General features: G+C 40.4%; 2 protein-coding genes across 3 annotated transcripts; one reads left to right on the forward strand and one right to left on the reverse strand.

Moving 5' to 3' along the window:
- Window positions 1-16977: 16977 nt before the first annotated feature.
- Window positions 16978-39706, reverse strand: CDKL3 (cyclin dependent kinase like 3). 2 transcript variants are annotated; one of them, XM_081850553.1, is made up of 13 exons: window positions 39553-39706; window positions 37677-37858; window positions 36682-36876; window positions 35281-35459; window positions 33960-34072; window positions 31966-32105; window positions 26776-26864; window positions 23891-24032; window positions 22270-22595; window positions 21907-22000; window positions 19334-19493; window positions 17627-17724; window positions 16978-17186 (listed from the first exon to the last, which is right to left on the reverse strand). In XM_081850553.1, exons 1-13 carry the CDS (start codon window positions 39617-39619, stop codon window positions 17148-17150), a joined length of 1824 nt encoding a protein of 607 aa, XP_081706679.1. In that variant the 5' UTR covers window positions 39620-39706; the 3' UTR covers window positions 16978-17147. The 2 variants fall into 2 exon arrangements, with proteins under 2 accessions (XP_081706679.1, XP_081706680.1); XM_081850554.1 differs by having other exon boundaries at window positions 37677-37849; window positions 39553-39681.
- Window positions 39707-46450: 6744 nt separating this feature from the next.
- UBE2B (ubiquitin conjugating enzyme E2 B) lies at window positions 46451-58985 on the forward strand. The gene is made up of 6 exons (XM_081850451.1): window positions 46451-46641; window positions 52122-52202; window positions 52933-52958; window positions 56506-56595; window positions 57958-58046; window positions 58419-58985. The coding sequence occupies exons 1-6, from the start codon at window positions 46598-46600 to the stop codon at window positions 58545-58547; spliced, it is 459 nt and encodes a 152-aa protein (XP_081706577.1). The 5' UTR covers window positions 46451-46597; the 3' UTR covers window positions 58548-58985.
- Window positions 58986-62589: the final 3604 nt, after the last annotated feature.

The following is a 62589-nucleotide window of genomic DNA, read 5'->3' on the forward strand; positions in this document are numbered from 1 at the left end:
TTGGGGCTTAACCTAAAGGACTATCCAAGAGGCCGGCAGAGAGGAACTGAGGATGACTTGAGAGCCTCGGACGTGAGATCTCCGGGCTAAACAGTATTGACTGATGAACACTTATTGGGGACCAAAACCGGGAAAGGGAGGGGGTGGAGTTGGGTAATCCAAAGGGTACATAATTATTAATTACTTTGTTTTAATTTGTTTTGTTATTTGTATGGAAGTTGGGGAAGCCGTGGAAGGGAAAAATTGATCGACTTTAAGAAATATGTTAAAGAATAAGAAATGATGCATAAGATGCTTAAGATTAGATAAGTTAAAATTGGTTTTTAGAATGGTCAAAATGAAATGAAAATAAGGTATGCAAAAGTAATTTAATGGAAGAAAAAGGAAAGGTAAGATAACAGTATGTAAAAAATATTAAGTGAAGGTTGAGAAATAAGTAATAAGGATTTGCGGGATTAATAACTTGAATTGGAATACAAGAAGGGGAGGAGGGAGGAGGTCTGAGAAAGAAGTTATATGAAAATAAGTAACTGAAATTTTATTTGTTTTTAATTGTCTTTTTCGAAGTTTTTTGTATTTTTGTTATTTTTGTTCTTTTTCTTTTTTGTGTCTATGTTTATTATTGAAAATGCTAATAAATATTCATTTAAAAAAAATAGAAAATTCTTGTGCATAGCTTTGTGCAGGTCACATTCAAACCCAAAATTCCAGTTGTCATAGAATTTTAGTGTTGGGAGGGACCTCGAGGGTCATCTAGTCCAACCCCCTGCAATGCAGGAATTCTCTATAAATAATAAAGTATGATTTGTTGTGTCAATAGAGCATCTAATGGAATCCTTCATTATGAAGCAATCTGGTAAAATCTTGCCTTTATGGAAGCCGGTGGGTGCTTGCCATTGACTTCAATTGATCAGTCTTTTTCCACATCTTTATCTTACAAGTGGCAGGTGGTAGTAAATTTAATTACAGTTAATTCAAATTAATTCAGATTCATACAGTGAAGAATGAACTTACACAACATGAATCACTGCTGAAGAGGAGGATCAAAGCAGAATGGATGAGCTATTGACACAGAGTCTAGTAAATTCTCGAACAGATTTTTCTGTAGGAGAAAGTCTTGTTTGATGTGATAGTTTAGCTGTGGAAGTTATTTTCTCTCTCTTTATACTAATCAGAAATGATAGATAGCTGTGAAATGGCACGAGATTGCCAAAGCAACAATTTAAAACAATGAAATGTTCAGAATCCATTATTTGTGAGGCTAATCTGGCAAACGAAAGCCATGAACAAACAGATTCTGTCATGAGTTACAGAATGTTCAGAGTGGCGTAGCTCAGGACCTTTGGCAAGGAGCTATATTGGTGCCCCCCCCCCCCAAGTGAAAAAGTCACTTTACCACAGTGCAAGAAGGATGGGAAGATTTTCCTGCGTTTGATCTTGCTGTGACAGTGATGGTGTGTTGCCACACACATATATGTCATACACTCCATAATCTGATAGGTGCTTTTTATGACTGCCCACCCCCATGGACTGCGCCCCTAGTAGGGGCTGATTTCACCAACCCCTTGGCATGCCTTCAAGTATGCTTTAAATGGGACATAGGTGAGCAAGTGGGTGTATATACTTGCCAATACAGATATACTGTAATTCAGGATTTACTGACCTGTTAAACTCTGCACCACACCCTTTCCAAATCAATATAATTAAATCTGTGTGGCAAAGACATGCAATTAACTTGCCCTTTTGGATCCTTATATCCAGGAATTTCAGGTGCCAATCTTAAACACCCAGCGTGAGGGGACCAGAGGCCATATACAGCCCTTGAGATGGTTCTACACAGACCATGCCCCTCTCCTCAAGCCTCTATTAACTAGCTCTGCTCCAGGTCCTCCTCAAGTGCTTTTGCTAGTTTGAATGTGCCCTTGAACTGTGATAATGTCTCTTGCTTGCTTGGATCGAGGTGTAGAAGCATCTGGTTTTTGCCTGGTTGGAATGTAAACAATGGTAAAAAGGTCAGAGTCATATGTGTGTTGCCCTGCCCACTTTTGCTTTTGATCCACCACCAAAGGCAAAATAATGCAGCCCTTGAGCTGAAAAGGGGTTCCCTTCTGCACACTGTGCATACATTCCTGGGATTAAGGTCTGTCAAACTCTATGGGGCTTACTGTTTTATGGGCAGAAGTGCTTTTAAGTTCCTTGGTTTTCACTTCCCCAATTTTTTTAGGCCAGGCTATACTGCTGGACTCTAGCTCCTCCTGCGTGTCCCTGTATCCCTCTGTCGTATGTGAAAAGGAGTTTCGTCTCTAAAGCACATATTTACATCCTCAATTGTGCATTGTTGCACAGAGCTGTTCACATTTGGGGGCAGCCTCCAGCTTAGGAAAGTGGATGGTGTGGCAGGGTAACATTGAAAGTGGGAAAAGCATAACCTGCGAATGGTGAAGATGCACATTGACTCTAATTGGAGAAGATTCCCAAGTAATCCCGAAAGCGCTTGAAAATGCATGTGTGATCTTTGCTTTAGAGCTAAGAAGCATGTGGCTTCCTTCCAGGGCAGATGGCAAAGCTCCCACGCAGGCCTGAGTCCTCCTGGCACCTCTCTCTTGTAAAAGGAAGCACTGTCGCCACCTCGACAATGTTCTAAGAACACGAATGAAACATTAGCAAGAAAACTTCAAAAATATAACCAATTATTGTGGAACTGCCGTACGTCACTTCATTATAGGAGGGCCTCTGTTGGTTGGGTTGGGCAAGAGCATCCAGACTGGCTGTGAAAGCTTTTTCCCATTTTTATTCTGCCTCTGAGCACCAGGGTCTCCTCCAGCTAGCCTGTTTACTGAGCATTTGTCCTGATTTTCTTGCAGAAAGCTTACATGGTCAGTCTTTATTAAGCATTCATTCTGATTTGTACACAGTCAGGTTGTATATCATTATCATTATCCTTATCATCATCATCAGATTCAAGGGTAGGCTATATGCCTGAGTCCCTCCTAATTCCTAGATCCAACAAGGATCCAATTGCTGGAGTGGCCAGACAAGTTTCTTGGTAATGGCCCCTAAATATGGGTCATTAAGGTAACAAAGGAAGTAGCTCTGTGCCAGACAACAAATGGGTGGGGGCCCTCTTTCTCAACTGTCAGTTAGTTAGGGGGAAAAAAGCCAAGGGTGAGTTGTGTGAGGTAGAAGCTGGATGCAGGCTGAAGGCTGGGCGGCTGAGAGCTAGAGCCATGCCTGATTTCCACTGGGATCTAAAGCTGTGGCTATGGGAGACGCAAGAGACCCTCTTGGAGTGTAATACTGGGAATGTCTCCATTGTAGGTTCAGGTTGTATATATGTGTAAATAAACCATATATCATAAAGGCACTGCAGTATTCACTGTCCCTCATTCCTAGGAAACCAAACCATGAAAATCGAGCCTGGAACCCCTGCAATCTTGTACCACTCGCAGATGGGGGGGGCATGCAACATTATATTGACATGGTAGTGATCATTCATCCGAATTTGCTTGTGCAGTGTTTATAAACCTTCTCATTAATAATTTATTTATCCCACACCTTTTGGTGCATTTCCCTGTGATTTTCTTAACTGGAAAAAGTCTGAATTTGTTATTAAGAAATGATTTGTTAAGCTAGGGAGACTAATCCACTGTGATTGTGCAAGCTTAAATTTACATTCTGTACTTGAATCTCTCCTGCAAAATATGGTTCGTCTGGAGGTGATCCAGATCAAAATGTATAGGGCCACTAACCCCCTAACAAATAACCATCAGCATTTGTAGCTTAATGGGGTGGGCTGGGTGGATTCCCACTAAACTTACACTGCTATTCAGACCCTGATTACACTTCCACTCTCAGAAATTGGTTGTCTCGACTGTGTGTCCTTGGACTTCTAAGATATAAGTACGTCAAGCAGGTGTTATGTGCTTGCCAATCACCAGTGCTTAATTTCCAGGGGAGTGGGGAAACAAGTCAAGTCTGGAAAATGACACTACCTGGTTTAGAAGCCCTTCCTTTCATCCCTGATGAGTAGTGTGAAGAAAATGCACTGCAAACTTGTGGTGGAGTGGTTTTTTCTTGTTTTCATTTAAAAACCTTTCTTAATTCATATATTCAGAGGTATGGTATTCCAGGAGAGGACTTTTTCAGCAGAGGCTCACCTAATGCCAACATTGCAATATTTTCGGTTCCAGGCAAAAGTATTTTTGTTTGCTCAAGTATTTGAGCCTGTTGGAAGTTAATTTTACAGATTATATTTATTGATCTGTTATTGTATTGTTCTTCTGTTTATTGGTTTTATGCTGCCCTGAAATGTAAAAAAGGATGAAGGTAATTATAAACATGTTTTTAAATATAGACATACATTCCCATGTTAATTGCTGCTATTGTGAAGAGATGCCAGGGTGGTGAGCCTTGGTAAAACAAAAGCTTGCAGTGTTTAAATTAATATGCTAGAAAGTATTGATAATCTGTATCAAAAGTCTCTTGGCTCCAACCATTCCTAGAGTGATATGCTACATAACCCAATGAGTATTTTCTTATTTCCTGCTCATTTACAGAAGCTCTGTAAATACGGCATAGATCATAGGGATAAAGAGGCAGTTGCCATGGAGATAATGTGATGCCACAGCTTTGCATTACAATTGCATGCATTTGGCAATTGGCTTGAAGAGATATAAAATCCATCCCCTTAAAACAAAAGCAAAAAATCTTCAGGAAATCTGTCTTTTCTCTTTATGCCCATACAGAAGGGATTGGCACATTCTGGCTTTGAGAGATATGAGTACCTGGGAAGGAAATTGAAACCGCAAGAAAAACAACTCTCATGAGTTCTTACCCATATGAATGAATGCAAGGCCATAAGATAAACCCATCTGATAAAGTGAGAGAAACTTTCTTGTGCCTTTTATAGACAGATTTTTTTTCCTGAGCTTGATTATGAGGTTCAAAATGGAACCTAAGTGACTTGGGCCACAGTAAGTGATAGACTAATACAGAGGCAGCCAACATAGTGATCTCTAGATGTTGTTGGACTACAGCTGCCATCATCCCTGACCACTGGCAATACTGAGCTGGGACAAGGATATTGGCAAGGCAGCTACAGCAATGCCTCACCTCTCCCAAAGGCAAAGTGTATGGGAGAATGTGATGCTAACAGCTAATACCAAGATTAAGGTCTACCAGGCTTTTATGCTGAGCACACTGCTTTATGGAATTCCTGGATGCCAAAATTCAGGTTTGGGGCAAGTACTCCTTGGGGAGAGAACCTCAACAGAGACTTAAAATGTTTAAAAATGCAGCAAAGTAAAGTGTGGAAATATAGGCTGTTAGACTTTTAGAATTTGCTCTTCTAACTTCCTTCCAAAGTTTCCCTCCTCCCAGCATAGAAAAAAGACCAAGGTCAAGTTCATGTGCTTTTACATACAGCATTCAGAAAAAGTTGCACTGGCAGTAAAAGTTGACATGGTTACAGTGGTGGAAGTTCCTAAATTATTGGTATGGAAACACAAGAATGGCTTGTAAGATCCATGTGGTCTGAGCCCAGCTCAAAACCTCTTCTCGTGTTGAGCTTCTCTGGCGGGGAAGGGGATATTGAGGGGAACAAAGGATTATGCAGTCCCACCCAAGGTGAGCTAAGCCTAACAGGACAGCTTACTCAATGGTCTTAACCCCTTATTGCATTAATTAGACTTAAGCAAATTGGTTATCCCACAGAGTACTCCATGTGAAGTGTTATGTTAGGGCTCTTTGGGACAGAAAGCTGTCCCATTGACACTGAGATCCACACTAAGGAATCTGTGTGTGCTTCTGACCTTTCGGGATTTTAATAAATTAACACTGTTTGAAGTCTGTGTGCTTATACAGTAAAGTAACACCACATTCTTCATCTGCATAATTATAATGAAGACACACTTTTCAAAGCCATTGTTGAATCATATTTCAATTTGGATAAACATTTTCCCTCTTTGTCCTTTGGACAAGTGCTGCCAAACCTCATTGCCGGGTGCCTTTGGTGTGTTATAAATAGGTGGCGATGCAATTAGGATAATTATTGTGGTACTGAAAATAGTTTGTATCCTTACACAACAAAATGTTCTAACTCAGAGCCTCTATTAAGAGGGAGGAATAGAATGGTGTGGCAACCTGAAATTATTTATGTATCACTGTTTGGTTACCATAGATTAGATCATGAATCTACCTTCTCTGTTTAGTAGGAGCAATTTGCAGACAAGTTTTTTAAAACTTGGTCCCTGAGTCCAGAGCTGAAAAGGTCCAGGGCCTAGACCTGGGGCATATTGTGTGTACTTATGCAATCAAATAAAAGCAGTTATATCTGTCCACTTAAAAGACATATTAGTATTCCTGAATGATAATATTTAGTATTTAGCTTTTAAGTGTTCGAGGTGCTCAGGAAATATTACAGGTACTTGTACAACAGTCCTGCAAGGTAGGTCAGTATTATTACTCCCCTATTGCAGGATGGGAGTTTCTTCTAAGAGACTGCAGTTTGCTGAGGACTCTCAGCCACTACAATGAAATGTAGTGGCTAACAGAACAAGCCGTGAACCAGGAACTTATTAATTCAAATGTGAAACAAGTCAAATAACAAATAACTGCAGGCTCAGAAACATGACAGGTTTCAGCTAAACTTGGTTGGTTGTTAGAATCTTGCACCACAATGGCACATATTTCTGGACCTGTTTTTCTATCTAGTTCAATTACGGCAATCTTGAATATCTCAGCTGCAAACTGAGCAAGGCAGTATTGAGAATACTGTACAGGCTGCACTCCACTAGATTGTATCGAAAAGCAACAACAGGTCTTTCCTGCTGTAGGCTGTACATAGGGAGTTGTGCCTGCTGCACTGGAATACATGTGTGTGCAGATCTCTGGATGTTGTACAGTCCTGGAGTTTTTGCCACGTGTTCAGTTATGACTGAGCATGTTCTAGTGGTGAGGGATTCTGCATAAGACCTAAAGAGATCCAGGAAAGCATGAACCAAGATTTAGCAGCCAAAGACATTCTGTCAGCTCTCAGGAGCAAAATCAATCAAGTTCTACATCAGTTACCTCTGAGAGTGGAGCCAATATGAAGAAGGAAATTCAGAAGAAGCCTAAAGAGCAATTGCTTACTTGGTTGATAGTTATACCTGCTACTATTGGACATCATTTGACCAAAAATAAAAGTGGGAATAACTGAAACTTGTCTTTTGCCAGGTGTGCACTACATGACTTTCCAAACCAAATGCCCAGTACAGTACTGTGAGCTGGCATTTGCTTGACAGCCCTTTGCCCCAGGCAGGTTGCAAAAACAGGTGGTTTGCTGAGTAAGCAACAGTGTATCACAGGGAGGCTGCTTATGGCTTGACAGATCACAGGTTGTGCTGATCTGCCTTTTGCACAACTGGATAAAGAAAGGAATATCTGCAGTAATCCCAGTTGATGAGAGTCATATATATCAGTCACTATATTTTATTGAACCCGAGAAATGGCAGAGCTAGCAAAAGAGAAAGCAAACTGGATCCATTGTTTACACCAGGCATAGGCAAACTCAGCCTCCCAGTTGTTTTGGGACTACAACTCCCATCATCCCTAGCTAAGAGTACAGTGGTCAGGGATGATGGGAGTTGTAGTTCCAAAACATCTGGAGGGCCGAGTTTGCCTATGCCTGGTTTACACGGTATCATTCAATTCAGCAGTGATTACATTCCATTTTTTTAGGTCTGCCCACAAAATATTCATTAATTGTGTGTGTGTGTTTTAGAAGCAGGCATGTGAACTCCTAAATTAGATCAGGATAGTAGCCTTAAGAGAGGGGTATTTAACTCTTTCTACCCACATATCTCAGATGGAAATCACTCCCCTGATATTGCTTTTTGGGTGGGGAGACAATACGTATATACTTATCTCTCCCCCTGCCCCCGCACCCAGCCACCACATGCACACTCTTCTTCAGGCTAGCAGCAGGGCTCAATTTCAATATTAAAAATGACATGAGATAAAGGATTAAGCAACCTTCCCTTTGGCACTGCTGCCCCAAACCAATGTGTGGCCTCCCAGAGAGGTTCTCAAGGTCCTCAAGAATAAAGCAAAACACAGAATTCTCATATGTCGTCTGTATCTGGATAATTATGAGAGTTGAAGAATGTCCGTCGTCGTCCGTCCCCTCCCCACCCCCTGCCCTCACAGACACCAACCCCTTGTAGGACAAATTTTATGAAGTGTGGCATGAGAAATTGACAGCCAGATCAGGCAGGGAGAAGAGAAAAGCAAATGCTCTGCTTGAGGCAGGGATTTCAAATGGCCTGGGACTCTGAAGAATGACAGCTACTGTAAAACAAAATAAGGAACAAGGAGATGAAATTAGGGAAGGTTAAATACACAGAAGTGGCATTGAGCAAAGGGAAATGTGCAACTGTTTCAAAAGAAAAGGCGTGTAAGTTTCTGTAACCCAGAGGCCGGAATGACTTACCCCGAAACAGGTTTTGTTGGCTATCAAGTGCTTCGTTTGTGTTAACTTGACAGTTCACTCAAGGACTTGATGTTCTTTGGAATGTTGTATTTCAGGGGTGGGGAACCTGTAGACCTTCATACATTGCTGTTGGACTACAATTTAAACCAGTTTAATTTATTTTACAAATGTATAAACCGCTTCACAGCCTGAGGCCATCAAAGCCCTCAACAAGATAAAAATGAGAAAACACAAACTTTATTTTATTTTATTTTATTTTATTTTATTTTATTTTATTTTATTTATTTTATTTTATTTTATTTTATTTTATTTTATTTTATTTTATTTTATTTTATTTTATTTTATTTATATACCACCCTATACCTGGAGGTCTTAAAAACAAAGCCATTTGTAGTGTTACCTTCAAACCCACTCGGATCCTGAAGAAAGAGAAAACTGTGCTTAAGGCTTGACTCTTAAGGAAGTACAGCTATGCACTGTGCTCAGTTCCACATGTGGAAGTAACTAGGAAAAAAGGATAAGTTTGGGCAAGGAGAACAAGTAGGTGAGAGCAAGCTTCCTGTTATGTACTAAGCTTGGATCCTAGAACAATAGGCAATAGGATCGTAGAATGCAACAACTGATTGGCTTGCAGGAAAAGACCAATCAGGCTCCAGGAGGGAAGCAGAATCATGCAATCAGACGGGACTCATTGTGTAAATAATGTATATAAAAGCCTGAGGTTTGGGGGGCAATTCAATCAATGTTTTACAAGCTGCAATAAAGAGCATGAAATCACTACAGGACTCAGAGTATATTTCACTTCTCCTTGTATAATTTTGTTTTTAATTAAACAAATAGCCGATATTGAGCAGGAAGCTGTGTTGCAGATCAGCACCACAGCCTAGGGGAAGAGGGCTTTAATGCCTTGTTCCTGCCACGGTCCTGATCCAAACCAGTGCCCCAGCCAGCTATTCACAACAGGTGGAAAGCTGCCATTGATGCCTATCCCTCACCCACAATTCCACCACTGCCATCACAGTACTGTATATTCGTTCAAAACAATAACAATGAGATAAAAGCAAATGTCACGTCAAATTTATTGGTGTCACGTCACCATTAAAGTGAGCATGCAGGGCTCCTGAGAGCTAAGATTAGGGCCAGGTGTGTTCTGGGGTGAGGGTGGAGGCATGGGGCTGGTGTGCTCAAAGTATGACTGCCACCTCTTCACCAGAGAGAGGTTTCATATCCTTACCTGGATTCTTATGAGCTGAAGAAATTCAACAGGCAGCACTTTTCTCACCAAAGAAAAGCTGCATCTGTGGAATGTTTGCTTTGTCATCATGCGGATGTGTAAGACTCAGAGCGCCTGTCATCAGCAATATCAACAAAGCGAAAAGCATGATGGGCAGCAGGATCTTCCCATGCCATGCTCGTTTCTGCTATCCGAGATAAAGTGTCTCTTTAGTGTCCAACTCCTGCTTTGTGCAGTGTCACAGTGATGAGAACATGTAGTGTAGCCCATCCCAGATGCACAATGCAAGGACTAGCATTATGACTGGCTGAACATTCAGCAGTGAAATTTTAACCAACCAAAGAAAAGTGGGGTTGATAACATTGAAAAAGGGATTTTGGTAGAGTAAAATACTTGATAGGGCTGGAATATGTACATGTGCATCTAGACTGCTCTCTAAATTATATTTTATGATGCAATTGCAAAATAATAATTATTATAGAAGAAGAAGAATTTGGATTTGATATCCCGCCTTTCACTCCCTTTAAGGAGTCTCAAAGCGGCTAACAATCTCCTTTCCCTTCCTGCCCCACAACAAACACTCTGTGAGGTGAGTGGGGCTGAGAGACTTCAGAGAAGTGAGACTGGCCCAAGGTCACCCAGCAGCTGCATGTGGAGGAGCAGAGACGCGAACCCGGTTCCCCAGATTATGAGACTATCGCTCTTAACCACTACACCACACTGGCTCTCTTATTATAAAAATATGTCATTAAAAGCTGGAATATAAGGTGAAGGCTTCCTCAAAAACCACATCTATATTTCTTTACTCTGGCAGGCCTTTAACTCCACTGAAGTGCAGCTAAAAGGAATATAGACCTTGGGAAATAATTTACTACAGGGAAACTGCTGTTAAACCCTGTTGCATTTCACTACATCATGCTTTGAAGCACAGCCAAATTCCAATCATATGACGTACTTCAGAGGAGAAAAAATAGGGTGTTTCCCTGTGCTGTTCATAATTCACATGTGCGCCCATGCCATTCTCAGCGTCACTCAAATTCCGATCTATACACCCCTTGCAACCAGGTAAAACAAGATGGGGAAAGAATGCATCAGAATGCAATAGATTTAGAAGACAGGGAAGCCACAGCTACTTATTAGCTTATTTCAGTAGTTTGTTTGTTACAATAGCAGAACTTGTTCCTGGAAGAAATACACCTTGACTTTGAAAGACAGAGTTTGTGACTGGGGGAAAGCTAGCCTATTGATGTGAAATCTGCTCCCAGCCAGATCAACTGAGGTTTTAATATAGGGAATGGAGAGGCTGGAATTTATAATTGAATTAAATACATTGCAGTCCAGGAGCCCAAAGGAGCTTCTGCCATGATATTATTTGAGAGCCTCATGGTACCTCTGTGCATTGGGTTCTTTTAAAATTCCCTCTAAGCCAAATCATAATGGTTGTTGTTACTTCAGAGAGCACACTGAGCTACATTCCCAGCTGTGTGGAGCTTTTAAAATGCTCCCATCTTGGGAAGCAACAGAGATATGCCAGAGTCCTGCACATTTAGGGAGTCATAAATTCGATGTTAATAAGCAACTGCATTTCGCTTTTATTTAGTCGATGCAATTATTACTATAGAAACAAGAGATGTGGCAACAGACTCTCATGAGTCAGCTGGCCTTGGGCAGAAATGGGTGCAGTTCTTGTGACTTCACAAAAAGGCTTTAAAGCATTCATGTCAGATTCTATCCTGTGACTTCATGTGAGGAACACAAAAGAATATGCTAAAGTAACTCATGCTTATTATCCATTGGATTGCAAGGGTAGTTATACTGTAAGTCTTTCCGAAGACATCTGAAGGCAGCCCTGTCAAGTTTTTAATGCTTGACATAAAGTTGTGCTTCTTTTTTTATGTGGGAAGCTGCTCAGAATGGCTGGGACAATCGAGTCAGATGGGTGGGGTATAAATAATAAAATATGTATTACCATTATTAATAATAATAATAATAATATTTTCAGCCAAATCAGAAAGGTTAAGAAATGCTAAAAGTTGCTTCAAACTGAATCACAGCTTGTATGATTTATCAGTCTGCCAGGCTCCAAATACTATGATTTAACTACTGGGGCAGAAGCATTCGTCTGCTAAAGTTTTCAGATAAATTCCCATAGGAATTCATATAAAGAATGGCCACATTGTTCTGAACTGGAGTTTCTCATGTGACCCCAAAAAGCTTTTAAAACTGCAACAAGGAGTTTTCAGTGTTAATTAGCAGGTGGACACTGGTGACTCAAGAGTCCCCCACATTCTGTTAATTATAACTGGATAGTTTTTTGTCTGATGTAATTTTGCCTTATACAAGTTTGTATAGTTTCCATGCATAGGAAACAAAGACTTTGCTTTTTTCCCAAAAATAGGTTTTTTCCTCGTTACTCCTAATTTCCTATTTCAGGTCTGAAAAACAAGACTTGCTAGCAGAACAAGACTTGCAATTGTAGCCTCATGGCCAGAATCTGGATTGCTTCTGAGAAGCTGATCAACAACTGACTATTTTCAGTGACTCACTGCCCCCTCCATCACTGCTGCCACATAGCTGGCTAGGGTTAAACATCTGTGTCATCAATGAGAAAGGAAGAGGCGACCATTTGTTTCTGCAGGCCACAGCAAATTCACTCTCCCTCAATTAGAGAGTGGGGGTTGGAATCAGTTTGCGTTTAAAGATGATAAATTTATCAAATTTGGACTTTCCAAAACAATATGGGAATCGAAACCCAGACACCCTTTGAAATTTGCTGTGCAGTTCTCCAACTGAAGAATGTTTTCAAAAATGTGTGCATTGGGGGAAAATGTGTGTAAAACAGAATACAGTGAAAAATAATATACAGTGGTACCTCAGGTTAAGAACTTAATCCGTTCCGGAGGTCCATACTTAACCTGAAACTGTTCTTAACCTGAAGCACCACTTTAGCTAATGGGCCTCCCGCTGCTGCTGCGCCGCAGGAGCACAATTTCTTTTTCTCATCCTGAAGCAAGGTACTTAACCTGAAGCACTATTTCTGGGTTAGTGGAGTCTGTAACCTGAAGCGTATGTAACCAGAGGTACCACTGTACAGGCATGCATTATATTAGGAGAAATTGCTTGCAAAAGCGTGTACATTAGTCAACACTGCATACAAAAAGGTGTTTATTGGGAGAAAGTCATACTAAAATGCTGAATAATTTTAATGAGGATTTTAAAAAACAAAATTAACAAAGTGCTGCAGAAATGTGGTAAACCATGCATCCCTACCTGTAATTAGAGGGCTGGCTCATATTTGTGAAGAGAGAATGTCCCTATCCCTGCATTCTGTTGCATATGAGTGACTCATTACATGATGGTTTGCCTTCAGCAATTGTTACCTACAATAGAAATGTACTTGCTAGATATAAGTTGTACATTTTATACATAGTGTATATTCATTATTTTCACATGTAGAGTTTAGAAAGTCTTGCTTCTTGTCCACCAGCTCAGTATTGTCTTGCTGATGCCTGCTGTAGAAAAGCTTGCATGCCAGAAAAGCAAGGACAAGACCATAAAAATGAATGGGCTTTGCTGTAGCTATCTTTCTGCGTCATTTCTTATCATCCAGGTTCAATAAAAATATGACAAAAGATAACTCTACCATGCATATTGTCATTGTGTTTGATTAGCTGCAGTAGATAGCTCCAGTAATTGTATACCACTTTTCTGAATTTACTACATTCAAAGAGTACTTGACTTTGGCCTCAAGACTTCCTCACCACTAGAAGATGTTGCTCTGGGCTTCCTGTGGAATGTAATTCAAAGTGTCATCTTGCTTTGTTAATTTTTCGTGAATTATTGAGCCTGTTCCACTTTGCAGCCCCTTCTTTTTCATAATTTTGAAGCTCTTCCATTCCTGTGTGCTTCACTTGCAGGAGATTTCGTAAGACTTCGATGTCTGCTTTCTTAAAAAAAGAATTCTCCCTACGTAACCAGTAAGGAAGTACAGTATTGTAAAGCCAAGGGAATGGAGATCACTTGTGTAAAATATACCTCTGAATACCAGTTGCTGAGGAGCACAAGATGGAGAGGGCTGCTACATTCATGCTCTGCTTATGGCCTTTCTATAATTAGTGTGGTGTGGTTTGGGTGTTCTTTTTTAGATTTTATGTTGCTGATCCACCATGCATTACAAACAGCAACAATGGGACTATACTCTCCTACTCCTATAAAAAGGTTCCCAATTGAACACCCAGAGAAATTCAGTTTAATGTCCATGATATGTGCAGTCATGATAGGCTCTGAAACATCTAATGAGCTAAGCTAAAATTACTTTATACACTCAGACTTTTAAAAGACTGCAACATATAAAGATAGAACAATTCACTGCCTCATGTTTACTGTTCTCTATCAAGACTTTGAGGAGGGAGGGAATGAAAAAACATAAGCGGTGAGAAACCATAAAGTGGGGGGGGGCTGCATTAATTCACTATTTGTTGGATTAACATGTTTCCGAAAGCTTCTCTGACCTGGAAAATACAAGCAGTTTAGCAGAGTATGTACTAACTGATATGAGAAAAATAAACTAGGGCTTTTCAAATGTGCCTCATAATTCCTGGTGTGCCAGCTGGTCTTTAATAACCATGCTGTTCAAAAAAAACAATTCCAGCTCACACTATTCCTCCCACTTGCTTTGGCACAATGGCTTCCAGACATCTAGCAATATAGCAAGCGCGTCCTTTCAAAATAACAGGGTAGTTCAAATCCATTGAAATCCCACTGACACTGTACTGAATAGAGTTCCAAAGTGGTCCTGAGGACGTCATCTAGGGGGAGGTAAAACTGCCAGACTTCCATTAAAGAATATGGGGACAGGCAGGCAGCTTCCCAGTCTTCTGCTGGTCCCTTTTCCTGTTCCAGCTTCCTTCCACACGAGTAACACATTTTGCAATTTGCTTTCAGCTACCCTTTTCTGGCAGAATTGGTTCCAACTAGGCTACCTTTTCCACTTTTCAACACCCAGTTAAGCCTGATCTACCCATGTAGAATCCTGAAGTGACATAGTGTACTCCTATACCATTTCAGATTGCCAGAAGAGGATGGAATTTCTGAATATCACCCGCCCCCTCAATATAAAAAAGACCAGAGCCATCCCAACGCTTTGCCACTCCAGGCAAAGGACAAGATAGTGTCTGTCCTCATAGATCAGAGCCTTCACAAATTGTGACTTGTGGACCACTAGTGATTCACAAGCTCCATTCAGGTGGTCCACCAAAATGGTCAACATTAACTGTACTTGGCCCTGCACTGTTTATTTTAATTGCAACTGTTTTGACCATGGCCAGATTATCAGGCAGGTTAACAGATCATCAAGGCCTTGGCCCAAGGCTTATGATTCTCATAATATAGTATGAGTTTTGGCTATGGGGCCAGTGCTGAAGGGGAAAATGTTATTAAAATCTAAGTTTTGTATCTGCGTTGATTTGCTGGAGAAAGCTTAGTAAGTGCTTCGCTGAGACCCCCAGTAATTTGGGGCTGCTAGATGAGTTGTAAAACACAATACTTGTATTAAGTTCCTTACCCCACCACCAGCACACACCCACACTCACACACGTTAGCAAGGGCCTGAAGTTGTTTCCGGAAAGCAGGAAGTTCTCCTGAGTAGCACTTCTCAAAAGGGGAACAAACATCAGTATTTTGGCAGAGAAATAGATAGTACCTGTGTGATACCAGCCAAACCAGACTTCAGAAAGCTACAAGCAAATAAGCAAGCTCTGCTTCAGTTCTGCACCTGGTGAACAATCAGGGACAAGAAAGAGCCTAGCTAGAATTTGGAGCCTATGATGAAAGCTGTCTTTCTCCAGCACCCAATGATTTATCTCAAAAAATTAGTAAGCAACTGTTTGAGGAAATTATCCACTTGTTTTCTCCCTGAGACAGTCATCTCTTGCTGCTAGAAGCAGCTATGGTAATAAAAGATGATATCCTGCTTTTTTCCAGCAGGTGGACTCAAAGCAAACCAGGTAGACTCAAAAGCTAGCTAGAGCTGTTCCACAAGCCAAATTCTTGTTCTTACAGTTTTCTTTGGGCCTTAGTAGTGCTTGCCAGATCTAACAATATCCTTATCCCAATATAATAGCAAGGTTAGCTTTCTGCAAGTGGAACAATGGTTCTTCTCCCTCAACAGTGCATGGGTCTTTCTTCCCTTTCGCTTCTTCCATTCTATGTCAGATGTCCAGGAGGCCTAATTTGCTGGTGTATGGGTAGCCACCTTTCATTAGTGAGGCTTCTATCTGCAGTGGCTGCAACCTTTTTTAAGCCTTTCAGCAAATTTTGTATTTTTGAGCAAGTACCATAGGCACAAAGGGACGCGGGTGGCGCTGTGGGTTAAACCACGGAGCCTAGGACTTGCTGATCAGAAGGTCGGCGGTTTGAATCCCCGCGACGGGGTGAGCTCCCGTTGCTCGGTCCCTGCTCCTGCCAACCTAGCAGTTCGAAAGGACGTCGAAGTGCAAGTAGATAAATAGATACCGCTCCGGCAGGAAGGTAAACGGCATTTCCGTGAGCTGCTCTGGTTCACCAGAAGCGGCTTAGTCATGCTGGCCACATGACCCGGAAGCTGTACGCCAGCTCCCTCGGCCAATAAAGCAAGATGAGCGCTGCAACCCCAGAGTCAGTCACGACTGGACCTAATGGTCAGGGGTCCCTTTACCTTTTTTACCATAGGCACAAGTAAGTTTCCAGTTACTTTTCTCCCCTGCATCTGCCCCACCACAGGGGTGGACTTTGGTCTTTCAAATTCCAGCAGCGCCCTCTGCAAGGCCAAAATTCAACACCCCCACCTCTGACCTTCCATTCTGCATGTATACTATGTCATAGCTGCGTCGCCCCCTTGTTTTCCCACACTGGGCACTGAGCCCAGTCACATTACCCTAAATCTGCCTCTGCACACCACTCACAAAAGAGAGAGAAAGTGCACACACATTTTTTCCAAGGGAACTGGGTAAAAGTCCAATTCAGTATATTTATTCTGAGCCTTCAGAAACACATAGAGCAGAAAGAGGAAATAGGAAAGAGTGTCACTCTTCCAACTTCCTCCTTCAGTTCTATATGTTTTACAAGGAATAAAAAGGTAACCACCCCAATTGTCTCATGACCAAGGGGCAGAGGCCTCATGGGCACCAGCGGAAGACCTCAAAGGTCCCATTGTATCTATAGGCACCATACTAGTGACCCCCCGGCCTTAAAAATACTATACAGTATATTGTAAAAATGAATGTTTTTGTGACCATCACATTTCAAAATACTTTATTAGAGGATCTACACATGGTATGCAGAGTTATTCATGAAACTTTTTTAATGAAAAGTTTTTTTGAAAAGCAAGTGTCTTACTCCTCCAGTACATCTTCCCATTGATTGTACATCTTCCCAAGATGCATGCTGTTTCATGGGCAAACTTGGCTAGTTTTCATTTGGTGTATTTCCTGCATTTCCTGTGTTCTAAATATTAAATTAAAAAATAAGGTTAGTTGACAGAAGCCAATTAGTGAAAACTCACTTTTTCATCAAATTAAAACTATCTCCCTCCAAATAAAAAAGCAAAGCATTTTTAAACATACAATCAATATTTCTAAAAGAGTTCTGCAGCTTTTTAGCAGATGTTCCCATTGAATGCAATTATGCATTATATTTACTTGTAAATGATTGACAAAAGGATGCAAATATTACATGTATTCTCTGATTTTCAACAACTCAGTAATTATATATTTTAGCTAAGTCCAAGAATATTTGTACCTTGTCCAAATATTGACAAACTCTTTTGCTACAATTCAACAGAGCATATCTTTAATTCCATTATTTTAAACTGGCATAGGCACACTTAACTCACTGTTCAAATACAGAATCCATGTTTTTATGTAGGCTAAGAAATTTGAATTTACCTCAAGTTTTTCACGATTCTGATCCACATTTAGTAAAGATGGTATTTTAGATACTTCAGATTTCTTTGACTCCCTCTTCAGCACTCTTACCTGTTTAACTTTTACAAACAAATACCTAATTATTTCTAGATTTGGATACTTTTCTAGTTCAAATTATAAAAAATGTACAATCCAATAGCTAAGGAAACAAAGAAAACAATGATTTAATTGATTTTTTTTTTTTTAAATGAAAGGTAACTAGTTATTTTTGGCTTTAGAGCTTATTATATCATGGAAGCTTTCATTTTTTAAATTCAGATTCTTGTGAACACAATTCTGTGACCTCCCACATGGGAAAAACCAACTGAAGGGGGCATTTTTCTGCTGAACATGGGGTAATAGGAAAATATTTGAGCACTAATCCCCCTGCCACTGATCATTCATTCAGTGGTGCTTTTAGTTCTTGACTTTGGGACACCCTCTGGGGCCCTGTAGTCCACAAACCCCACAAATGACCACCAGAGACGGGCATCAGACTCTGGCTTTTTACAAAAACACAGATTCACAGTGGCAGGCAGGCAGGCACTCATGCTGCTCCCAGACTCTAGAACTCCCTCCCTAGAGAAGTTAAACGGGCTCCCTCCTTGTCCTTCTGCTAGCAGGTGAAGAAGACCTTCTTGTTCCAACAGGCTTTGGGGAACTGATTGCTTTTAATGAGGGGGTGCTGCTGTGCTGTGCTGTTTTTGTTGTGGTTGTATGTTTTGAGTCCCGAACAGTGGGAAAAGGCTGGGTATAATAAATAATAATAATAATAATAATATTCAGTAATATGCTGAACTGGCTGCGGTCATACATACCATCAACTTCATTTTCCCAGCCTTTCTCTGGGTTCCACATTTTTTTTTTAAAAAAGGAGAAAACCTCTTAATGGTGACACCTGGTAAGTTTGTGGGGCAATGGAGGACCCACCCCTCAGTTTAACAAGTGGTGTTGGGAAGAGGTTCCTTTTGCTTCATTTTTATAAATTTCTGCAGCTGCAAGCACAATTCTCAGAGGCCAGATTCAGCCATGCCCACCCACCACTTCAACTGCACACTTGCCACCACCACTCAACCTTTTTCATCACTTCAAATACAGAACCATAATACAGCAGCCATAATTCAAGGAACTCTGAAATTAGTTCTGTGGGCCCAAGGAAACCTTAGCCTTAGTTTTATGAAATGGAAGTCATTCCCCATCTCACCTCAAGCTACATGGCAAAATTTTGAAATTTTGTGTGTGTTGTGTTCAAAAGCAGTTTGTGATATGTGGGGTAGGGGTTCTGTTATTCAAAGAAAAATCTATACAGAAGATCCATGACAGTATTTTTCAACTTTTAAAATATTTACTTAAAAGCAGCTCCAAGTAAGGGTCTCTTTTTATGAAGCAGCAGCACTGGGAAGGGAATGTTTTAATTCACTGCCCTTTCTAATACAATAAATAAATAAAATCAGCATTTACATACATTCCAGCCCTGAGCTGATTTCTGTGTTTAGTTATATTTGCATGCAGCTTTTGATTTGAAAAGGAAGGAATCTGACTCATCAAAAGAAAGCCTTAAATAAAACTGTATGATTTTGCAGCACGTTCCACAAATCTTATATACAGATATTTAAGTTTCATTTCAGAGTAACTCATCTGAGCCTTACAATTTATCTGAAAAAAATCTATAGAAGATAGCAAGCATACTTTCCATTCCTTTCAGTTCTTTCTGTTGCCCCGTGGTTAGCTCTGGGAAGTGAATGTCCTTCTTCTCACATCTTGAAATATTGCGTTTCTTTCTGTTTATTGTGACCATTTGATCAATCTGAGCAGCTCTTTCATACAGAGAGACCTTCTCTATTTGGTTCTAAAAATGGAATCAGCATGTATCCAAGATAACATCTGTGCTACAGTTTCAACTTATCTATGCCTTTATGTAGTTAATGCTGACCTTGACACAAAGTACTAATAATCTTTAAAGTCTCTCTTTTGAGGACGCTTATATCACCAGGCAGGAATAAATCACTATTATGGGCTAGAAGAACTATTAGAAATTGCATCTTTCAGACAAGATCAACAGGTCTTTTTCCTTAGTAGCTGGCAGTATCCAGCAAAAAACATATTTGTTTATTTCCATGGACAGTTAAATCACCTGTTCGGTTTACAACATCTACCAGGGAGGCATGACAGCTCTCTTATCTGCTGAAGACTCCCTTGAGCAACAGTAGTAGAGATATCTGGACTGTATTCCACACTACCCTGTGAACATTATGCATTATACAACAGACCCATTACCCAGAATACTGGGACATTTGCTATGGCCCATGAAGTCCAGCAGAGATCTCTGGGGCTAATGCCTTGCATGCCCCAGCCCTCCAGCATCCATTGCCACTTGCAAACAGGCAGTTTGGTGACTGTAGTCACTAGCCTCACACTTGCAAGCCAGCTTACCAATTGGCGCTGTAATGAACTAGGAGCTGAGCATCTTTTTGCTCCCTGTCCAATTAGTGCCATAGCTGCTTGTGATCAGGAGCTGACATCTGCCTTTGAGAATGTGGAAATTTCAGCTGATGTAGAATTCAGTGGCCAGACTTACAATTGGGACCAGGAGGTTCAAGTATATAATACTCATGATTGTCTGTCTGCACTGACTTCCAGGTTGCTTTACAGGCCCAATTCAAAGTGCTCATTTTAGCCTGTAAAGCTTTCTATAGCCCAGGACCAGATTACATTATAGAGTGCCGTTGTCTTTTTAAATCTGCATTGAGTCTCAGGTTGTCCTTGGAGATCCTCCTCTAAGTATTCCTTCTAAGGGTTACATGAGAAAACACCTTTTCTACAGGGAGGTCTAACACATTTTCAGTGCCAGGTTAAGACTTTTTTTGTACACTCAAGCATTTGAATGTTGATATTTGTCTTCTGCTTCCTTAATAGATGGTTTTTCATTGCTTTCTGTTTTACAGTGATCACTTGTGAGAAATTTATGGTGGGAGATGTGAACTTGTGGAGTAGGAGATGTTTAGCGTGAACACTATTAGCGTTGTATGTTTTTTAAGCCGTATTTTTTGCTATGTAAGTCACCTTGAGACCTTCAGGGGTAAGTAGCCATATAAATAAAATAATAATACAGCAAAAGCAGAGGAGAAAAGCAGCACTAAAAAAAGCAGAACAAAAGGAGAGTGAAGGAACAGTTGTGCAAAGCTAGTGCTTAGAAGAAGGTTCCAAAATATGTGAGTTGTTTTAACTGGACAAAGAGATCTTTTGCCCTGAGGGTGATCTTTGGTCAAAATGCAGCCAGCCTTCACAGAAAATCTTGCTACTTGCATAAAGGTAAAGGGACCCCTGACCATTAGGTCCAGTCGTGTCTGACTCTGGGGTTGCGGTGCTCATCTCGCTTTATTGGCTGAGGGAGCTGGCGTACAGCTTCCGGGTCATGTGATCAGCATGACTAAGCCACTTCTGGCGAACCAGAGCAGCACACAGAAACGCCATTTACCTTCCCGCTGGAGCAGTACCTATTTATCCACTTGCACTTTGACGTGCTTTCGAACTGCTAGGTTGGCAGAAGCAGGGACCAAGCAATAGGAGCTTACCCCGTCGCGGGGATTCGAACCGCCGACTTTCTGATCGGCAAGGCCTAGGCTCTGTGGTTTAACCCACAGCGCCACCCACGTCCTCAGCCTAAAGCTTCCTTCTTCCTTCACTTTTCCCTGGGTGTAAGCGCCAACAAAGGGAAAACCTATCCATAGCTCTTGGGGAGGAGGGCGGGGGGAATAAGTCTATTCACTTGAAGCTTAACAGCTGTGGTCCAGAAGCTAGGAAGGTATGAATGTCAGCCTGCACATATAGTGCTTTAGTTGTTGCTATTTTTTTCAACAAGTGCTCAATGCTTTTCTAGTAATACCAGCAAGTGTGCAGAGGTGGAAGGCTGATTCTGAGTGCAAAAGGGGCCCATGGGTGAAACGGAGGCTCATTTCTCACAGCAAAGCTGGGCTAAGTAGAAAAGCATGTAGGTAGGGACTTCAGAGAGGTAAGTGTTAATGCAGGGGCACTGTTTAGCAATTCTATGTCTGAACCCTTGCTGATAAAAAAGTAACACTCCCTGCTTTATATACAACCTGGCAGGCTCAAATGGGTTTAAAGAAAGAGCCTGCTGTTTTTACATCAAATTTGGCCCTTAGGCATGTCAATCATTCTCTGAATTGCAACCATTGGCTTAAAAATATACTTCAAAGACATAACCAGATGAACCAAATTGATCTTTAAAACTGTACTCTTACTTGAGATATAGTCCCTTCTTCTTGACGGTTATTTGGACCTATTTGTGACACTTGTGGCCAAGGACTTCGTCTTTTCTTTGCTTTTTCAGGTAATCTGATAAACAAGCAGATAAATGAAGTAACTAATTCATTCTCAACTAAGAACTCATGTCATTAGATTTTTATTTTTTATTAAGCATGTTCCATATTTAATATCTTCCCACCCACCCCATATGCTGTGGCAGGGATAGCTCCTCGATAAGAAATCACACATAGCTTATCTAAATTCAGCAGTTAAACTGTTTCTTTTTAAAACTTTGAGCAAAAATTGATCTTTCCCAAGCATTCCAATTCCCCACCCGCATTCACTTTTTCATTACATACCTTGAATTAGGGCACAGGAAATGTGAGTTGAAATTTGCAGTAAGATTTCCACAATTTGGGTTGATGCGTGGCATTGTCATAGTGGGTGTCTGTGGAGAATCCTCCTTTGTCCCACCAGTGTCAGTGCCGGCTGCCAAACCAGTGCCATCATTGCCTGTCAGTTTGTTTTCATGAGGAAGGTTTAGAGCATTCTGAGACAGAGCAGCCCACTGCGAAACTGCGTCTTCTTGTTCATTCCTTTTCAGCTCTGAGATTTCAGATTTCACCCCTTTCATTTTGATCCCTTTGACCTTCATCTCCTTTGGTTTTTTGTCCTTTTCAATTTCCTAGAACAGGTAATACACACAAATATTAAGCAATTCCTTCTATTAACCTACATTCTGATCCTACAGAAAAAGTTGGGAGTTGAGCTCCATGGAGTTGAAAGAAAAACAGTAGTGTCCAATTCATTTCAGAGTGTGAATCACTTTGAATTTCTTCTTTGATACATTCAACAGGCAAAGATGTATAATCCCTACATAATTCCCCAATCGACCAACTATGGATTAATAGCTTTGGTAGGCAAATGGTCAGGCAATCAAAAGTGAACAACAGTTTCACTTTCTGGGTCAAATCCTGGAAGTGACATGTGGATCATGGGCACAGAGAAAAATCCTGAGTGAGCCAACAGTAAAATGTTTATGAAATACTAGAACACAATCTAAAAATGATCTTGAATTTGCTTATTAGTATTAAAAGTAATTCTGCACTATTGTGGAATTTTCTCCATTCTCCACAGTTTCAACATAATAGAACAGTCATTAATTCTGTGGCCTACTTAAAATTGCAAACCATTCCTTAATTTCTCTCACTGTTCATAGCCCTGAAAATACAAATATTATAAAACAGACCAATAAGTGCTTCTCAGACTTTGTTACTATAACAAGACTCATGTCTTCTTTTTTCCTTCTTTGGGACACCAACTATCTTAATTCAAAACATCTCAATCGTGAAGGCAACAATCACATGACCAACATATAACTCATTCAGCCTATGGCAGCTCTGCTAAAAGTCAGGTGTGGCTGACAAACAATGCAACAGAGGCAGATTCAGGGGAGTGTGACCAGTTCTCCCACACTGGGTGCTGAGCTGAGTGGGTGTTGCAAGGGACACCATAAAAATAATGAATAACAGAAGGGATGAGGGTGCCAAATGTTGGTATTGCACAGGGCACCACTTTGAGAAGCTCAAAGTCCACCTCTGCAATGCAACTGGCATGGGCTGAAACTGTTGTGAATAAGCTCTGATGAAAAAGTATCACATTGACCTTTCATTTAATAATACGACTGAATTCCCAGAGTAAGCTAAAATTCTCAAGTCAAATCAAATTCTGCAACCTGTGTACATTAGGCAGGTTTATTCTGTTTACACTAATTTATTCTGTTTATACTAGTGGGATCTGGGAACCTAATATATGTACAAAATGATAAGCAAGTAATTAACGGGGAATAATAAGTGTATACCTGTAGGTATCTATGGCAGCTCTCCTAACTACTTAGTGTGGGGTGGCATATTGCTAGCCTATAGTTTTTGCTACATGTAAAATAATAATAAACATTCTAAAAAAAGTAATCATTCTTACTTTCACAATAACTGGGCCACTCTGAGACACGTTAATGTGAACTGTTCTTTTTTCATCCATCTCTTTATTATTGTCTCTGAATTTTGAAAGAAAATTCAACTTTGCTTCTTGTAGTAATTTGGATTTCAATTCTGGTAAGAATCTGATAATGGAAAGTGCATTTACATCAACAAGCATATACAAACAAATTCTAGAGGAGTAGCCATGCTAGTCTCCTGTAGCAAGAACAGTCTTATGGCATCTTCACAACAACACATTTATTATGGCATAAGGTTTTTTGGGCTATAATCTACTTCATCAGGTACCTGAAGTTGTATCCCAGGTAGCAGGTAATATGTCTGATTCAAATGGGGAGGGAGTGTAAACAGGTGAGAAGGAAATGAAATACTTAAAAGTACAGATTATGGGTAAATTATATTATAAGTGGTCATTCACAAAAAGTACCGGTAGTTCCTAACACAGGCATCCAGGCATTGGGAGGCCAATTAACACATATGATGAAAATCCTTTATGCTGATTCAATCCACAACTGATACCACTGAATTGCTTGACGTATCATGATTCAACCGTTTCATGTTGCACTCTTCCTTTGAAGTTCCTTTGTTCAATGATGGCTACCTCAAGAACCATCACAGAATGGCCTGGGTCTGAAATATCCCTCTACTGGCTTTTCTATATTGCCATTTTAGTTATCTGGTTTGCCTATTTACTATCTTTCAAAGACACCAACCTGTTTATCCTACGCAGAATGCCAACCATGTTCACTATGGTCCACAAAAGCTTATGCTGGTTTGTAATACATTTGCTAGCCTTTAGGGTCCCACAAGACTCCGTTGTTTTTGCTTCAACGGATTAACACAACTGCCCTTCTGGAATATATTTAGCAGAACTAGAAAACATGCCAACCACAACACATCTGTTCTACATCTTAGTTGTGGCCCTAAAGGCAAATACTTTAAAGACCACTTGCTTATAAGTGCATTGTGTTCCATGTCAAATGTTTATTTCTCATTGCAAACCATATTCCAACTTTCAAGTTCTATTTCAGCCTTCATAAATTATGCACCGGTCTATTTATTGTATTCTAAAGATCAAGCATTCTTTCTTGACATGGAACTTTAACAAAGCCCCTTTGAGGTTTGAGAAAACAGAACAAATGCCTAGAAAGATTTGCAACAAATTTGTTCTTTTTTGCCTAATGCTTGACAAGACGATTAAGTCAAGAAAAACAGTATCATAGTGACTGATTGTCCATTTAGCTGAAAATCATAACACAGAATGATCTAAAAATACATGTACTAAAGTCCTATTGATATGAATGGAATTTATTCCAAACTACATGTCCTTAGAATTGCAACCTTAAGGTCCAAATCCATGAGTCGGATGTATGAATTGGAAACAGCCTTCTACACATGTCCTTCTGGCTCCCCCCCCCCCGCCCAAAAAAAACCCACAAATTGCCACCTGGAGCCAAGAATATACAAGCACTTAGGATGTGTGTGTTCTGCACAACATCCCTACCTCTGAATAGATTCTGACCTTGTGAGGCTTTAAAGTGTCAGCCACTTGTTGAAGTGGGTGACAGTAAATCTGTGCATCCTGTTGCCCTTCTCAAAAGGTGATTTACACTACCCCACTCGTGACCATTTATCTTTTAATGATGGAGATTCTAATGAGCTTTGATCATGCAGAGACACAGCTGCAGTACATGGTGGGGGCTTTTTTTGTAGCAGCAGTTAATTTTCAGAAACTTCAGTTCAATTTACACAGCATCCGATGTGCAAAAACACAGGCTCCCAAGCTGCCGCTGTGCCTAAATATTGCTCCTGGCACCCAGGTAACTGAAGAGCTTAGGTAGCAAGTTTCTCCCATGTGTGCTGATGTGTATGAGAGTTGGCTTTCTCCTCCTACTGTGTTACACCACAATCCTACCCATGTCTCGACAGAAGTCCTAATGAATTCAATGGAGCTTACATCCAGGTAAATGGGATTAAGATTGCAGCCGTGGTTCCTAAATGGAAGTAGGAGTCACTCTTTGAATGAAGGGCCTCCAATTCTGAGGCTGTAATTTTCACGTTAGTTTGAGCCCTGATACCTTTCAATTAAGCACAGCCTGGAAAAAGGATAGTGGAGACAGACTAGAGCAAGACTTCTACTTGATGGTGAGTTCACACATCAATCTCATCTTCCTTCCAAGCTGGCTCCTAGAAGATCAGATCAGATTGGCTCCTATGTTTTGCAAAATCATTTGCACTCTTGAACATTGTCACAGTGTTGTTAAGAGCTTTTTAATGTATATAGTGGTACCTCGTGTTACGTACTTAATCCGTTCCAGAGGTCCATTAATAACAGGAAACTGCTTGTAACATGAGGTGTGCTTTCTCTAATGGCACTTCCTGCTGCTGCCGCACCACTGGAGCGCAACTTCCACTCACATCCCAGGGCAAAAGTTGCAACAAGGGGCATCTACGTCCGGGTTAGTGGAGCGCGTAACCCGCAGCATTCGTAAGGGGAACCGTATGTAACACGAGGTACCACTGTATTCACAATTCTTCCTGGTTAATGCAGAAGCCATCAGTCACATCTCAAGCACTGGCCAACATGGTGTTGAGACATTTGAACAGTTACAATCACACAGTAGTTACATTTGAAACGGCAGTATTTTGCATTTCAAACCTAGTAAGAAAATCTGGTTTCCCAAAAAGTAAGTATTTGAGCATAGGGAATATGCAGTATCTCATCAATAGAAGCATTACTATAGGTGGAGATGTTTTGATTCCTCCCTCACGCCTAACAAATTATTAGCATGTATTTGTCATGAAAAATGTCAGTCATCTTGAAAGGCTCTCATAGAAAAATCCAAAGCCTGAGGTCATGTCACTTACTTTTCAACAAACCCATCTCTGGTAAAATAGTCATGCTGTAACAAATCAGCAGATGATATCCTATCTGCAGGATCCATTTGTAAGCAAGCCTAAAAAATAATGAAACAATTATTTTAGAAGACAGCATTTCTAAAAGCTTATATAATATTATCCAGGGGGGAAATGTGTATAATAAAATGTGTATTATATAACATTTATTATTTATTAATAAGTGAAATAAACAAAAAATGAAAGCATATTGATATTGTTATTTAACAATTTTAAGGAATATTAGCATATTTTCTACATGCAGTCATTTTGCCATTTTATTACTGTAACAAATAAATTTCTCTTGATTACTGTGAAAATTGAGCTGAAATTCCAGGTGAGAAATTTTGTTTCATGATACTTAAAATAAAAGATAAATATCTTTTTTCTGATCTTTGAAATCTCCCCTCTTCCAATAATGTGGTACTTCAGGTACCCAGACCCCTTTTATAGCAAAAGAACTATATAACTGCTGATCATTTACTGTATTACATGGGATCCAGCCATTCTGCCTACAGGAAACATAACTTGAATTTTCCCAACACAACATGTTATTTTTGGAAAAACGCAATGCTTCCCCCAGCTAGCAGAACCATTGAGTTTTGGAATGCTGTCTGAACTTTATTTGGAAGGGCTGTGAGCATTTATTGGATAGTGCTTGTGAAAGCAATATAACAGAATAACAACCATGTAAAGAATGCAGCTTACATGAAAGTTAAAACAAAAGGCCAAAGAAGTAATTATGACTACTGCATCAAAAGGAAGCATGTTGGCCTTGAATCAAATTAATAGTTGATGCAATGCAGGAAGATTTCATAAGGATCGCAGAACATACAGAAGGGAGACACTTCTTTTGGACCCAATGCACAATATGTTCTTTCTAGAAAAATGCAATAGTACTTTTACTGGGATTTTGAGTGCTATTTTTGCGTATAAATTTGTTGTGTGATTTATTTTATGATGTATCATGCTATGGTATCCATACGTATGAAAGGTGAGCTACCAAAACGTCCCCCTCACAGTGCTATTGTGCAGGGGAGCGGGAGCTCCCACTGGTGCCAATTAGAGCTTTTTCAGGACTAATAGCTATATGGAACAGTTAATTTTTATCACTATCATAGCTAGGGATGGAAGGATTAAACCTCCCATCCTCATGTGCTGAGGTCCCAATGAAAAAATCCCCAACACCATTAAAAAAAACCCAAACCTGACAAACTTCCCTAGTGATTTATTTGTCATAATATGTAATTTGGCTCTAAGTCAAGAAAAAGTGTGGAGAGTCCTCTTAAGGCTTCTCCCTCTTTTCCTTGAGTTTTCTACTGTATATGAGTCACTGTACACCTGACATCACCCAGCACTGTCAGATGGATGGGAGTGACACAGCAGCAGCAAAACTGAAGGATGGAGTGGCTATCATGCCATTGCCTTTGTACAGGCAAAACTGTACCACCAAGATTAAAATGAAATAGTGGTATGCTTTGAACTGAATAAGACTCATGCCTTAAAAAAAAAAAAATCTAGCAGAAGCTTCTCATCTTCTTCCATGACAGAAAAATACTTTGTGCACACAAAAGCTACCGTATTTTTTGCTCTGCAAGACTCACTTTTTCTCTCCTGAAAAGTAAGGGGAAATGTGTGTGCGTCTTATGGAGCGAATGCAGGCTGCGCAACTATCCCAGAAGCTAGAACACCAAGAGGGATTGCTGCTTTCACTGCGCAGCGATCCCTCTTGCTGTTCTGGCTTCTGAGATTCGGAATATTTTTTTTCTTGTTTTCCTCCTCCAAAAACTAGGTGCGTCTTGTGGTCTGATGCATCTTATAGAGCGAAAAATACAGTACTTTGAGCTTTTTAAAAGAAGAGTGAATACAATTAATGGAAAATCAATCTGGTTGCCAGGACCTTGGAAATTAAAACAAAAAAATGTGCCAGCTCTCTGTTTACAAAGGTGGTGCTCTGAATGAATTACATCTAAAAGTATGCAGCTCACGGAGCAGCTAATTCATATTTATACATTCTGGGTATTTATTTTTTGTTAAGCTGTTTGCTTGCAAGTGGTGAGGGCAGATCCCCAATGAAAAGTAATGATTAGGAGGGTTCCCTCTCCTGGTGGACAATTTACCTGCAAGGAAGGGGGTCTATGGTCAGTGCTCAACAGGGGGTAGCCTGGCAGGAAAGGGATCTGCAGTTTTGAGTTGGGAAAGAAGGATGAGTACTCTGTAGTTAGCTGGACTGGAAGGAAGCAGCCTGGGAGACAGCAAGTTTGCCTAAGGTTGTTTTGGGGATGTCAAGCAAGAACACCAGGCTTCCTGCCTATCATTGAGAGTGACATACCTCTTCCACGTGCTCAGTTTGCACCTTTGTAAATACAACAGCTATCACAAGGACAGTCTAAGTTTCCAGGGCTCTCTTCCAAAGAAAATTAAACTGTCCTTGGAACTTCTGATTCCTCAAAGAAGTGAGGAGCATGCAAGCCTATTTTTCTGGAGCAATGCTGCCCATCAGCCAGCTGCTCCATATTTATCAAGGAGCAAATGTTGCCTAACATTATATAATTGGCCCACATAGCACACTGTTCAGGCAGGAGTAGCTGTTTTGGGATGATGTTATGGTAAATCAAAGTTTTATTCCTTAATCTTTATTGTGCTTTTGAGCAGAAATATAACTTAATGGACTCAGTCCAATACTTTTGTAAGTTTAACACAAAGGCATCCAATGAACAACATAGCTATCACTTTCTTTGCACAGAACACTTTGCTTGTATTGCCAGCATTGTTTAATATGCAACAGAACTGTGTAACTAACAAACAACCTGAAGATGCCATAGCATCTCCATGTTTGACCAGTGCCATTATTGGTTCATGAATACTATCATTCTGTGACTTACAGAACCTTGACTTCATGAACCTTTCACAGAATAAATAAGAGCCTTCATTTTCTAAAAACCAATCCTATCAGTGCTAAAGAAATTACTGCTGGTAAGGACACTTTATCATGGCATATCTTGTTATGTTTGTGAATCGAATACTTTAGACTTTTTCCTTCCAGTAGCACCTTAAAGACCAACTAAGTCAGTTCTTGGTATGAGCTTTCGTGTGCATGCACACTTCTTCAGATACATGCATGCACATGAAAGCTCATACCAAGAACTGACTTAGTTGGTCTTTAAGGTGCTACTGGAAGGAATTTGTTTTGTTTTGACTATGGCAGACCAACACGGCTACCTATCTGTAACTGGAACTTTAGACTTTTGTTCATGTATGAATAACAGCAGTGCAATGCACATTATTGCAAGCGTGCCTGGCATTGCTGTTGTCATGAATGATTTGTTACATTTGTAATGGCACCTTCTTCAACATTTACATAATTCTCTATTAAAAAATGACTTCAAGCTAGGATCTGACAAACAAACACTGCCTAGAAGCATGTTTGCAGAAACACATCAGAGAAAAAGAATAGGAAAATGCATTTTGCAATTAAAATATTACAAGAACCCTAATGGAACATCTTTCAAGATGACACCAGAAAATACAGGATGACTGTTTTTTTTTACACTGATGTTGTTCTCATTTTGATTGAATTGGGCTTGACTATTATAGTATGCTTCAAAATTTCAACTAGATCTTCTGGTACCACAGCTGAGCCATTGCAAACCCTATTTTGGACCAGGATACTGTTTGGCCCAGTGACCATGCAACAAAAGCCAGTGTTGCTGTGATTGCTCTGAGCAATGTTTCAAGTGACAAGGACCAGGCTCGGATAAGACAACTGATGCCACATTTCAGGCCAGTCACAGCGGCCTTGGCAGTTGTTTCATAGCCACTACCAGACAAAACAACCCTGGGGTTTAGAAGGCTCATCAAGTGCAGTACTGCTGTGTATCAACCCAATTGAAGTTTGATCCAATTCAGCAATAAACAGTGGGTTTTCCCAGGGACAGTGGTGATGGGGAACCATGCTCATACCCATGCTTACAAATTACAGACTGTGCCTAGAAATTATGCCACTAACAGAAGTGTAGACAAGCTCTTAGTTACTGAACTTAAATTTGTAAGCATACTCATAGCTCCAATTGTTTCCATTGTAGGGTTGCCTACATTAGGAATGTGGAGACATGTAATAAGCCATTTAAAATTCAACATAATCCTTCAGAGGATTAAACTGCTGAATGAAGTTCTTAGGTCTCTTATTTCAACCATAAAAACTCTCATAAATATTCTTTCTTCCTGAATTTAGATTCTAATGGACAGATTCTACTTGAAAATAATGTATTTAGGATAACACCCAGGGAATAGCATGCAACATGGAATTAGTTGTTGTCATAAGGAAAAGCAGCTTATACTTTAGGAAATTTAACATTCTCTTTGATAAAGACCTTATCAAAAAGTTGCCTTAAAATTTTGCTCTTAAACTTCTGCCAAATAATTTAAATGGATTTGAAGGTGTGTGCTTTTAAAAAAAACAACCAGACCAGTTACCGTATTGTTCCATGTATAAGACTAGGTTTTTTTACCCCAAAATTAGGTTTAAAATCATCTTAAACACGGGTAGTGCTTCCTTAATTTTGAGTCCCCCAAAATAGGAGGAGTCTTATATATGGGGGCGTCTTATACACAGAAAAATACAGTATTTCCTAATATAAGAGAATGAATGGTAGGTTCAGTCATCAAAAAACAGAGCATCACACACATTGCCCATACCAAATGAACTCAAAGGCACAAAATAGTTGTTCAGTGTGGTAAAACAATCGTTTAAAATGAAACAGATTTTTGTCTGTGAAATACAGTAAATAAGTGTGGCTCTCTTAACCTTCTGGCACTGAAGCTTTTAGGATAAACTTTTCTTTAACAGCAGCAGGAGAAAAATTAGAAAAATGAAACCTCATGGTCCTACCAAGAGATTCTGAAATGTATAAAAGTGATAATTAATGAGGCCTGGACAGAGATTTCAAGTAATCCACATAGCCTACTTATCATCTGTAGTGGGGGACTCAGTGAGAAAGCAGGGATGTGGGGGTGGGGAGTCGGGATACCAGAGGTCTGTAGGTCAATCCTAAATACACAAAGTAACAGAAACACTGATATGTCAATTACAGAACACAAACTATACCAGGTTACAAATAATGATCATCAGTAAGCTTGATACTCAGACCTCTTCTGACATACATGAACCATATCTGCAACCAGTGCACTGAGCTTGGGATACTTTTTCCTTGCACTTTTAGGGTGCTGAACTTCAGGAAGGACCATCCCTGAAAAAACTGGGCTCCTTATAAAAATATTCTGAAGGTGAGGTGTCAGGTTACCTGAAAGAAAGAAAGAAACCCAATAAGCATTAATGTGTCAGATAAAAGGTACATTTTGTTGACAAAAATCAATTTAATTTCAGGTGCACTCCTGATACTTTGAAAAACAGAGCATGCTTCTTATGACTGAAATTGACAAAACGTTCACACACGTTTAATTATGCTAACAGTGCAATCCTATAAAGAAGTAAGGTCCACAGAGTTCAGTAGGACTTACTTCAAGGTAAATGTATATAGGATTGTAACCTAAAATAATAATGGAAAAGACCTTAATGTAAGTGTACTTAAGACTCATTCAACACAACACTTGTGTAGAAAAGCCTGACCCTCTTGTGCCTCCACTTTGCTCAAGTGAGGCAAACATATACAGTGGTACCTCGGGTTAAGAGGTCCGTTCTTAATCTGAAACTGTTCTTAACCTGAGGTACCACTTTAGCTAATGGGGCCTCCCGCTGCCGCTGCCATGTGATTTCTGTTCTCACCCTGAAGCAAAGTTCTTAACCTGAGGTACTATTTCTGGGTTAGCAGAGTCTGTAACCTGAAGCGTCTGTAACCCAAGGTACCACTGTACTCCAACCAGTTCCTGCAAACCCAGAATAGGTTAGCAACTCCACATGCAGATCTAATCTTTTCAAATTATTTAACGTTTATTAAGAATATGGAAGGCAAGGGAGACCACAATGGGAAAAAGCAGAATTAGCTCAAATCTATGTACGAACTTCAATCCTTCTGCAGTCCCAAACATCAACAACAAGATATTTGCTCCAAAAGGGGGAAAAAATAGTTGGAATACTAAGGGCACACCTCTGTAATGCCAGCTGAGAGTATAAGATTTAGTAGGGGCTCTGCTCTATCAATGGAACACAAGATATGTACACAGCAAAGATAGAACACCTCAAGGCTTTTCTGTCACAACAATGAACTGGTGGAGTGGCTAAAATGGAGTGCAGTCATGTGTAGGACAAGGTAGCAGGAGGGAGGACCACACTTGTAATCGATACATTATACAGTGGTGCCCCGCAAGACGAATGCCTCGCAAGACGGAAAACCCGCTAGACAAAAGGGTTTTCCGTTTTGGTGGTGCTTCGCAAAACGAATTTCCTATGGGCTTGCTTCGCAAGACGAAAATGTCTTGCGAGTTCCTGCGGGTTTTTTTCCCTTCCCCCCCCCTTTTCTAAGCCGCTAAGCCGCTTATCCGCTAAGCCGATAAGCCGCTAAAAGCCGCTAAAAGCCGCTAAGACGCTAATAGCGCTAATCCGCTAAGCCGTCAATGGGCTTGCTTCGCAAGACGAAAAAACCGCTAGACGAAGAGAATCGCGGAACGGATTCTTTTCGTCTTGCGAGGCACCACTGTACCTCTGATCTACGGAGACGCCTGCGTCAACAGTATAACTTTACACCAGCCTCTAGACCTCGCATAATAATTTCCCTTGAAATTATTCCAATAGAAAGGGGACAATATGTTAAAAGCCACCCCCGTATCCATGGCCATCCCTCCTACACTGCTACTAGAGAACTCAGGATATGTTATAACTCAACACCTAATCATAACACTAGTATATAAACTATATTATTATTTGCGTCAAAGGAGAACACAGACAGAACTACTGAACTGTAGAGAAGGTTATATTGAGCAGATTCCTTCTAGAATTCTGTCTGTAGCTTTTGGTGGCAAATGATTTCCTTTTTTTAGGTGAATAATATATTTCCTCCACTTCCCTTAATTAAGAAATGGTGATTTAAAGCCCAAACCTTGTGTAGAGATGTACAATGGCTAATTATTGAGCTTAGAGTAGCAATGCACAACATTTTAGTACAATGATTTCTGCAGAGATCATCTGCAGCAGTACCTACCTACTTTGGTCACAATTTTATGAAGTAGGTCTAGGTCAGAGCTGCTGGGTAGATAGGGGTTGCCAGTGGCCATCTCGATGATCATACAACCTAAAGCCCAGATGTCCACAGGTCTAAGATCAGGAAATGAACAAAGTGCTCAACAATACAGAGACTGAAGCTATAATAAAGTCAGCTAAAACTTTTAAATAAGAAATTTAAAGAATAAATTGAAACGTTTATAAGAGTACAAAAATTGAAACTAAAAACATGGACAATTAGAGAAGGCCAAGGGCATAACAGTCAAATTTTATTGTCCACGGAAGTCTGCTGACTTCCAGTAAGTGCTTTGAGGACTGCAGCCTGGCAGCATCCCAGCCCTAAATGCATTGTGTTGGCATGCATCACAATGATTTCAATGGAACTTGGGATAAATTTGATATAAGGCTGGAATCAGAATCTCTTCCAGACTTCTCTCAATTTACCTATCCACCACAGGGGACTTTCACAGTTGGTCAAGGTGTGACATTGTAAGACATCTGCCAATGCCTACACCACAGAAATAGACTATTGCTGACACCTAGAGCCCCCTGACTCTGTTCCTTCTCATTCTCCTTCCTGCTACAGCTACCTGCCCTCTCCAGGCTTAATAGCAGTGGCAAGAGGAAGGAGAAGGAGAAGGAGCCTCTATTCAGCCTCCCCTCTCCTTCTGGATAGTGGTACAGTCTGGCTATTGGGGGGGCAAGTAAATGGTCTGTGGTGACAGTGCTAAAGAGTTAGACCTACTCAGGGCATTTTGCCCTTGTGCTCTCCAAAACCTGGGACTGACACTGCAGCTGGCCCTGGGGAAATTGTTAGCCTAATTGTATCATGCCTATTATGTGCATCTATGTTCCACTGAAATCAATGAGACTTGTAAACATAAAATAATACTAGGGTGTAATCCCAGTGTAACACAACTACTTCAATTTCAAAATATAGCAAACAGCATAAACTTTCACTAGTAGACATGTTTTATTTAAAGGTAAATGTTTTTTCATGTCACTGAATCCAATGTTGTATGTACAGTTGTGTAAGATTATGAACAATGTTATGTGAATTATTAAGATTGGATATTTTATCAATCTCACCCTTCATCAAAAGAGGAGTTGCTGTTTAAATGTGTGTGAGGGTGCCATCTCATGTCCCTCTGTTATGCCCCACAGCATCCAAGTTTATATAAATTTGTTTTTTCAGTGCTTTCATGTGAATATCCTTTAACAGTTACTTTCTTGAATATCTAAATATAAGATAATGAGCCTGCATTGGACAGCACTTTAACAGGATTTTAAAAAATACATACTTCCCATATGTAGTATCTTTTAATACCAACTCTGGAGCTCTGTACCACCGTGTGGCCACATAATCAGTATAAATGTCACCAGGGGCTGCTAAGGTCCGAGCAAATCCAAAATCACAAAGTTTAGTAATTCCAGTCTGTGAAACTAAAATATTCTCAGGTTTGATATCACGATGAATGACCTGGCAAAATAAGAATAAAGCCTAAGAACAAAATCAATTGAACAAAAAAAGTTTAAAAATCCGTTGAGGAGGAACAAAGAAGTTTATTTTTAAGGAGGAAAATTAATTGATTACCCAAAGCTATGAAATAAACAGGCAAGTTTTGCCCATCAAACAATTAAATTGAGATATGGAGAGAAGCTATAAGAAGAAATGGAACTCGGAGAATAGTAAGAAAATAATTATTCTGGTGTTATAAAAAAATCTGGATTTGAGGAAAAGTGTGTCTGGAACAAAACTAAAGTCTATGGTCATATCTACATTTAAAATCAAGCTTATCTCATGTTCCTCTGACATTTGGTGAGGGTACTGAGAATTCTCTATGAGAAATCCCTGCCTCCCTCACAAAACTATAATTCCAAAGACTGATTGGTGAGGAAAATGAAACTGTTTTGACAGCTCAAGCCTATACATGTATACTCAGAAGTAGGTCCCACTGAATTAAACTGGGCCTACTTAAAAGGAAAGTATAGAACTATACCCAGCACTTCTATCAGATGGGTATGTGCTATGCCATTATCACAGGATTTTTCTGATGCAGTGTTAGTTCCTGAAGCTTGCAATGCAGTTGGATAAGGGCATTTGCAATGAACAGAACTCATAACTGTGCTATCCTGTGACAGCACATGCTGTAAATCAGTGCCACAGCTGTTGCCAAAGTATGGACATTGTTTGATTTCTAATTTTGCAGCCTCCTATACCTTAATGATCTTTCTTCTTTAAAAACCGTGCAATAGTTTTGTATTTTCACAACTGCTATAGTTTTTACAAAAGCCTCATTTCACCATGTATTCTCAGTAATGAAGAATATCAAACTTTATCTATTGTATCTACAGTATGTTGAAATTATAGAGCATAATAATAAGGCAGAAAGAAGAATATGAACAGATTGGTCCATAAACAAAACATATTATGTGGCGTTTACATTCATGACTATATACATGAGGCAAATAAGAGGATTTTTTTCTCTCCTGCACTTTAAACAGGTGATTAACAGAAACACAACAGGTATAGTTTTTCTTGAACTTCTGTAATAGGGAAAACAGCATCTGTTGAGCTTAATATCCTGAAATTATTAAAGGCAGATAAACCTCTGTCAATAAAAGATGTCATAAATTATTCAGATTTAGATTATTCTGTTTCAACCTTTGATTTTTCTCCATGACTTTTATAGGGTACTTACATTGTTGCTGTGAAGATAGTCAATTGCTCGAAGAATCTGGTAGAGATACCTTTTAAGTCTTCTATTATCCAGTCCATGAGAGTAATGCTGTAGCTCATCTAAAATTGTATGGTCAATAAATTCAAAGACTAAGTTGATTTTCTTTTTCTGTTTAATGACATCAATCAGATTGACCAAATTTTCATGACGAAATTGCTGTTGACAAAAGAGGAAACAAACTTCTGTTCTTCTTCCCTTTGTAAGAGTTTTGCAATTCATCTACTTTCTCGCAATTAATTTGAGCCTACACAATTTGAAGTGATTTAACAAACATATTCCCAGTACTAGTATTGGGAAAATACAATATGTATTTATAAACTTTGTTTTATCATTTATGGAGAGATTAAGAAAAATAACTTTAACTATAGCTATAAAATAATTCTATGAATAATTAACATATAGTTTACTTCATTTAAGGTCTTTTAAACATTCTACCACTGTGTTTTTATTCCTTTACGTGAGGCATAATTATTTTAACTGGTAGCAACACAAAATAATTTCACACTGTGTCTTACTATTAACAATAAGAAAAGGAATAGCACTAATGCCTACACAAGGCTCTATATATTTTCAACATTAACACAACGTCTAAGGTTTCTAATCTGAATATCAGAAAATCTGTTATCACTTATGAAAAAGCAAGTTTTCAGCCCTCATGGTTGTGAAGAAAATCTTGGAAGAAACTCATATTGGAACACTTAGCACTAAAATACCACTGAATTCACCGGAGCATATCTATGTACAACACTCAGAAATCAACTGACATCCTGATTCTAATTTTAAAGCATAGTAACAAAATAAATTTGACACAAACACTATCCCTTCCCTTTTTCTGATATGTGTTCAGTAGGCACATATCAGAAAGATATGTAAAAGATATACATAACAATTATGCATATTTGATCTCTGGGGATATCAAGGCATTGATTTTCAAAACAGCAACAAAAGAAGCAAACCTTCAGGAACTTTATCTCTCTCATTGCAATTTTGTTGACAGACTTTTCAGGCTTCTCATAAAATATCTTAATGGCAACTATATGTCCTGTTTCCTTGTGTTTACATTTCATTACCGTTCCATAACTTCCCTCTCCCACTTTTCCGAGGATCTCATACATCTCCATACTCAAGTCTGAAATCTCTTCAAAGAAGGGGGAAAATGTTATTTTGAAGTACTCAAACTTTTTTCTTGCTTCTTAAATGAATTCCGCAAATAAATTTAAAAGGAGCTATTCCTACACAAAAACTTTTTCAACCAGTTTCACACCGAACAAGCGCTGTAGCTGTTAAAGATAGTAACACAAAATACCATGAACTTCTCCCCACTGAAAGAAGGAAGAGCTGTAAGTATCAAGACCAGCTGTTATTTCTTTTTGTGCAATCTACCACTGTTGCGGCAAAATCTGTTTTCCTTCAACAGGGCTTGCACATGACTTGGGGCTTGGTGTACTGAAACCTCTAGTTAAGTAACTAGGAGTGGCCTGTACCTGAGTGTGCAAGGGACACCTGACACCCCACTTTGAATTATCTCCAGATTATTGTAACTAGGGCAAAGTGTGTATAATTTAAATAATCATACATTCTTCCCCACCTACTCATGCATCTGTTTCTTTTAGATTGTGCCCCACCTGCCCCACCTGTTAACTGTAAGGTGTCATGCCATGGGTGGTCTTAAATAAACAAATCAATCCCCAAGACTTTTCTTACACTGTAGCTACTGCTGGTGTTCCCACTCCACAACCTTGTAAACAGTTTTGATCACAGCAGTACAATATAACTAAAGAGGCAATGTGGAACAGTTCCTGTTTTCATATGGGGGGGCGGGGCGGAGAGTATTCTTCATTCATTGACTGGAGACATCCCACTAGCCCCGCTGCCGCAATTCACTTGTAAAAAGCTTTACCACAAAGTACATGGGAAATGCAGTTGCACAAAAGAGCTGCCTGGAAGTGAGGAGGGAGGGATGATCTCACCTCTCCCACCCCCACCTTGGGTGTCGGCATCTGCACCCTCTGTGTCTGTGGTTTATCCCGGTCCACTTATGTTCCACCCTCACACTGCCTAATGACAGTTCAGCTGCCTCTCTTTCCTAGCCCTCCCTACACAGATCTGGCCCTTGAAAATCACCCTGCCTTGTTTGACAGGAAACCTCACCAGCCTCTCAAGAAACACCTCAACCCACATTTGGGGCACTGGCGCAGAATCATCGGGGTTCAACCCCTGCCAGGTCGCACGAGCCCTTCGGTGGGTTTGGATGCTCTCTCGGGTTTAAATCTTTGCTTTGGAGTCACTGGCTGGTATGCATTTGTTAGAATCATAGAACTGAAGAGTTGGAAGGGACCCCCTAGGGTCATCTAGTCTAACCCCCTACAATGCAGGAATGTAAGCTAAAGCATCCATGACCGATGGCCTTCCAACCTCTGCTAAAAAACCTCCCAGGATGAGGAGTCCGTTCGATTCTTTTCTTTTCTTTTCAGGTAAGACGCCCCGGGAGGCTTTTTGGCCAAAGAGGAGTAAACACAACAGATGTTTTAAAAAGAAAACATTTTGGGTTTTGCTTTTTTTTTTTTAACTTCCGTCGGTCCTTGCAGGATTGGGGGGGGGGGGAGTCCCAGCTTCCTGAAGCTTGCTCATCTTCCCCCCTTGTTTGGCGGTGCTACCTCCCTCCGCCCCACCGGCCTTTTCTGCTGCTCCGCAGTTCCCTCCCTCCTGCGGCTTCCCTTCTTTCCCCCGCCTCTCCCGCGTCCCGGCCTCTCCCGGGGCCACCTTGGCTCCGGGAAGCGCCAGTGCACCAACCACGGAGGAGTTCCTATTAAAGGCGCTCCTGCCTCTGACCTGCTCTCGGGAGCTCCCCATGTTGACTCCTCCTAGGCCCAGCCAAGCAAACCGGCCCTGTTACCATAGCAACAGCCGGCAATATCAACAGCCGGCCGGCCTACGTCACCCGGGAGCGAGAGGTGGTGCTTCTCTCTGACCTCATCGCGTTCGACGCGTTCGAAAGGTGGGGCGAGGGCTGAGCCCTGGCCGGTGGGTGACGTCAGCTTGTGCCGCAAGACGCCTGCGGGTGGGGCCGGAATCGCTCCTCTTACCTAACGGGGGTTTCTGAAAAACGACCATTTCGCAAGGCTGCCGGGCCTCCGTTAGGGTTTTCCTTGCAAGCACCATGAAATGTCGACTGCCCCAAATCCATCTGCCCAAGATTGTAACGCGTTCCGATGACGGGGCAGCGCAGTCCGAAAGGCTGCCATTCGGAATGGCGTTTACTTAGAGCAGGCATCCCCAAACTCGGCCCTCCAGTTGTTTTGGGACTACAGTTCCCATCATCCGTGACCACTGGTCCTGTTAGGTAGGGATGACGGGAGTTGTAGTCCCAAAACATCTGGAGGGTCGAGTTTGGGGGTGCCTGACTTAGAGAGTAAGCACCACTGAATGTAGTGGGCCTTTTTTCTCAGAGTCAGCATGGGAAAAGATTGCACTGTGTGGGTTTCCGATTATGGAAGGGTTCAGAAGTGCCATTTGCTAATTCACTTTATTTATGCAGGTAAACAGGTATGCCAGCAAGGGAGCAGATCCCACAGAAAGCACCCCGTACCCCAGGTTTCAGGTACAAACTCAGATGCCTGCTGTTATCCTCCAAACTGCCAACCACACAAGCAAGCCTGACTTCAAATGATGGGGGTGTCACCTCCTCCAAGCCTGATAGTTAGGAACCATCTATCAGGAGACCATTTCCTAATATTTCCATCTAACATACTGCTTGCAAAGGAACAGCTGGACAGCACCTGTGATAGTATTTTATTTCCCACGGCTGGATATTTTTATCTCTCATCCAAAACATTCCGACTTTCATAGGTGCCCTCATTGATGATAACAGACAGCATGTGAACTTGTTTGAAAAAGTAATGGAAAGTTATATATAATAGAAATCAGCTATCCGCCAGGCAAGACAGTGGGAACTAAAATGTACACACACACACACCCAACCAGTCTAACCATAGGAATATTGCTGTTAGGTTTACACCTCTTCTTGACAAGGGACTCTTTCAAGGCACACCAATTTCTAAAATAAAAATATAAAAACAAAACAGAACACAAAGTTAATGGACACTGGTGACCAGTGTTATCTAGATCCAGCTAGCCATTTATTGCCACCCCTTCAGTAGCTGAACAAAAAAAGCTTATAGAACAAAATTACCACGTGCATGAGCTAAGTGTCTTATGACCTATCCACCAATGAATTGAGAATTTTTTTTATTAATTTCTGTTTAAGACATCCATCATCCTTTTAAACAATACCCCGATTTAACTATTACAAGCAACCACCTCAATGTAGTATTCAATTATGAAACAATTTATATCTTATATATACAGTCAGTGCTTTTTTCTGGGGGGACACAGGGGTATACATACCCCTAAACATTTTATGAATCTAAGTTTGGCCTCATTGAGGGGCAGTATTTCAATATGAGTAGGAAAATGAGAGTACCCCTAAACATTTTTAAAGGGAAAAAAGCACTGTATACAGTTATTTATTACTTCATAATTAAATGCTATTCCTTTAGGACAAACCTTTAATAATTGATCAGTGGTGGGTTTGTGGGTTTGTGTAGCCTGAATTCAGAAGGTGCATAGGAAAAAAGTGCTCTATTCTCTTGGCTGCCTAAAAGTCAGTGCCATTACACACCCACACACCCTACAGGACTGTTGCTCTGTGCAAAATTTTTTATCAGGGTCCAGAACTGCTCCTTTCATACACAGATTGGAGGAATCATAACCCATACAGCACAATTTATAAAACCAAAATAGTACTTTTTCAGTTAGTTTTTTGAGCTGCTGAGTTTTCAAGGCTTTTCAGCGATTCCTGGAATGTAAAGTTAAATATTTCAAATTTCTGCTCATTTAGTAAAATCCAGATAGGGTTTTGCAGTTGCTAATTGCTACAAAGAGAAATGTGGATGCTGAAGCATGCCAGGATGCCTTACATAACCTGAAAAGTCTGCCTCTTAATATCAGATGTACAGGTCTAGTGGTGAGATGGTAGTTTATTCAGTGACGATGTAGTATATTAACATGGCATATGCCTAGAAATGGTTTGTTATTACTGTTATAAGAATTCTAAGGTCTCAAATATAAATTAAATGTTCAAAACTTTACAAGTCAAACGCATGCATATGTATATAAACCACGTGTCTGAAATAGTACAAGAGAGCAATCCTGAAGCCATTTTGACTCAAATATTTCTCTGCAAGGAGGAAGAAAATGGGGAAGCCTCCCCATTGTCTTTTGCTTACAAATCCTGTCTTAAAGGCATATTTGTGTATGAATAGGGTGAGCCTGTGACCTGCATACAGAAACTAAAGTATTAACCATCACAAAAGAATGACCAGACTGCCCAGGTAATGCAATCAGTGACTATTATCAGGTATCCTGGCTGACAGGATTTCTGCTGTAGACTGCCTCCTGTGATGTATGTATGATGTTTTAGGGGGTGGTCTTGGGCTACAGGGCGGGCAATTTCAAAAGTCTATGTGCACCATTCTTCTGGGTTCTCTCCTCCCTCCTTTGTATGGCGAGTGGGGACCATGTTGCAACAAGATCAGGCTTACTATCTGCTTTGCTTCTCAATATACTCTGGTCGGCCTCTGTTATTTTCTCCTATGGATAGGGAACCCACTTAAAGACTCTATACGGGCTCTTGGATACCCCATAAGGGAAAAGGAGCAGTTTTTTCTTATAACATTACTTTATTTCATTGCTGAGCCATGGATCAATCTGAGTCCTCAGAAATACCTTTTGTTGCATTTGGGGCGGGAATTGCCCTCTTTAAAATCCTCTCCCGTTTGCCAGTTGTGTATATAAAGCCTGTTTGCCTGGTCTCTCTTCATTTCTAACTTGTGGTGCACTCCAATCTTCTCTAGAGGGTGTGTCTTCACCAGAAGGACCAATGTGACTCATGATAACAGATGTAGGGAAAACATGGTCTTTGAGGACCATTAATTATATTGCTTCACCCATCCCCAGGGTTCCCATCACCAATGGCCTTGATGCTGCCAGTGACACCAGAAGCAGATGCCTCCCTCATTTCATGGCAGCAGCTGGACATTTCAGTGCCTTCCCCCACACTTCCACACCACACAATGCCATTTTCACAGCTGACAAGAATCCTGTATAAGTTGTAACATTGCTGCCACTGCCATCAAAGGACACAGGTAAGGCATGAGGGTTGGGAGGAGGCCTGCTGTCACAGCACTTCTCCAATATGCGGCAATACTTGCTGTCTGCTTCAACAGGAATCCTGTTGCTGTACCATGCAGATAGATAGACATAAAAATTGCAAAAAGTGATTACAGTATAGAAAAGCCAATGGTCAGTGACGATGAGAATTGTAGTCCACCAACATCTGGGGGATGCCCCATTAGCTACCACTGCTTAGTTTATTTTGAACTATGGTTTAATGCAACATTTTTAACAGGGCCAGTGAATACTAGATAATGTTTTGTTTTTTGACTATATGGAAACAATTCTTGACTTGCATAGTGGTACTTTGTCAATGCACTGTCCTCTGGCTTTGTATGAGATTATTCTACACTGCATACCAATTTATTTCATACCCATTGGGACTTCACAATTCAGTTATTCTTGCCTTTGGAAGAGCCAGGTTATAATACCGACTCCCTGAATTGCCTCTACAATTTCATGGACATTGCTTCTGACAACAACAATCATAAACCTTTTACAGTATGCTCCCAAATCCACTTATGGAGGTGTAATTGCATTTAGGATTGATTTCCACCATTGTGATAACTACATTTTAAATGGTGCCACTTCCTTACAATCTACCTAGCTCCTACACTTTCAGCACTCCCCCACCTGCTTTGAGCTACTAAACAAAGCACTTGGCCTTCTTCTAGCAACAGGTTAGCTCCATCCTGAGTTAACTGGATCCGCAGCATAGCCTACGTGAATTACTTCCAAATAATGCACTTTAGACAGAGATGCCAAATTCCAATATTGAAATGAACTAATCTTCACAGCCTCTTTAATTCACATCATTCACTTGAAAACCAGTGCTTGCAATCTTATCCTCAATCTTACTCAGAAGTAAAACTAATTAAGTACAAAGGGGTTTAATCCCATGTAAATGGATACAGGATTGCAGTCTAAAGCATTGGAAACCAAATGGGATTACGCGGGTGGCGCTGTGGGTTAAACCACAGAGCCTAGGGCTTGCTGATCAGAAGGTCGGCGGTTCGAATCCCTGTGATGGGGTGAGCTCCCATTGCTCGGTCCCTGCTCCTGCCAACCTAGCAGTTCGAAAGCACCTCAAAGTGCAAGTAGATAAATAGGTACCGCTCCAGTGGGAAGGTCGTTTCCGTGCGCTGCCCTGCTTCGCCAGAAGCGGCTTAGTCATGCTGGCCACATGACCCGGAAGCTCTACGCCGGCTCCCTCAGCCAATAAAGCGAGATGAGCGCCGCAACCCCAGAGTCGGTCACGACTGGACCTAATGGTCAGGGTCCCTTTACCTTTACTTTACACATGCAAAGGATTGCATTGCACTATACATAAGTTAATTTTTAATTAAATACTGGGACTTTAGAAACACAAAAAGTACTGGATCAAAATAATCAGGACAGATAAAATGCCATATCCAGTCTTCTTCTCTCCCCTACTCCAATGTAAGATGATTTGTAGCTACAGGACAAACTAGAAAAAGATAACAGCCAGTCAAATGGGATTTTTTATTTTTAAAAGCACTGGGCAACATCTGACACTTTGGAATTAATCTGGACCAAAATCAGATGCTATCACTTCTTCAGAGAGGAAGCAATAATTTATGAGGTGGCAACTATGTAAAAGAACCTACATAACCAGAAAATTAAATTAGTATGATTATGGTGTTGTTGCTTTTTGGAATCAACAAGGTCAATTATGTTTTGACTTATTATTCTCAGTAAAAAACCAATACAGTAATCCATTCTGAAACCTTACCAAATGAATTATACTATACATTGATGAATAAAGAATTACATCATGCCGCAAATAGAAAAAAGTTTCACTTAAGTGAAAAAGGTGAATAACTACAATAACATATTAAGGCTGCAATCCTATTGCACAAGCCCATTGCACCAGAAGCAGCTTAGTCATGCTGGCCACATGACCCGGAAAAACTGTCTGCGGACAAACGCCGGCTCCCTCAGCCTGTAAAGCGAGATGAGAACTGCAACTCCAGTCGTCTGCGGCTGGACTTAACTGTCAGGGGTCCTTTACCTTTAACCGTGTATACTAAGAAGTAAGTCCTATTTAATTCCATCAGCATTACTTCCAGATAAGTGGAGCTGGGATTGTAGCCTTCATCTACTCTCAAATGTGCATAGGTTTGCATCTTTAGGCTGTGATCCTGAAGGAGCCCATTTATATAAAGTCAAGGTTTTAAGGCTGCAATGCTTACCAGGATGTAAATCCTGCTGAACTGATTGACCATTTCTAAGTAAATGTGCTGCTGATGACTGGAGTCCATTATCTACAACCATCTGCACTAATTATTTTGGAGAAACACAATACACTGAACTCAGTGGACCTTATATTCAGAAAACATTTATAGGTCATGTGTAGATCTAGGTTCTTAAACCAAGAATGGAAGAGATTCCTTTCCCCCATAAAGAATATTGTAAAGTTATGGTGTCTGAAATCAGGAACAACTACTAACTAGACCCTCATATGTTGGTTTCTGTAATAAGGAGCACCTATCCCATACTATTTACTCGGTTTTTTAAAACCCGTTTTCTCACTCTGGGCCTCTGACTTTTTAAATGAGTTTAGAATATGTTTTAGGGTATGTTTGTTTGTTTTTAAACTAGCTTTAGTTTTTATTGCTCTATACTGTATTTTAATATTGTGGTTTTGTATTTTGCTTTCAGAGTTGCAACGAGAATTTCTGCTATACAGCAGCTATAGAAATGTAAAAAATCTTGTTGGACAAGTCTGTATTCAGACCAACCAAAAAGCCACGAAATTGTGGCAGGTGTTCCGAGTTATTCACAATACTTCATTAAGGTAAGATTTGTGACAGAGAGGCGAAAAATAAAAATACCCCCAAAAGTACAAACTGGAGGCTAAAATGTTGCAGCATACGGTTAGTTTAAGAACCAAGCTCAAGATGCGTTTATTTTTGTTTTACATTTTGGCTGGCTCCAATAAAGGCATTTCCTCAACTTTGGATTTGCACTTTTATATAAGGATGTACAGTAGTTGGTTAACAGTGCAACCCAAACCATTTCTACTTCGGAGAAAATTCAAAAGGGTAAGTAGAGCTAGGGCGGTAGCCTTAGCTAAGTAATAAACAACGATATTGTGACAGCTAAGAAATAAAGGGAACAATGATTTCCCGAAAAAAGACCGTCACTACACTCTCTGACAACTCAACGCCTCCTGCCCGCACCGAGGAACACACACGGCAGCCGCTGCTCCGCCTTCGAAGGCTGCTGTAGGCGAGATCTGCAAAATATATCCGCGCAGCAACCCGTGCCCTGCTGGAGGACGGGAGAGCCAATCACAGCGCAGGGCGACACCCTCGCGCTCAGAGAGCTAGAGAGAGAAAAGCCTTCTCACCCCCTTCAGGCCGGCGCAGTGGTACATCCCTAAGGCGTTCTGGGTCCCCTCCCCAAGCAGGCGCAGTGGTACAGCCGCGAAGGGCGGCTGGTTCCCTCCCCCACCGGCGGAGGGAGACGCCATTGCGGAGTTGTTTGTGAAGCAGCAGAGCGAGAGCAGGCGGCCGCCGGGGAGGGAGACGTCGGCGTTGCCAGCGGTGCTGAGGCCTTTTTTTTTGGAGGTGGGGAGGCCCGAGGATTCATTTGGCAGCCGAGGGGAGCGGGGAGCATCATGTCCACCCCAGCTAGGCGGAGGCTAATGAGAGATTTCAAGAGGTAAGCGCTCTTCCCCTTTCCTTCCTCCTCCCGAGAGCTCTGGCTGCTTCCCAGGGCCGGAATGCGCCCCCTCCCTCCCGCCTTCTCTGGAGGAGGAGGAGGAAGGGGTCCCCCCTCGCTCTTGGGGACCCCCTTGTGAGAGCCTAGCTGCTCACCTTTGCCTTTTGCCCTTCCAGAGGAGCTGGGGGGGGGCTTTCTGTGTTTAGGGCGGAGGGGAAGAAGAACTCTAGATTTCGTCTGTCCGTCTCTACCCTCCCAAAAAACCCTGCTGGTAGGACAAAGAGTTCAAGAGTTTCCACTTCCTCTCCTCGAAAAGATCTGCCCTTGCCCCGCACCCAGACTGCCCCCCACCCTCCCTCCTTCCCCTTCCTCCTCTGTTAAGAAGAAGAAAGTCAAGGTGCTTCTATAAGAACAAGGGTTGTGCTAGACAAAAGACTTAAGAAGCTTGCTGGGGTTTTTTCCTCTTCTCTCTTCAAAACAACCTCCCCTCCCCAAAATAAGAGAGAGGCCAAACTGATTCGAGAGACCATTCCCCTATTTTTTGGCTTTGACCGCCCCTTTGTAGAATACTTGTCTTGTTGATATAAGGGAGTTGGATTGAAATAGACTGGATTGACCACGTCACAGGTACAGATGAAGGCCCCCCCCCCCAACTCAGGGGAATGACCTAGGGAGCCAGTTTGTTTATAGCATGGGACCTTATGCAAAATAGTGATTAGGTCACTGGTTTTAAGAAGTCGCCTCTTACCTGTTTTGTTTTTTTTTCCTATCCTGCACCCACCCCCACCCCTCCAAGTACTCAGCATGCAAGCTGCCTTTGGGGTTTGCCGAATGTGAAAACGGGTTTGTTACATAAAAGCCACGGTAAATGGTATGCCCAAGAAATGATTTTCAATGGTTTGGTTTTCTTTTCTTTTTAAGGAAGGAAACTGGTAGGCTACAGAGCTGTATTAAATGCAAGCTGTTATTTCCGTTTAATAGAGTTTTTCTATGCTCTTCATCCACTGATCCCAAAGCATCTTGCCAATGTGGTGCTTCAAAAATAAAAGAAGCCATTGTCACAGCCTCAGGTTACCCAGTGAGCCAACAGTGGAGCTGTAAATAAAACTCCTTCCAGTCCAGTGTCCCCCTCTTTCGTTTAGCTATATTGAATCTTTTAATCCCCAAGGATCTGCTCCAGAGTAGAGTTTCAGTGCATTTGGTATTCTCTCTACTCTGTTCCCTTATGACTTGGACTATTCAAAGAGAATTGGTATATGAATTATTTCTCAGAAATATAAACTCTTTAAAAGGCTGGCCTGTGAATTCCATAGCTTCCTGGGGGGGGGGGTGATAGGGGAAATGGTGGAGAGAAACATTGAATTAAATTTTTGCTACACAGAACCAGCTGTGTTCTTCAAAAGCAGGGAGAATGCTGGCTGTGCTTAAGTGAATGCGATGATTTTAGTCGTGGCTTATAGAAAATGCTAACTTTCTCACACTGAAGTTGTTTGTGCCTATTACAATGGAGGCTTGTGTTGTTTCCGTGTTTGTTTAGGGCTGCTTCCTATAATTGCTCTTTGCCTCTTAGCTTTTACTGACATCTGGAGGCATCTGTGAAGGTTATGCTGAAGTTGGCAAAATAATGGCCATTTTATTTTCTCAAGCAGGTTGCCAAGAAAGACATCCTATCCAAATATGCTTTTCCTGGCACTGCAAATGGATTCTACAAAGAAACCTGTGCATATTCTATAAAATTACAATATGTACATTGAATACTTAAATATTGTTTAGATAACATTACACAGGAACTATTACAGCATGGATGTTGTTAAGTGTACAGACAGCTATATGGTCTCCAACTTTGCTTAAATTTGGAATTAATAGAGGAGTAAAGAAACAAAATAATTGTATGAACAGGTGAACATTTTAAGATGGGATCCAGTTGCTGCAGAATTGCCATAGGACTGCAGATAGTTGTATTTCCCCAGTATGGCATGCCACAGAATGGGTTGGTGCTGTGACACGGTGGCCGTATCCAACAATGCAGTATTGCACAAAGCTGTGATCCTGAACTGTTTTCTTGAATGCATTCCATTGAAATCAGCAAGGCTTACTTTGAAATAAATGTATCAGAATTAATTTCAGGAACTGAACTTACTTATACATTCCTCAGTCAAGCTAAGTTTCACTATGGAAACTAGGCCTTTATACTTCCAGGTTAGTTTTAATAATTGTTTTACTGGTTTCACTATACTGACTTAAATTTTAAAATCTGCCCTAAGACAACTTGTGTTGCATCTGGAACAACATGAAAAATTATGACCCAAGAACCAAGCAATATTTTCACCAAGGCACCAGTGTTTTGAAAACTGACACAAAAGTTAGAAAGGTTATGATTAGAAATTAAACTGCACTTAACTTGCTAGTTGTTTTTTTAAAATCCAGTGTTGTGTGAGCTAGGACAGTCCTTTTGAAAGAGGACATAAAATGCACTAACTATAAGGGATCCCTAGCCTAGACATTTGTTAAACAACTCCACGTAACACTATTGATGAAGACATTTTAACTACTGAATGGGGAAATATCTGGCACTAGAAATCTCAAAATGGAATGTGTTTGTTTCAAAGTGCATGCTAGATAGCTGGTTTGACATAGAAACTGGGATTCATGTCAGGAAACACTTAGTTCAAAGCTCACCTCAACTGTTTTAAATATTCTTGGATAACGTATGTGAAGTGTTTTGAACATTTGAAATTTTCTATATAAATGTTGAGTATTTGGCACTCAAGCCATCTGAGTTAAGGAAGGTATATTTTGCTTAAGTCTTATTTCATTTAGGCTGACTTAGTAGTAAATGGCATCCTTGCTCCCTCTAATCTTCAATTAACTCTGTTTGCATGTGAAATCCCAGTCAGGGCTGCAAAATCTTCATAGCTGAAGGCTTTTCACAGCATGGTGTTCATGAAGCTTCAAGAACCAAAGCTATCTCTGAACAGCACATGGGGCTTAATGCTTTTGCTGAGACACTGGCATGCAAGCTGGCTATCATGTAGCAAGAAGTCACGTTCCTTTGCTCTCCAGCCAAGGTTTTAGGTAGCTTGTGCTGTTGACATTAAACTGATTGAACTGAGCATGCTCCAAGAAGAGAGCTGTATAAATGCAGGGTAGTTTTAAGGGCAAGGAACTGTATGTAGACTGACAATGCAGCATGCTGTTAATTTGCTGTTATTCCTAATGCCACTCTGTTGCAAGTCTTCCTTCCCAATACAGTGGTACCTCAGGTTAAGTACTTAATTCGTTCCGGAGGTCCTTACTTAACCTGAAACTGTTCTTAACCTGAAGCACCACTTTAACTAATGGGGCCTCCTGCTGCTTGCACGCTGCCAGAGCACAATTTCTGTTCTCATCCTGAAGCAAAGTTCTTAACCTGAAACACTATTTCTAGGTTAGTGGAGTCTGTAACCTGAAGTGTATGTAACCTGAAGCGTATGTAACCCGAAGTACCATTGTAAATGGAAATGTACTTTTTGATGTGAGGGCTACTGACAGAGAATTATTTCAGTGTCTTAAATCTCTAATTTTTCTCTGCAAAATGTTGCAAACTCTTAAATAAACATGATTAACAGACTATCACTAATATTGCAGTTCTGCTGTAAAAATGTCCGTATACAATACTGGCATAACAAGGCAAGCTCTTGTGTTACATAAAGCAAGCGTGTGGAGGTCATATTTGCCACATGGAAGGAGTTCACTCTGTCTCTTCAGCTTTTCTTTAAGAGATGTCCCTGCATGTAATCCAGCTTGAGGAACTGAGTGACTTTAAAAAAAGATGCATCTTGACCATGTTGGGACATTTTTTTTTTTTAAATGGAGTAACATATGGAGGTGGGTTGAAATGGGCTGGCACAGCACACTCTGAAATCAAATTGTTCCACCAACCAAAATAGAACAGCACTGTCTCACTACAGATATTATGAATGATCATCATTTCTCTACTGAAAACCCAGGTAAAATATATTTCTGTAGTGTACAGAATCTCAAAACCAGAGCAACATAAAATTGAAGCAAAATACATTTAGGAAGCTTAAGTAGAGTCTGGGTCACCTGACAAGGTTATGAAAACTATAAATTATTTCCATGGGAAAGCTTGCTGAAATAGTGACATAATAACGCAAGTTGGCACCTAAGACTCATTACAGATGATGTCTACTTGCTTTCATTAGGTATAGAGTTCCATAATCCCATGCCATCCCTATAAATTCACAATTTCTTGTTGAGGATAGCCAGGCACCATTTGACAAGTCTTATGTGGCAGGATACAAAGTTCAAGCAGGGGTTATGGAATAGGGCAGTGTTTGAAGTACACTGGCCTTAGGTTGTTTAGAACTTCATATACCAATAGTAAGAACTTGAAGAAAGATAATCAGCATATGATAGCCAGTGCAGCTCCCTCAACACAGGTGTTAGTTTGTTGGTAGCCAACACCCAATAGCAACCGGGCTGTGGAATTCTGCACCAGCTGCAGCTTTCATACCAGCCTCAACGGTACCCAACATAAAGCACATTACGTTAGTCTATCCTAAAGGTCACCAATGCATGAGCCACTATAGTGGAGCTAACTCACAGCTGACAAACCAGCTGAATAAAGGGTCTTGATTTCGCCTGATGTTTCAGTAATGTTCTGTGTTTCAAACAGACATAATTTATGGCTTCAGTAGATACTTGCCAATATGTAAACAAATAACAGTTCATTTTCCATATAGTTATCTTCAAGTGATGGTCTGAATGCTCATGAGAAGGACGCAGCTTGCTGGTAGAGCATCTGTTTGGATGCAGATGGTCCCTGCCTCAGTACCCAGCAATAGCCACCACAAAGCTGATCTCAGGTTGACTACCAACACTACTTACATGGTGGCATAAGTGAACAGACAAGCTTTGCTTACATCAGGCACCAGAAGTGCTAAGCCTGAGAAAAGATGTGCAAGTGTCCCCAACTCTCCTCCTCTTACAAGTGTAGAAAAGAGGATAATCATCATAGACACCTATACAGTTAAAGTAAATTAGACAAAACATGAGTGTTTTCTGTGCTGAAATGTAAAAGAATGAGTGCAGAAGATTAGGTTGGCAACAAGGAACTTCAGTCCAGGATTGTGGTAAGGACTGAACCTTGGTGGCAGAGCATATTTTTTGCATATAAACATTCTCGGGTTCAGCCCCCCAAGAACTCCAAGTAGGGCTGGGAATGTCCCATGCCTGAAACCCAAGACAGCCATTATCAGTTAGTGTAGACAATACTGAACTAGATAAGACTCATTTTCAGGCTGCTTCCTATGTTCCACAGAATGCTGGCTGACCACTGAGGAGACAGAAAACCAGATGGGAGGAGGAATGGGTGGAATATCATAAAAGAAGGCATGGCTGATAGGCTGGCTGGCTGGAATAGTGTGTATACACTATGGATTTTAATGTCTCCATGCATTCTGCTTTCTTCTTTAAAGATTACAGGAAGATCCACCCGTGGGGGTCAGTGGTGCACCATCTGAGAACAACATAATGCAGTGGAATGCAGTTATTTTTGGGTAAGTGAACCTTACCTTCATTATAAAGGAAATGAATGAATACATTCTAAGTTATTTATTTTCTGTGTCACTTTCACAAATGGTAAATGATGACTGAAACATTTGAGCACATCATTGGAAACAGATTGTTAAGGGCCCAGTCTTGCACTCTAGAGTATTCAGTCTAACAGGGCAACATGGAACATACAGGATAGGATTCAACTAATAAGCCCCACCAGTGGAAGCCCATGCAACGACTTCTGCTAGCTCAGCGGGGCTTCCCCCTCTCCTACCTTGCACACACACATGCCCAAAGTGGGGGTGGGGGTAGGGCCAGGCGAACCCCCTGAACAACATGCAGGGGAAGGGGCACAAATGTTTGTGTTGATGGAGCAATCTGTTTAGCACTAAATTGAATCCCTCTCAAATCATTCTCTTTTAAGCTTTCTTATGATATAGCATGTAATTGTACAAGCATGGCGCTTTTAATTGAGAGTGGAACAAGCTGAGCACTTTGGCTGAAAATTCCAGTGAATGTATTGTCTCAAATTATAGCTTTGCAAGTGAGACTCTTTGCAGAGGCACTGCAATATCTAGAGTTTGGGAATCAAATATATTTTCAGTAACACATTTCTATACCAAGCTACTGGCCATTGCTTTATGGGAACCTAAATGGCAGAAAATAGCTTGTGAGTTCTGTTTGTTCATTTACAGTTAAGGAATAATTAATTTGTATTATCTCTCTTTCCAGGCCAGAAGGTACTCCCTTTGAAGATGGTAAGCTTTTAAAACATTTTTTGCTTCTGGTAGCTTTTCTGAAATTTAGAATCTAAGCACAGGAGTCTTGCATTATGTTGCCATATGTTACCTGTAATAGTTGTCTGATATTGTTATATTGAGGATAACATTCCAGTTGTAGTAGTAATACATGTAAGCAAAGGTAAAGGAGCCCTGGACAGTTAAGTCCAGTCAAAGGCGACTTTGGGGTGCAGCGCTCATCTCACTTCAGGCCGAGTGAGCTAGCGTTTGTCTGCAAACAGCTTTCCGGGTCATGTGGCCAGCATGACTAAACCACATCTGGCACAACAGGACACAGTGACGATTGCCAGAGCACACGGAAATGCCGTTTGCCTTCCCGTGGCAGCAGTACCTATTTACCTACTTGCACTGGTATGCTTTTGAATTGCTAGGTTGGCAGAAGTGGGGATAGAGCAATGGGAACTAACCCCATCATGCATATTCGAACTACTGACCTTCCAGTTGGGAAGCCCAAGAGGTTCGGTGGTTTAGACCACAGTACCACTTGCTCCCTACCCGTAATACATGTAAACCTTGGTAACAAAAACCAACTACCTGTTTTAAAGCCTATTATTCTTACAGTGCCTATTAGCAAGAAGTCCTCGTACTTTAAATCATGTAAATTTACTTGTTTGACCACAATACTAAGGCTGCAGTCCTAACCCAACTCACCTTTGAGTAAGTCACATTGAAGTCAACAAAACTTACTTTTCAGTAGACCTGTTTAGGATTGCACTGTACAATATAAATAAAATCCACTTAGTTAAAAGGGTCTTTTATCATTTAGGTTTGCAGCTCGAGAACACAAAGTGCTAATCAGTCTGATGGTTTCATGAAGTAGGTTGTCACATCCCTAATCTAAAATTGGGTCATCTGGAGGAGTTATAAATTAACCATGACGGACAATTTGGAAATATTTTAATGCTTGAATTTGCAGCTGGTTCTACTGGAGCTCCCTCTGACTGTTCCAAAATTCCTATCTCCAGTGACAATTGCATTTTTGCCAAAATGGAGACCCTGACATAACACAGGGATCCAAAGAACCCCGAGACAAATTCTGTTTGTTCAATTGAACTTTGGACTTGTATTTCTTGAATAGAACTCCCCCACGACACATGGAAAATAGATTTTGAAATTTTGTTGTTCCCCCCTCCCCCCCCCCCAAATATTACTGAGCATGCCCAAGACCTTGGGCATCGCTAAAGTAGCTATTTGGCTTTTAGCCACAGTTTCCATCAACAAGGCACTTAGGCATAGAATAAAGCAGTCAGACATAATTGTTGATGGACAGGTTGGGTGTCTTCCAAATGTGATATTCAACTGGAAAAGAGTGGGCCTACAGGGTGGTGTGAGTGTGAGTGTGTGTGTGTGTGTGTGAGAGAGAGAGAGAGAGAGAGAGAGAGAGAGAGAGAGCGCGATAGCCCCACTCGAGGACAGTACCTAAAACCAGACCTTCAGTATGATTTTGAGCTTGTATTCAGTAGAGCCTGCTAAGATTTGGGGAGAAGTTCACATTAGTTCATTCCAACATTTTTCATGCTTTTTTGGTAATGCCTGGCTTTGCCCATAGCACATGATCCTGATTCCTCTTTTGATACTGAAAATAAAAACAACTTCACGTTCCCTTGAACTGATCTGTATATAAAACTGTCTCGGTGAAAATAACCACAGAAAAGTATATGGCTGTTCTTGCAGTGTGAAGCAGACTTAAAGCCACCTGTTTATCACTCTCTAGTGTTGTGTCTTGAACAGGGTTTTTTTTTTAAGTTGAAGTTCCAAAATTTTGTGTGGGTGTTTCCTCCCCACCTTTTGTTTAAGATCTGTATTGGTCTTATTTAGAACTAGTATATAAGTGTTTCCTGCAAACTTGTAAGTCTTAATGACCATAGAGCTGTTCTGTGCTCATACTGATTATTCTAGTTCACACTTGAAGGTAAAGTGGATGAGACTTGGGTGTCTTACCAAAAAAAATCAGCGGAAGGTTCAACTTCCTGTAATCTGTCATATTTTGTGTGTGTGTTTTAAACTTGATTCTGTCAGTTGTAGTTGAAAAGGTGGGGCAAAGCAGTTTTTTGTAGAGCTTCAAGATAATTTTTGCTTAGCACCTGTAGTGAAGTAAATGTCTACTTACAAGCTCCAGACACCTGAGGCTCTCATGTATAGCCCAGGGGAACTTGTTAGTGCAGGGAAAACGCAGGCTGTCATCACAAAAACCACGGCAAATGTTTCTGATAATCTATTTGATGGTAAGTTGTTTGTCTCTGACCCAGCCCATAGATTCTGTTAGTTTTTGATACCCAGTTGAATGTAGTGAAGACTTCAACGCTGTCAACTGAATGTTGACAGTTCTTTTTTTTAAGTGTCCCTTTCTCAATACGAAAAACACACAAAAGCAGCAAAAAAGAGGCATGCTTCAAATTACTGCTGAAAATGTAGGTACTAGAAGCCTAAGAGAATGTTACTTCTTTCAAAATAAAATTATGGCTGAGGTCAATGGGCCTTGTAATCCAAAATGTTTGGAGGGCACCAGGTTGCTCCAGAAAAAAAGAAAGAAAAACACACCTGTACTTACTGTCCTGGGAGCAAGTTTTCTTTTGAAACATTGGCATTTTTAGACATATAGGCGTGCAACTCCTCATTTGTGTATAGTGCTTCATCCTCAACTGCCCAGCTTTTTTCCTTTTCGTTTTCTCCAAGAATGTGTTTGACTGTGCTGGATAATTTCAGGCCAATTTACACATTCAGCTTCTGTCCCCACACAGAACACGTTATTATTTTTAGAAACAGTGTGAAATGCATGAGTTCAGATCCTTGAAATGTATCTGTATCTCACATATATATATGTGTGTGTGAAAGAGAGAAATATCACATGATGATCTCGAGCATAGATTTCATGCTGCTTTCTTCACAGAAATACTTTCATTGTAGTAACTGTATAATGTATGAAGACCTGTTCATTAGAACAGTTAATCAGCACCAGCTTAAAATGCCTGTTATGTAACTCATAAATATCTGAGCTGAATAGGTTTGCCAGACATTTATCTAACTCCATTTGTGTTTGGTTTTTAATACCAAACCAATGTTACATTTTCAACCTGTGGAAATTCAAAAGGAATATACCTGATTCATCTGCATATTTTTCTACACAGTTATAGATTCTACTCCATATTCTCTTGAGTGGGCTGCTAAGATACTCTCAGGATGCTGATGTTATTTCTATTCATAGCTGTGTACTGCAGCATTTTATTAACTCTAAAAATAATGTTAGACTAAGTGTTTATTTTTATTTCAAGAGTAGTAGCCCTCTCATTAATCATAAGTGCTTTTGAAAGGAATTAGTTTTTCCACTATATATTTGCGATCTTAAGATGTTTGTAATAGCTTTGTTATATAACTCTAAACTGCCTTATGAGATGGGATACAAATGTATTAAATAAAATGTCATGTTTAGGCTTTTAAAAGCAGCTTCATCTACATGATTTGTTCTTGTTTGTTTCCCTTTCCGCCCCTTTCTCTTTTTTTACAGGTACCTTTAAACTAGTAATAGAATTTTCAGAAGAATATCCAAATAAGCCTCCAACTGTTCGGTTTTTATCAAAAATGTTTCATCCCAATGGTAAGTTTTCATGAAGAATATGTAAAAACCTTAGGTGCAAGCATGTGCCCTCTGACTTTTAACAAAGTTTTAATATCCATATCAATTGCTGAAAGTAATTGTCATGGCAACTACTTAACACAGAAATTCTTCACAGCCTGCAGCCAATACTTTCATTAAAATAATATCTGAACACTGAACAGCCATGTCATACTGGCAATCAGAAAAATAAATGGAAACTAATTAAGTTTAGAAATAGTTTGTTCTATTAGAGACCAAAAGAACTTCCTGATTAAGGGAATTGCTTTGGAGGGTACAGTGCGGAATGGGGAAAGATACATTGCATGAGTGGCCACCTCTGTTGGATCCAGCCCCCTACATCTGCAAAATCCCAAGCCTTAATGAATTTTGCAGCTGGAGCTGTAATCTTCCTTAATATCTGTGCTCCTTTTTGGAAGCTTTCTGTCTCAAAATTTGTTGCTGAATCCTCTGTGTATAGCATATGGCTGCTTCTCTTTTAGGCAAGGAGAGCTCAGTTAACAGGGAGCAGTATTGATGCTGTCCAAGCACTGATTCAATCATTTGACAAGACATCGAGGCCCTGTGTACAATATTTTTGAAACCTTTCCTCCCATTCTTCCTGTAGCCTAAGCAACTTGCTGTTCATCAGCTGAAGAGTGAGGAGGAACGAGAGATTGTTTTTACTGCGATGTCAAATGTAGCTAGACAATATACACTGTTTTAAAGAGAGACAGTGAGCCTACAAGCCCATAATGTGAAGAAGGATTGATCCTCCTTTTGGAGAGGAACTTTTATGTCCCTGCTCAGTGTGTGTAACTAACATATGCATAGAGGAACTCTGATTTGTGACCCATATATTTTAACTTTGTTAGGAAGATTGGTTAGAGATAAAGTGAGAGGATTCCTCTTCTGTTGCTACAAATCAAAGGAAACCAAACACCTTTCATATAATTATCTTCAGATTTTGCATTGGGATTGTTATGAGTCATGAGTCTCCATCAGCACATTGAACTGCAGAAAAACCCGTCTTGGGAACGAGAATTTCACTTTGATTTTCTTCCTGCCCAAAAGTGAACAATAAATAAATGGATACTACCTCCCAAAACGCCTAGTGACCACTACTTCTAACCTGTGCCCACACAAGATTAACTGCAGGTTGCCTCATTGGTGAAAAGTTAGTGTGCAATATGCTCTTCTCCTATATATTTTCTGCAGCATGATCTATGCATGTTTATGAAGATTTCAATATGAATTAAAATGCTGAACTTTTGGAGAAATGCATCACCCGTTCACATGTAGCATTAAACTGGCATAAACTTGAAATAACAGTGGTATAATTTTAAAACCTTCTTTTCATTTTAGTATATGCAGATGGTAGCATATGTTTAGATATCCTTCAGAATCGCTGGAGTCCTACGTATGATGTCTCATCTATTTTAACCTCAATTCAGGTAATCTTAGTAAATAACATACTGCTCTTCATAGTAGTCTACTCATCTGAGAAGCTGATGGGGAAAATTGCTGATGAAGATTGAGTCCTTTCTATCTTGAGCAATTTATTACAGTGAATATTTTGAACTATTTCTAGTAACTGTATGGCTACTTAGTAAGTCATTTTGTCTGAAGTGCTTGTCAAAAGGATTCAGTTATTTTTCTTTTGCTGTATCAGTTTAGATGTAATATTAAATGTAAATGTTGCAAGAACAGGGCCTGGGCTTGTTGTAACCCTCAAACATGGCATTCTACTCTGGTTAGATCTCTTCATTTTGATGGCTGCTGCTTTATATTCCACCCCCAATTTTGGCTTCCTTTTCTCTTTCCAGTCGCTGCTTGACGAACCCAATCCAAATAGTCCTGCCAACAGTCAGGCTGCACAACTTTATCAGGAAAACAAGCGTGAATATGAAAAAAGAGTTTCGGCTATTGTTGAACAAAGTTGGAATGATTCATAAGAGATAACTGCTTCATTAACCGACATCCTCATAATCATCATGTACAATTTAACTCGCGATAGGAAATGCTATCAGAACTTCTCAAGTGCCACGTTTGACTTGCATACAGATGTGTTTGCAAAAATAAGCCCTTCAGTTTCAAAACTCTAAAAGCTTGTGTACCTTGATTAATGTACTTTCTATTGCATGTTATGACCTAAGTTATTGCTACATAAATTTGTAATATATCCTGTTTGTATTTTTTTCAAAGTGTATAATGTTGGTGTGAAGTTTTCATGACAGAATATACATATTTTGTAAATCTGTACTTTTTTCAAAATATTGAATGCCTTATTTTTGAATTCTTTAGATTTATAAATTGGACAAAAATCACTTAACAGAGTTTTATATATAAAATATTTCATGTAAAGCTGAAATACATAACCTCAGTGCAAGACATTTTTCTGTCACTTCTTTCAAGTTTTCCATGGGCTCACAGATCGCTTGCATGCAGATCTAACTACAAAAATACATTGTTAAGATGTAAGATGCCCTTTCATGTGTGCAGTCTAAAATTCTGCCTAGGTAATATTTCCCCCCCCCCACCAGTGTTGGAAGAACCTTACAGTTCTCAGCACTTTGGTGTGGTAGAGAAGTACTTGGAGCTCCATTTTTTTTCAACACAGTTTTTGACATTATTTACATTTTCTTATATGGTGCGCTCTTTGGGGAGCTTGGTACATAAGCTGCCTTTTGCCAGTCATGCAAGATAGGATAAAGTGGCAAAAAAGATGGACATCCTACTCAAGACATGCAACTCCCAAATAAGTGCCCCATATCCAAACTTAACACTAGTCATTACATTAGCGACTCTTAACTGGCCAAAACCATTCACAGCAGAGCCAGTGGACAAGGTGCAGAGAGTGCTGCCATTCACTAATGCAGACCATTGCCATAGCTATGTATATGCCCGAACAACTGAGTTTTAATCACATGCAGGCGGTAATTCTGCCTTGTATCTCATTTTACCTCTGCTTAAAGAAAGCTCTTTGCTCAGAGGAGAGAGGAAGTTCTGTGAATGGAAAGCCAAATCTTCCCAGGTTACCTTTCATGCAGTTCCATAGTAGATTTGGGAGGGGGAGAGAAAGGAGAAGCAGTAAAAATGGCTTTCCTGCCTTCTGTGAGTAGAGGGACACAATGAGATGCAGCCTTTGGTTAACTTGCTTATCGCAGGCAAAATCTGGAACTACATCAATACAGCAAGGTTTCCAGTTTAACAGAATCTAAACCAGAATCTAAACCTGTTTCAAATGGAGATGGAGGAAAACAGGATGGCTCTAACGACCAGGTCACTTTTTATCAATGGGACTTCTTCCTACATGATGGGTATGAGCAAGTACAAGAAATCCTTTGCATAGATGCTTCCCCTTTGCTTATTACATTATTATCCCACCTTTCCAGTAAATGGGTCTTAAGATGCCTAACAATAGCATTACAATAGAACAGCAACAAAATAAAATCAAGGCAGGAGAAACAGTTTCCAACCTCTTGAAAACCAGTTAAAACAAACATCAACATAACTAAAAAGCCAGATGTTGAGTCTAAGGCCTGTATAAATGAAAATGTGCTTGCCTGCTGGTGGTAGTTCGTCAAGCCTGGTTAGCCCCTTCCTTTTCCTTGGCAAGGCATTCAAGAGCCTGCAAGCAGCAGGTGAAAAGGTCCTCTCTTTTTTTAGTTCCCATCAAATGCGCTTCGTATGGTGGAAAATGCAGACTTTCAGATGACACGGTCCCAAGTCGTTTAGGACTTCACAGGCCACACAACTCGCACTTTGGGTTTTACCTAGAAACAGACGTGCTAGCCTATGAAGTTGCGAAAGCGTGGGAACTGCATGCCCCTGACAGCTGGCCCCCCTCACTGGGTGCAACACGCAAAACCAACTTGAGCTTCTGAATATTCTTCAGAGACCGTCTCATGTGGAGTGTCACAGTTGTCCAAATGAGATTTAAGTAAGTTACATGCTAACGATGGCCTGATACTGCAAGGAACAGGCACAGTTTTTGCACTAACCTTAGCTGTGCAAAAGTGCTGCTGGATGCTGTCAAAACCCATCCAGGCTCGGGGTTGATTGCAAAGGTACACCTGAACTATAAGTCCAGAGGGAGTGCAGCCCTATCCAAGACTGATTGAAAACCCAGCTATCTTCCAACCAGCCAGGAGCATTCTGTCCTGTGTGATTTAAGCTTCAGTTTGCCCTCATTAAGTCTGTTACTGAATCAGGCTTTCATTCAGAACTTGAACAGTTTCCATGGATTTAAACGTAAAAGGTAAAAGTTTTGGGTACTGTCAGAATACTGGTGATAGCAAAATTTTGCTGAGTTAAGGTATTTTAATAAAAATAAATAAATTAATATTTCCAGTGTCACATGGTGAGAAATTCAAAACTAAGGAAAAGTATGATATGGTTTTATTTATTTAATACTTCTAAAGAATCCTGAAAGTTCAGATGCATTTAGTACTTTATGGATTAAGGAACTGGAATCCTAGATCATTTCAGTTGCAAAATTCAATTGTATAGTTACAATTCTGAAACAAGTTGTTAAAAAAAAATTCCTACTATGACTTTGAAAACTCAGATTTATGAAAGACACAACATTACAGTAATAGTAATATCAAATACTAGGAAATGTTCTGAATTTACCTTCATATGTACTCTGGTGAACATGGTGGGAAACGATTTGTACAAAATCACCGGCTAGAAGTACAATTCTTTAATAACCAAAGTAGAAAGTACAAGACTTCTCTTTTGTGCTCTATCATTGCAGCTATTTCACAAGCATCTAATTCAGTTTTCCTTAACTGCTATGCATGTGTGATCTTTGTTTTGGTTAAGATTATGTTACTTCTATATAAATAGCACCCATGTACTGATATCAGAATACATGTTACTATAACAACCTTCTCATTAACAGGCATACTAGGTCATTTAAGTCCTGCCTTTGCTAAATGAAAGATAAACACTACCTTGGCTAAAGAATATGCTTGCTTGGTGAATTGTAGGAATGGAAACTCTAAAAAGGATTGGGAAATGTTATCAAATTCTCAGGGGCCAACCTTTTTATAGAAGGCCAGGAAAGATGTGGTGGTAATACAAACAATCACTTGCATTACATTAAAGAAGGACTTTAATATTCTCTCACAATAATAGGTGTAAAAGCAGATTAAGATAGTGGAAGTTTACAACCCAACAGTAGGAAAAGGGGCTTCACAGTTAACTAGTGGTATTAGGTGGGTATTTTTGGCTATCAGTAATGGTTGCTGGGATAAGAAAATGATAAAATGTGAGAATGGCTTTGGGTTTGGGGATTTTTAAAATATATTTTTTAAAGAAAATAAACACAGAAATTTTCTCCTTGCCAACCACAGTCCATGTCCCTACGTCAGAGGTCATACGCTTTCTAGGGAGACTCAGTAATAAAGCAGTAATTTTCTGCTGCTTCTTTCCGTAGTTCAAATTCCTGTCATAACTTTTACGCATATAATATGTAATATAACATGTAATAGAGTCTGTTTCCAGGGAAGACAGGCAATACCTGCTAGATCAGGTGTGGAGAACCTTTGTTCCTCTCCATGTGTGCTGAATCCCAGCAAGCATGGGAGTTATAGCAACACCAGGAGGGCCAAAGGCTCCTTACACCTGACCCAGGTAGCAGTTTCCTATGTTCTGAAATGTGGCAGAGTGTGCTCTCCATGTGACAACTCCACACAGGGGAGCTGTGCTACTGGTAGCAGCAGGGGAAAGGAATCTCCTAGCCTAATATGACAGCAGGCCTCTGGTAGTAGTGACATAGGTACATTTGGAAGCACTTTGCCAGCAAGCATGTCAAACTGACCTGACAGTCTTTCCCCCACATGAATAGCCACTTCAGATGAGGTGATTGGGAGCAGAGGGCAATTAACCCTTTTCCTGCCTTGTTTATCCACTCTAAATGATCACATGTGGTTTCATTTGGAATGCTGTGAGGGAAAGCCACTCGCATGGAAGGCACTTTCAGAACAGAGA

This window comes from Podarcis erhardii (assembly GCF_964252035.2).
Source record: "Podarcis erhardii genome assembly, chromosome: 2".
Taxonomy (NCBI): Eukaryota; Metazoa; Chordata; class Lepidosauria; order Squamata; family Lacertidae; genus Podarcis; species Podarcis erhardii.

Excerpts from the sequence above, each read along its gene's own strand:
- CDKL3 (XM_081850553.1), bottom strand. The coding sequence starts at position 39,619 with ATGGTAACAGGGCCGGTTTGCTTGGCTGGGCCTAGGAGGAGTCAACAT. Across the intron at positions 24,033-26,775 it reads AGAGATGGGTTTGTTGAAAA|ATTCTTACCAGAATTGAAAT; the intron begins GTAAGTGACATG and ends TTCCATTATCAG. Across the intron at positions 19,494-21,906 it reads AAGAAGGGACTATATCTCAA|AACCAAATAGAGAAGGTCTC; the intron begins GTAAGAGTACAG and ends TTCCATTTTTAG.
- UBE2B (XM_081850451.1), top strand. The coding sequence starts at position 46,598 with ATGTCCACCCCAGCTAGGCGGAGGCTAATGAGAGATTTCAAGAG. Across the intron at positions 56,596-57,957 it reads AAAAATGTTTCATCCCAATG|TATATGCAGATGGTAGCATA; the intron begins GTAAGTTTTCAT and ends TTTTCATTTTAG. Across the intron at positions 58,047-58,418 it reads CTATTTTAACCTCAATTCAG|TCGCTGCTTGACGAACCCAA; the intron begins GTAATCTTAGTA and ends TTCTCTTTCCAG.